Raw genomic sequence first — 72,089 nt, forward strand, 5'->3', positions numbered from 1 at the left:
GTAGCTTGAGTGTGGACGGCAGGTCTTTTAGGTCTTGTATCAAATTTAGGCTTTTTTTTTAGCAAATCCACTAGGCAGGTGCCTAGGGCTAGTTTTATTAATAACTAAAAAGAAAAAAGAACAACATAGGAGCAGTACAAATAAGGGGGACAATAGCACTAGTAGTGTTGCCTCTATGCCTTGGCCATATAATCACTCATCTGCGCCTCACAATGCCCATATGGCAGCCTCATGTAGAGGAATCATGGTGTAGCTGCCAGCAAAGTCTCACGAGGGCATATAATCTCATGGCCACTTGGATATCTTTCCAAAGGCATCGGGCCAGTGCAACACAGACTAGGCTAAACCTTACCTTACTAATCCTATTGAGGCAAATAAAAAGCCTCACCTACTAGCAAACATGCAAAAAGAACGAACTAGCTAGTACTAAATATTCTATGATCATCACAGAGTTTATAACATACTCTGTGATGATATTACATAGAACTATACTAATGTGATGATAGAATAAAAAGATGAAGAAACCACTATGGTGCTCTCTTTTCTCTAATATTGTGAAATCTTCAATTTGTAGATTTTTGTCTTCGTCCACCACTCTTTTCAAAATGTCTTCAAAAATCATGCTTTTTTCTTCGAACGATTGGACTTTGTAGATGTAGTTTGAGTGATCTATTTTTGTTTTGCATTTCTCATTGGGAGTCTCCTTATGTTTGCATCTTCATTTACTCTGCCGTCCCAACTTTTATCCCTTGTACGAGACTTCTTACTTTTTCCGCTATGCATAGGTGATAAGTCCCCTTTTCTTGCTGCCTCTTCCCTGCATTGTTGCAACATTGCATCTTCCTCTCCTTCTTCATACAATTCTCTCCCCAAGTGCACTGGTTGTGGAACATTTTGGACCATATCAAGTGTCACCAATGCAGATTGTCCTTGTGTTTTTGTCACCATTGTCTTGCTTTGATGTAGTTATATTTTTTGCAATTTGTTCCTGCGCTTACTCACAGGCCCAGAGCTAAAGGCAGTAAGATTTACAGGATTTAACGAATTAGAACTCGCCATTGCATCCAAAAGTTGTCTCTCCTCCTCTGAAATAACTGGACTGGTTTTAACAATTTGATTATGTCCAGAATTTACTGCTTTGTCTTCTCTATCACGTATTTGAGTAGCAGCTGGAATATCTTTCTTTGTAGACGTTGTTGCATGTGTACTGGTTGTTATACCTGGGAGCTGTCCAGTTTTTGGTGTTGCTGTTGTTGTTCGATCTCCAGTAGGATTTGTATTTGAAGGATTGGAACCAATTTGTTGCTGCTGCACAGTAACTGTAGTAGCTCCTGTTGCTGCATTTTGCTTACCAGATTTTGTGTAACTTTTGGGAATAAAAGCAGGAGCATTGAGGTTCAGATTGCTCTTGGGACTTGCTGCTGGCACTTGATCATGTTTTTTAATTGCCATTGAGTGATTCTCCTCTCCTGCACTATCATGATCAACCTCTTCGTCTGCCTCTTCTGATGAATATCCAGCGAAACCATCACCCCAATCCTCCTCTTCATCATCCTCACGATGTTCTTGCCAAAGCTTAGATTTGATAGCCATCATCCGAACATTTGCTTGTATTACCTCATTGTTATTCCCAGTTGACACCATAGGCTGCCCAGATTCTCCTTCATATTCCCCAAAGGAACACAATAACTGAGAGGGGACATCAAATACAGATTTGTTCAAGGTAACCAAAGGTTGTGTAACCATGGTAGCTTTCATTATCATTTCATTATGAGCTTCCTCGATTATTTGTTCTACATTGGGGCTGGCAAAATGCAGAACAGGTGCATTGGAACTGTGAGTTTGGATGCCAATAAGTTCAGCCCCTAAATTGGTCGTTGAGTCCTTTTGTCGAACACCCATATTTTTGTCCAAATTACCACTGTCTTGTCCTCCCTTTTCATTGCTGGGCATGGGAACAAGTTGTTTGGATATTGCTTGCTCCTTTACATCAGTTTTAACACCTTCTGGATCCCCAATACCTTCAAGAACCTCGAACATATTTGAGCTGGAATCAATGTTAACGTCATTTCGTCGAACACCCAGGTTCTGCAATTTTGGTGATCCCCCTTTCCTTGTAGGCGATTTTCTACCTGTTACAACGTTCCATTCTCCTCCTTTTTTGTTCAGATCCTCTCCCTTACCATTCTTGCTTATTTTTCCAGTAGCATCTTCAATCATTACAAAGTTATTCCCTACTTTTTCATTGCCTGAACTCTGAGCCACAGCTGGTTTATCAGAGATTTGTTCTGCACTTTTTTGCTCACCATCTGCAGTTGAATCTCCTGTTTTCTTGTCTATAGTTCCTTTCCCAGCGTGTGGTTTAATACCAGCCTTTCCCTGTTGAGTCAAAACTAGCTTCTCACTAATACCCTCATTGACCCTAACAGTTTGGCCAGCTGCTTCAGTACCAGCTGACAGAATTTTTGCAGCATTAGCCAACTCTGTTTCCTCTGTTTTTTTAACCTCTGGATTTTTGACCTTATCACCTGAGAAATTGCCATTTAGTGCCCCATTACCTTCCTGTAGCTGACCCTTAGAAACTTGTTCAGCAGCAGCCAAGCCTTTACTACTTTGTACAGCTGCATCAATTCGATTAGCAACATTTTTTGAGCCAGGATCACTTGACAGAATTTTTGCAGCACTAGCCAATTTGTCATAAGCTTCGACAATTGGATTGACAACATTAGAGATCCTTGCTAAAGCCACCTTAGCAGGCACATCTCGAGAAGGCGGATGTGGACCTTTGTCGACCTTTGAAACATCACCAACATGATTACCTACAGCAATTCGATTTGCACTGTTTTGCATAACAACTTGCTTTTCACCTTGAATTTGCAAGCCCTGCTATCCAGGTAATGTGTTACCAATAGCAGAATTGTTACCAATAGCAGAATTCCTTACATTCCCATTGTTCTGCACAACAGTTTGTGTTCCTCCTTCTATCTGTGAGTCTTGATGCTCATCTGCTCTTTCCTTTGTTGTTTCCTCCCCCTGCTGCCCAGCTCGTTTGCGTTAAGATAAGCTCTAGCATCTCCTTGCAATCTATCCAACTTGCCCAGACCTTCCCTTTCATCCACCACTGCAACATCTACCTGATTATTCTCGATCCTCCAACGACATGATTTTTCATCGTGTCCCTGGTGTTTACAACAAGTGCAGTACTTTGGTAGATTATCAAACACGATCTGCTGGTAATGTTCTACTATTTTTCCAGAATTCATGTCCACAATATTTATCCTAACTCTCTTAGGATGTTTGTCCAATAAATCGATCAACACCTTAACCCTTGCCGTGCTTGGTCGTGTTCGTTCTTGAGTCGCCTTGTCAACTGCAAGAGGCTTCCCTACTGCTAAAGCTATGGATAATAACTATTTCTTTGCAAAAAAATTGGCAGGCAGCTCTGGCAAAGAAATCCAAACCACAGCTTTTGAAGTTTCTTCTCGAGGATTGAAACTTATTGTCCATGGGAAAGTCCTAAAGAAAAATTCGTCTCCTTTTGCCTTAACGTAACCAGTTGTTCTTGACAACACCTGAACATAATCTTCAAAGAGATCAAAACGTACCAAGATATGACGAAACTCTAGCTGTCCAACGTTGCAATAACCTTTGACGTCGAATTGTTTTGGAATTAACTGTCGTAACTCTTGAACATCTGGTTTTCCATATGAAAATTTGAGAATTACTGCCTGATGCAGTCCTTCTTCGATGGTGAACTTGTTCACCTCTTCAACTGTGAATTCTACAGTTGGTTCTCCATGGATCATATGAACAGGAAGTAATTCCAGTTTTGACGCAATTGCACCAGTTTTTGTTTTCTGAATTTTTGCAGCATAAGACTGTTTTGGATTGTTGTTTGTTACTGTTTCTGAGTTATTTTGGATTGTCTCTCCCACAGCCAAAGGCTGGGGAGAGATCGCAGCAGCCATGGCTGCCAAGATCAGGAAAAAAAAACTCGCCAACCTAGAGAGAGAAAGTAGAGAGAAGGGAGAGCCGTCGTAATTAGGGTTACACTTAGGGCTGAATTTTTTGTATCTGTATTAGGACTTTTACTTTTTCTTTTTGTTTTTCCTTGAGACGCTTAGTCTCTCTTTTGTGAAAACAAGGCGCGAAAAAGTTAGAAGAGGGAAAATAGGGAGGGAAAGTAAAACCGACTCAGTAGCCCTTTTTCTTCAAGAACCGTTGCCAAAGATGACTCTGTTGCAACGGATTAAGACACCGTCACAATACATCAATCTATAGCGACGGTTTTTGTCCTAATGCAGCGGTTTGTTTTACTACCTATCTTAGTAGGTCTGAGAAGATTATGCGACGGTTGTAACCGTTGCCATAGGTATTTTATTGCAACACTTGAGTAACCAATGCTAAAAAATTGTTGCCATAGGTCGATTTTCTAGTAGTGAACGCTTATACTATTAGCTACTGTCATCATTTATTGAACCCGTTTGTGTAAAATTCTGGGTCCGCCATTGAGTCTACACTGATGCAATCGATAACGGTTGATTGCACGGCTTGAACCCGTAACTTATATGTCACACAGAAACAACTTGATCGTAAATTATAAGTATGTAATTGATCATTCGAAGCAAGTTTAAAGGTGTTTGGATGCTTTTTTTCTTTTCTTTTTGGCAGTGATTGGTGCAACAAATTCCCACTGTTCACTTCCGATCTGAACTTACTAGCTGGCAAGTTTCCACTTTTTCAAAGTTGAAGTGATCGATTTTATCATGTCATAATAACATTTCAATATCACATGATATTTAGCTTCTTGCGTGCTGTGGCCGACAAATATCAATTGAATGGAGGGTTATGAATAAGAAGTTACTTGGAAAAAACAAGAAGTCGTTAATTGAAATTTTGTAAATTTTTACGTAAAATATTATATTTCGTGTGAAAAATTTTGGGCTCGAATGAACTCGGTAGTGCTGGGCATAATTTGGTAAATACTGAATTACCGTACTAAAATCGAAAATTTTGGTATTTGGTATACGGTATTTTGGTATTTGGTATGGTATTTGGTTTAAGTTTTTAAAAAAATTGGTATTAGGTATTTTGGTATTTTAAGATAAAATACCGAAATACCGATACCGTACCGAAATATATATTATATTACACAAAACATATATTATCAATTATAACATAAATATAAAAAATCTAAAATTTTACTTTTCTTTATTCTCAAAGTTCATCAATTAACTCAAAACAAGTAACAAGACACATGATCAAATATTCTTTTATGTACAATTTTCTCTATTTGGGTCGATATTTGCTAGTTTTGGACAAAATTTTTGTCAACAAACATTTTCAGTTTTGTATTTTGGAGTACTTTAATTAAGAATATTAGATTGTATGGCTCTATCCACTAGTTAGTATTCAAACCGAATAAACCAAAGTTACCGAACCGAATAAACCGAAACCGAAAGGAGAAAAACCGAACCATACCGAATTTAATTAGGTACGGTATTGGTATAGGATTTTAAGAAACCGAATACCGAAAATACCAAACCGAAACGTCTAAATACCGTACCGTACCAACCGACGAACACTCCTAGAACTCAGTGCCTCTAGATCATATAAGTCTTTTATATAGTAAGTGTCAGTTTAATTTTTATTATCACCCTTCTCCATTCCATATTCTCAGATCCCTACTATAATAAAACAAAAATATTTTTAAAAAATACAAGATATTTCTCGTATAAAATTGCCTTTGTGAAAGTGTTAAATGTGAAAGTAGGAATGACCAATTTTGTACATGCTGCTTTTCCCTAAAAAAAATTCAAGAAGAACGAGTAAAAATGATTTGAATTCTTAAATATTGAACGATAAAATAAGTGTTAAACAAGTCATGATGGTGCATTAGTGCTCATTTTTCATGTAAATTATCGACTCTTTCACTTGTGCTAATTAAATTTGAGGAAAAGGTTCAGTGCTGGATTATTAACTACAAAGAGCTAGCGTTGGTTATAGCCTTTTACATTTTATTTTCTCTCTTTTTTTTCCACTAGGCTTCAATTGCAGTCGTCTAATTAATTTCAGGACCATTTTTCACAATTATAATGGCGACACAGCGCTACATAAAAAATGGTCCATCGATTTTATATATTTTTTTGGGAAAATTTTCAGGAAAACTCGTAGCTGCTACCTTTGGGTGCGCAATGTGTAACCTGCTCACTGTGCAATAGCTCGCAAATTATACAGGAGATGTAAACCGCACTAGGCAAGCCCAGTGCGACAAGCTATGACTGGGGAGGCTGCTGGTGAAGGGAATCGTTCCGATGTCTCACATGTGGGAAACCACTCACCCAACCTTCGCTACTTGCTAGTCCTATTGTAATTAAATTTAGCAGAAAAAATTGTCGTGTGATTATCATTGTCCGTCTTTAACATAAACTTTTAAATGAAATAATGACACTTATTTAGCAATATCCTTAAGAGAGAATTTTGTGGTTTTCAACATGCCACATTATTTATGTAAGAGCAATTCATAAGGGTAAAATAAAAAATATTAAAATCAAAAACTTTATTCATATAGAAGTATGTTGATTTGGTTAGAACGTGTCACAAAGAAAAGAACGTCATATAAAACAGCACACAAGGAGTATAATTCAATATAATAATGATATAATAATCTGATAACGACTCTACCTATCCTTCTGTATTTCATTGTAAAGAACAAAAAGCTGTTTTCAGTTTTCTTAATCAACCAAAACAAGAGGTTGTATCTTCATTTCATATTGACTTCATTAAGAAGCAGTTAAAATTGGAGGGCCTATTTAGTTCTGCGTGATACACGACCTACTAGTTTCTTCAGAAGGAATAGGAATGCTATATGCATAGTCGATTCTAAAGATTTTTTTAAGGTGTACCCACCCAAAACTCTCGGGCAAAGATCACTTTTAGCAGGCGGCTGAAACTATTTATATACGATAGCCCAAAAGTGTATAAATTTGTGTATTTTATATTATATATATATATATATTCAAGGTGGATTAATCTTATGGAATCAATTCTTGATTGAAAGATCTTTTCTAATAAAGGATTAAAAGATTTCTATTGCTGAATAATGTTGTGAAGCTTGGTGAAGATTAAGTTCATATACTTTTATCCTTATTTTTTGTCACCTTGATCCCTATTTGTTTGTAGTAGAGAGTGGTCATATTAGTTGTGATAGTTATGTTAGTTACACTGGCATATTTAGAGGAAATGTGTGAGTTGGGGTATTTTAGTCTTTTTACCTAATCTACACACGTGAGTCGTGTGAGCCCATGTGAACTGAGTTGTATATAACTAACTCAATATGTAATAACAGAGCAGTAAGACACATAATGAAAGATTCATCTTCTTCCTCTCTCGTTCTCTTCTTTCTACTCTAGCTTCCTTCTCGATCGCATTGCAAGTGTCTTCTTCACTAGATCTGTACACAGATTTTATTATGGTATCAGAGCAGGAGATTTGAGATTAGATCGAAGATTTCAAAATTCCAATTGGCGGCCATTTTTGAAGCTTAAGATGGTCAGTCATGGTGGAAACTGGAAATCTGCAAATCGATCACAATCACCCGTTGTTTTTACAATAAACTGACACTCCTGGAATAGCATTGATGATATCAAGCTTACAGGACCAGAAAATTACGCCTTACGGAACAGTTCAATGAGAATGGCTTTGCTGGTGAAGAATAAGCTAGGGTTCATAGATGGAACCTGTTTAAAAAGCTCTTACAAAGGAGAATTAGGACATTAATGGAAACGGTATTATGTTGTGGTGCTTTCGTGGATAGGTCACACTATATTTACTGAATTGCAGCCAAACATCATCTATGCATCAGATGTGAGGAAGGTATGGAATGAATTTAAGGAATATTTTAACAAGTCAAACCTTACTAGATTTTATCACTTATGGACGACAATAGGAACACCGAGGCAAGGAACCAACTCTATAACATCCGATTATACTAAGATAAAGGATTTGTGGGATGAGATGGATGTAATGGTGCCAGGAGCAGGATGTGACTGTGAGGAAACCAGGCCTTTTCTAGATTAGTTTAAGAACTTGCGCTTGTTGCAATTTTTTGTTGGTTTAAATGAAAGTTACAATCATGTGAGAAGTGAAATCCTACTTAAAACACTTTTCCTAACTGTGAATAATCATGTGCATTAGTAGTTCAGGAAGAGAGTCAACATACACTTAGTGTAGTTAATTCAGACAAGGAGCCTTTAACTATGCAAGCTGGAAGAGGACAAGGTTTCAAGACAGCAAGGAAACCAGAATTAATATGTGATTATTGTGGCTACAAAAGTCACTTAAAGGAGAATTTTTACAAGATTATAGGCTATTCACCAGACTTTAAGCAAGAAGAAACCTCAAAATTCTTGTGTGAAGGGTTATGCAAATGTTTCAGCTGGAGTAGGAGGGAGCTCTAATAGTCTAATACTGCTACTCAGACATAGGGACACTACTTCACAAAGGATCAATACAAACAACTATTGGGACTCTTGAACAAACCAGATCCCGATCCAGGTGACTGTCATACTCTGACGGCAGGTATAACTTTATTGTTGTCCAAGGAATTTAACTATGATTGGATAATAGATATATGTGCATCACATCATGTTACACCCTATAAAGAAGTATTAGGAAATATATAAAAGATTGAAAACCAAAATAACAATGGTGTGCAAGTGCTTACAGGAGGTAAATTCCATGTAACATATACAATATATGAAGATATTAGAGGGTTTGACACTAAGGGATGTACTGCATGTTCCTGAATTTAAATTTAATTTAATGTGAGTCTCTAAACTGACTGACAAGCTGTCATGTTGTGCTGCATTCTTCCCTGATATCTGTGTATTTCAAGATCTTTACAGTGAGAAGGTATTGGGGATTGATAAAGAACATGATGGTTTATATCTACTAAAAAAAGAGCTTAATAAGGAATTCCAGCTATAACAAGAAGTGTAGTGCAAATGCAGGAAGATTCAGCACTTAGGCACATGAGATTTGGTCATCCCTCAACTGTTGTAACACAACATATTCCTCAACTTACAAATAAGGTGGATAATGTCACACCTCCTTTTCCCGAGGGAATATGGAGTTTTTCCAATTAAAGTGACAATAATCGAAATGGAATTATTATTTTACTCAGAGTCGCCACTTGGGATAATTGTTATGGTGTCCCAAGTCACCGGTTTATTTTAAATCCCAAATCGAGGAAATTTGACTCCGTTTTAAAGTCTGCGAAAACCAGAAAACTGGGTAAGGAATTCTATTAACCTGAGAGAAGGTGTGAGGCACTCTCGAATTCCGTTATTTTAGCACGGTCGCTTAACTAATAATATTAGCCTAATTATCTGATTAGTTACATATTTGAAAACCTATTGTGTGTTTTAACCTTTTAAGCAGCTTTTAATTATTTATAGAATTTATTTGAACAAATCGCGATGTCGCACACTCATTTGTTTTGTAGACATTGCGAATCGCGTCACGAAAACCGTACCCACGATCTACAACGTATTTAATTTTATTATTATTTGAAGTTATGGTCGGGTCACATGCAATACGCAGCCGAATTGAGAATTATGTATCATGACTATGACACGGGAACCGTACCCATAGTCACGATGATTCATTTACGCACCTAAAGCAAACTACGATATTCATGAATTATTGCCCTAAACTACTTTAAGATTTGTTGCACGGCCATGAATTATGGAAATTAATGTAGAAAGAGGGTAGTGTTTAGTTATTGGAATTATCTATTATGGAAAAATCGTTATTAATTAAGGAGATATACTAGCTGGAACATTATTGATGTTGGGTTAAGTAGAATTAAATTTGTTGGCCCAATTGCTTTTCAATTTTTAACTGAGTAAATCCCATGGCCCCTGATTCTTTAAATTCAATTATTGGTCAAAGTCTGACCGTTGTGGTCGACCCAACTGGGATCCTACCCAAGCGGCGGGACGATGAAAGGCGTCATGATTTGCTCCAAACCACATACTCACAGTGCCCGCTAAGTCGAAGAACAATACTCAGGGAACGACGAAAACGGACGTGGTACGAAGGAGCATTGACCCAAGAACATAGCAAGGACTCCATGACTATATATAGGGAGGGAACCTTCCTAGAAAAGGGGGCTTTTTCTCTTTCTCCTCTCCTCTCCTCTGTAATCTTCTTAGCAAAAAGAAGACAAAACAATTTTCCATACATGATGTAAACTGATTATCTCCATCGATTGGTGAGAGAAGAAAGGAAAAACATCAATGAGATTGATCGACCCTATTTTATTTTACTAATCATTTTTTGATGTGTATATAGATCTAGAGTTTATTATGCTTGACTAAGATTTACTTCTTCATCTTCATTAATTGATTTAATAAAAAAGGTTTGAATATCTTTTGGTCAAATAATTTGGAGCCTTCTGTGGGGATTTCTTAGTCAAAATTCCTAGTCTCCTTCAGATCGGAACTCATAATCATCCACCGAAGAAAGTGGTAAGTAAACCTCACGCGCTAATCCAAAGCATGATGCTGCATAGAAGCAGAAGTTACAACCAATGTCCATGCAAAGCTTGCAAAAGAAGACGGTGCCGGTTGCGCAAATCCCGCAAGAGGATGGGCGCATCCTATGGGGTGACCCACGCACCGAATGATCCACGAATGAGCTAAGACAAACCCAACCCATGCAGAACCAGGGCATGTTTAAAAGAAAAGGAGAGGAAGAAAAGAAGGCCAAACGCAGCTGCCGAACCCACAAACCACAATCACATCAACCACTTAAACGTCAGGGAGAGCGAACAGCACTATGAGGCTACCCTCGTCCATCGACCCATCGGACCGAGGTAAGGAAAATTCCATCTTGGTTCACCTTCTGTTGTTCGCTTAAACAGGAACACAAGTGCCGCATGGGCGAGCAAGCAGAGCAACATCCCAACTAGAGAGTAGAACTATTACAAAATATCCTGAATATCGCCCATCTCAGACACATCAACCTTTGGAAAATGACGTCCCCTATAGTCGCACTCCCTTTCCCTCACCCGGGTGTTGTCCCAATCGAGTTCTCTCGGGGAGGTCTTGAACGAGGCAGCAAGGGGGGCATCACCAAAGCTCAAAGGACAGTCTATCGCCCCGCCCACTGGCGAGCTCTCCAGGACAAATAATAGGGGGGGTTTAACAGGGAGACCCCAATACACGCAAAAAGCAAACATTAGCAGGATAGCAGCGTTCAGTACTCCCTGGCATCACACTCCCCAACGCACACAAATTAAGCAAACTGGGACTCACCCAGGAAACACACGAGTTGAGAACCAAACTGGGACTCCCCCAGAAGACACCCAAAACTCTCCAGAAGACTGAGACATGACAGGTTAACATTTCGACAAGTTCGAAATAACACCCTTAAGGCCAAAGGCCATCGGCAAAGAGAAGAGTTCAATTTCGATCGAACAACGATGGGTTAACATTTCGATAAGTTCGAAATAACACCCTTAAGGCCAAGGGCCATCGCTAAAGAGAAGAGTTCGATTTCGATCGAACAACGACGGGTTAACATTTCGACAAGTTTGAAATAACACCCTTAAGGCCAAAGGCCATCGCCAAAGAGAAGAGTTCGATTTCGATCAAACAACGACGGGTTAACATTTTGACAAGTTTGAAATAACACCCTTAAGGCCAAAGTCCATTGCCAAAGAGAAGAGTTCGATTTCGATCGAACAACGATGGGTTAACATTTCGACAAGTTTGAAATAAAACCCTTAAGTCCAAAGGCCATTTCCAAAGAGAAGAGTTCGATTTCGATCGAACAACGACGGGCTAACATTTCGACAAGTTCGAAATAACACTCTTAAGTCCAAAGGCCATCGCCAAAAAGAAGAGTTCGATTTCGATCGAACAATGACGGGTTAACATTTCGACAAGTTCGAAATAACACCCTTAAGGCCAAAGGCCATCGCCAAAAAGAAGAGTTCGACCTCGATCGAACAACGACGGGTTAACATTTCGACAAGTTCGAAATAACACCCTTAAGGCCAAAGGCCATCGCCAAAGAGAAGAGTTCGATTTCGATCGAACAACGACGGGTTAACATTTCGACAAGTTCGAAATAACACCCTTAAGGCCAAGGGCCATCGCCAAAAAGAAGAGTTCAACTTCGATCAAACAACGACGGGTTGACATTTCGAAAAGTTCGAAATAACACCCTTAAGGCCAAGAACCATCGCCAAAGAGGACTGGGACTCACGACGGGTTAGAGAAAAGATCTCAACACCACTCGAACTGTGACGGGATAATGCTTCGACATAAGTTCGAAAATACCATCCCTACAGCTAAAACCGTCGTCAAAATCCTACTCAATCCGTGTGATATTGAATTCCCTGAGAATCAGGAATTCACCGCACGGAAATCTACCTTTTCGCGCCAAAATTACAAAAAGCAAAAAGAACAGGTGGCATACGACAATGAAAAATTCCTCTTCATACAAAGCTGCTGCACAAACAGCCGTTGATTACATACGGCTAAAACCGACGGAATACAAATAAAAAAATCAGAAACAACAATTCTTTCACTCGGCGTCATCATCGCCGCCCTCTTCATCACCCTCTCCAGGAAGTCCCCCATCATCAATACCCTCGTCGGCCTCCGGCGTTGCAGGATCATATCCGCAGTTAACACGAGCCTCTCGTGCCTTCGCCCGTGCTCCTTCATATGCAGCCTCAGAAACATTGCCCGCCTCCCACAAACTCTTATTTATGTCCCGATGGGCCTCGGCGTGAACCCAGAGCTCATGCAAATGACGGGAAACGGCAGCGGGGCAAGACTCGAGCCAACAGTTGCTCCTTTACAGCCTCAAGAGAAGCGACCCGATCCCCCAAGGTCGACGCTTCCCGATCGATCTCACCAATACGCTCCTCGAGTCTCGCTTCCCTTAGCGTAGCCGTCGCCCTTTCTGATTCATGCTCAAATTGGAGGACGCGGATAGTGTTCTCTAGAGTCGCCGCCCTCGCCAAAGTCGCTGACTAGGCGCTCTCGATATTTTCCAGTCCGGTGACCTTTCTCTCCAGCTCGGCCAAATTTCCCATCCATTTGGCGCTCATCGCCTCGACCCTGATGGCATTCTGATCCAACTCAGTCTGCATCGATCTCAACCTCGCTTGAAGATGCTCACACTCTGTGGCAACTCCCTTGCCCACCTCGAGTTCTTCGTCATTTACACAAAGTTGCTCCTCAAGCTCGCTACTCCTGCAAATAGCCTGCATCAGCTCCTGATCCCTCTTCTCCAGTTCCTCACCAAGGGATCGATCACCTGCATTCGCCCTCAGCCGCTCGTGCATCTCACGGAACTTGTTGCGGTAGCGCCGATATTTCTCCAACATCATTAGAAAAATCTTGGCCCGAGTGTCGGCCCTACGAGCACTCTCAATCTCCACCATGTACATCTGAAAAACAAAAAATTGATTAAGGCCAAGGTCGACAAGGATGAAAAGAGCACCATAGGGAAGAGAAAATTTACCCTCAGGCCCATAGCGGCCACCTCGTGCATCGAATCGATGTCATGGACGTCCCGAAGAGCTTCGCTCTCGGCGGCAGAACACAAGAGATCAAACTACGGGACCAGGTCTTCCGTATCCCCCAGGAGGTTAATATCTGACGAGATTTCAAGTATACGGGAGCCCCCTCCTCCCCCCCTCCCCCCGCATGTACCACCGTACGGGTAAGGCCCTCTTCGAACATCCTGGCGTCATTAGGATCAAGATCTGACTCAGATTCGTAATCATCAACCATGACGCTTTTTCCCCTCTCTGTGGCCGAAGAAGAAGCACAACCTGGCATCAAAGATGAAGGCCCGTCCAAAGCAATAACAACGGCTTCAGGATTCTGACCCCCCGTCGCGGTAGGTTGTTGGCCAATCATACCGGCCGGGATCTCCGTCGATGGGGCAGACGCAACGGCTGGCTCTGTCTCTGCAGGCGGAAGAGCATCAACGCCCGCCTCAGACCCCGTCAAGGGGAGATCACCCTTGGAACATACCATGGCCGAAGGAGCCGTTTTGGACTCCACTCGCCGCCTCTTTGATGGCCCCTCCCCGTCTTCGGCACGGGAAGATTCCCCCGTTGGGTAGGTGGCAGGGGTCGGAATCTCTGTTCGAAGGGCAGCCTCCGTGCGAACAGCCACGACCATAAACTCAACTGAAGCAGCCCTCGACGAAGGTCGAGAAGTAGACCCTGAGGCAGGGAGAGCGGACGATATAGGCTGACGAAATGCTAGTGGAGGAGCCCTCGCCCTCCACACTCTCCCTGACATCGATGAAAGTCGTATGAGCAACAAAATCAACTAGTAGAACGAAAAACAAAACTAACGTTTCTTACCGGTAAGAGGCTTGCGCCCACATTTCTCATAGAAGGACGACCATGCGCGAACCCCCTCCGTATGAGGAAGGATGGCGCTCACCCACTCGCGGATATTGTCAAGAGGAGCGGAGGGTAGTCTTGCGGCTGCAAAAACAAAAACAATGTAAGTACTGCCCAAAGAAAATCGGTCGACCATCACTACGACTAAAGGTATAGAAACTTACGTGCGAAGTTCCAATTCTCGGGGAACCCTGCAAGATCCGCCACAAGGTGCTCGGTCCGCACATAGAAATAGTTCTCATAGAAACGACGGTTGGCTCTGTCGTCCATCTTCACCACCAAATTCTTCGTCCCTCGGTGGCACATATGAATCATCGTACCACGAATGAGTTGGGAGCAAAGTGATTGAGCATGTGTCTCAACGTGACCTCCCGACCGGCAAGCTCCGCGAACTTGAGCAGCATAAGGAACAATTTATACAAGTACGGTGAAAGCTGAGCCAGACACACCTCGTAGAAATGGCAAAAATCTACCACCAAGGGAGGGAGAGGAAGCGTATACCGATAATAAAAGGATAAGTATAGAACGCACAATATCCTGAGCGGTCGAAGTGTATAATGTCATCTCCCACTATCGGCAGCATTTCGACGTGGTGAGGAATCCCCCATCTGGCCTTCAAATCTGCAATCCCCACCTCAGTCATAACAGAGGAAGCAGGCTCCGGCTCCTCCCCAGCAGGACTGTGGAAATTGTTCCATGGCTTCCCAGGGCGAGGCAAGATCTCAGCCGCCGACGGGACCCCCTCATCTTCTACCACTTCTACCCCACGGGAAGAATTACCAGCCATTTGTATCAATTTGATAAAACAAAGGGATGGAAGAAAAGAGAAGAGACTAAGACGAAAGTTCCTGGCTAACCGGAGAAAATCAAAAACCCGAAGTGTCAAGAGAAAAGAAGATTCACAGAGTTCTTTCAGGCAAAGGCAAAGAAGTGTGTCAATCGAGTGGTGCTTTCCTTTTATTTATAAGAGACAGGAATTCCCCAAGCGCGAAACCCAAGAGTCGCCAATCGAAGCTGATAGGGCATGAAACGGTTCAATCCCCTGGGAATGTGTGTCATAATGATAGCAACCACGAACGACGTTTTAAACGATGCTTCGAGTCCGAAATGGTCGCGACGGTCCAAGGGCATCGCAAGAGCGCCGTTACATTACTTGAATCTAAAAATCATGCCCAAAAGGTAGATAATCAGATTTCTCTTGGATATGTAAAAATCATAATCCGTCTGCCAGGCCCGACAAGAGACGACCCCGGTAGACGGAGGGACTAACTGTATTGGTCAAAATCTGACCGTTGTGGTCGACCCAACAGGGATCCCGCCCAAGCGGCGGGATGGTAAAAGACGTCATGATTTGCTCCAAACCACGTACTCATAGTGCCCGCTAAGTCGAAGAACAATACTCAGGGAACGACGAAAACAGACGTGGTATGAAGGAGCATTGACCCAAGAACATAGCAAGGACTCCATGACTATATATAGGGAGGGAACCTTCCTAGAAAAAGGGGGCTTTTTCTCTTTCTCCTCTCCTCTCCTCTGTAATCTTCTTAGCAAAAAGAAGACAAAACAATTTTCCATACATGATGTAAACTGATTATCTCCATCGATTGGTGAGAGAAGAAAGGAAAAACATCAATGAGATTGATCGGCCCTATTTTATTTTTCTAATCATTTTTTGATGTGTATATGGATCTGGAGTTTATTATGCTTGACTAAGATTTAACTCTTCATCTTCATTAATTGATTTAATCAAAAAGATTTTAATATCTTTTGGTCAAACAGGTTAACTAGAATTAAATTTGTTGGCCCAATTGCTTTTCAATTTTTAACTGAGTAAATCCCATGGCCTCTGATTCTTTAAATTCAATTAAACACTAATCCACTACGCTAATTTAACAAATCGAGCACACAAAAAAAGACAAAATAGAGCAAACAATCACTAGCACAATATTAAAGAAACAATAATTTCAAGAGAGGGTGGACCTTGATTCCCTACTGCTTTTCCAAATTTGATAAAAACAAACAAACATGTCACTTTATTTACTAAAGTATAACAGATCAAGGAAATGGCTTCTTCTTAACTTTTCAACGGACAAAATGGAACAGTTAGTCATTTCTGCTCACTTGTCACAATTGAATGAAAAAGGAATTTAACCAAATAGTGTAGGTATGGAACAAATTAAATTCGCATAAATAGAGTACTCAGATTAAAAGGGAAGGGAAAAGTTTAACACTTTGAATAAATTTACAGCAACAATGTTGTATGAGAACGGACAAGGACTGCAACCGATGCCGGCAACCTCCAATGATACTCGCCGAACCTCGACCCGAGAGAAAGCTAGCAGTGACTAAAGACGGAGCTGTTTATGGGTGTTTTACCATGCTATGCTGCTGCGTTTTCAGCTGAACATTTGGACTGTTTCAAGGTGCGACGCAGCTGCGTTTTTAACATGATTTCAGCGGGTTTTTTATGGCTTTTTGGAGCTCTTTTGGACTGTATTTGAGCAAATTTTCGGGGTTGTCTATTAGGCTCATTTTGACTGTTTTGGCGAACTTCTGCTAGTTTTCGAGGTGTTTTCAGTTTTGTTTTTATGGCTGAAACTCTTTGGCTCAAAGTTGAAGAAGAAGGCAGCTGATTTCTTCTTTGTTTTGTTGTTGCGCTTCTTTTCTTGTGCTGTTGCGCAGCTTTTTTTTTTTTGTCTTAGAGCCTTTCAATTGGAAATGCTTTGCTAAGGTTTCTCTTAAATTACTTTGGCAGACGTTGGATGGTAGTAGTGAAAATGTTGCCGGAGAAATGAAAAAGCCATTTAAGATTCTGACTAGAGAAATCTAAAAGTAGGCGGAGGCGGCTGGCTTCAAGTTCTCTAGTGAGAGAGATCGGAATTTTTCTCTCTTTTCGTCTTGTTTTCTGTCCAGCCATTTATTTTTTGTGTCTAGGAATTCAGGTTTAATTTTGATTATAAAAGGGTTGTGGGTTAGGGAATGGGTAAATGGGCTGAAGGGATGATTGGGCTGCCAGAATTTGGGCTCAAGTTTGGGCCAAATTTACCTTTAAAAGTGGCCCTTTAATTCTACAAAGCTAAAATATTAATTTCTTTTCCTAAAATATCATACCATAAAAATGTAAAATCAATCCTAACAACTGTATTATGACATGAAACTATTTTTTGGCATTTTCAACGATTATACTAAAATAAAAATTAGATAAAAATAATATATTTTTAAAAATATCTAATACCTGAATTAAATAGAAAAAATGAAACTATTTTTTGTATTTTTTTTAATTTTTGGCTTTAAAACTAGAATTAAAACTACTAATAAAGTGAAATCCTATAGAAATAAACTCAAATAAATATTCTAAAAATACTAAGATTATTAAAGATAATTCTAATGTGCGGGGTCAAAAATTACGTGCTTACAGCTGCCCCTCTTTGCTTGGAAACACGAAGTATTTTTTAGCAAAGAAACAAGTAAGCGACGTAATTAATTTCTGACCCGACACTTATTCAAAAGGAAAGAAAGATGGATAGAAGATTGTGACCGAGCCCTGGTATCTGAGCTGCCTACATATCCTTGGTTATAAAGGAATCAGGCCACGTGTAGTTCAGAGGCGGATGAAGTGATGGAGTGTGTGGAGTGGATGGGAGAGTCGAGTGAGGTTCCGTCGAGGTTCCGGTCCGCGGTTCTTATTACATCAAAATCAAAATCTAAAAGAACTAAACAAGGCTATCAGCTATGAATTACAAGATTCCTATCTATAAGTCTTCTGAAACTTGATCTTGAGTCTTGAATTGTTCTTCATGCAAACCTTCGATTTGAACCTTGATGCTTGCTAGCTGCAGGTGCTGATTCATTCTTCTTCAGCTTTTTGGATCAAGACGGGACATGCAAAGCTCGTGACTTCAGTTATGTCTTGAGCAATCCACATCTTTTCTCCGCTTCTTTTCTTTTCTTTGGATTGAGACATCATCTTGGTCATCTCAAACCCTTGTCGACTCGCATTCTTGAGGCAAGCTTCTGCTACTTCTAACTTATATTGACAACAGGACTGGAGGTTGCCCCTATTCTTCAGGCGGGATCCTGTTGTCTTTGACTTGAGCTTGAAATGAATTCTGAAATGACTTCCCTTGTTCTCCAGGTGGGCGCCTGCTATTACAGCAAAACAAATAAACTTTTCTGCCCCAGTTTGCACTAGGAAGAATTGTGAGTTATTAGCAGAACTATGAATCACCTATGCTATTGATGAAGGATGCAATGATGAGGGTAAAATTGAAGACTCGACTAGGATGTGCATCTCCTGTGAGTAAAACCAAGAAAAATTTCGACTAGCAAATACGTCTGCTAAAGAAAACCTGAATGACCTGAACTAGGAAGCGCGTCTCCCAGGGATGAACTCAAACGACCCAAACTACGATGTACCTCTCATAGGAGTGAACTCTCGATTTAGGAAGTGAGTCTCCTAAAATAATAACCTGCAAGACCCAGATTAGGAAGTACGTCTCCTACGGGTGAAACTTGAATGAACCAAACTAGGAAATGCGTCTCCTAGGGGTGAAACATGAATGAATCAAACTAGGAAATGCATCTACTAGGGGTGAAACTTGAATGAACCAAACCAGGAAGTGAGTCTCCTAAGGATGAAACATGAATGAATCAAACTAGGAAGTGCGTCTCCTAGGGGTGAAACTTGAAAACTAGGAAGTGTGTCTCCTAGTGGTGAAACTTGAGGACTAGGAAGTGCATCTCCTAGGGCTGAACTTAAATGACCCAAACTAGGAAGTGCGTCTCCTAGGGGTGAAATCTCAATTTAGGAAGTGCGTCTCCTAGGGGCGAAAATTCAATGACTCAAACTAGGAAGTGCGTCTCCTAGGAATGAACTCAAATGACCCGAACTAGGAATTGCGTCTCCTGGGGGTAAAATCTCAATTTAGGAAGTGTGTCTCCTAAAAGTATATCCTGAAAAACCCAGACTAGGAAGTGCGTCTCCTAAAAGTATATCCTGAAAAACCCAGACTAGGAAGTGCGTCTCCTAGGGGCGAAACTTCAATGACTCAAACTAGGAAGTGCGTCTCCTAGGAATGAACTCAAATGACCCAAACTACGAAGTGCGTCTCCTTGGGGTAAAATCTCAATTTAGGAAGTGTGTCTCCTAAAAGTATATCCTGAAAAACCCAGACTAGGAAGTGCATCTCCTAGGGCGAAACTTCAATGACTCAAACTAGGAAGTGCGTCTCCTAGGAATGAACTTAAATGACCCAAACTAGTCCTAGGGGTAAAATCTCAATTTAGGAAGTGCATCTCCTAAAACAAAAATATAACTTGAAAGACCCCTGACTAGGAAGTGCGTCTCCTAGGGTAAAACTCGAATGACTCAAACTAGGAAGTGCATCTCCTAGGGATGAAACTTGAATGAACCAAACTAGGAAGGGCGTCTCCTAAGGATAAAACTCGGATGAATCAAACTAGGAAGTGCATCTCCTAGGGGTGAAATCTCAATATAGGAAGTGCGTCTCCTAAACAAAAATATAACTTGAAAACCCGGATTAGGAAGTGCGTCTCCTATGGGGTGAAACTTCAATGACTCAAACTAGGAAGTGCGTCTCCTAGAAAGTATAATAAGAAAGACTCAGTCTAGGAAGTGCATCTCCTAGATGTGAGACTGAGCTTGAGAAAAACTATAAATTAAGCTTAACTAAACTAAAAATTGACCCTATTCTCCAGCGGGACCCCTGAACTTAATGAAAACCAAAGATTCCTCTCAACTAGGGAAAATGCCTAGGAGGTATGGTTCTTCTCAACGGGAAAATGCCTAGAAGGTGTGATCTTCTCAATAGCCTTTGTGTAAGCAGAATTGGGGGCATTACACCTGAAAAATTCAAGCTTCCAAGCTCTGATTGGGATACAGTCTTCGTCCCTGTTTCAAACAAAGAAAACTTGTGAGTTTAAAACATGATGGTTGGTTTGTGGCCTTGACCTTGAAGGCGGCTGCTTCTACATTTGCCATGATAACTTTGATTTCAACTTGGAAGACCTTGCCTGTTATTGACTAACCATTTTCTGTCAACCCTTATCACATAAAACACCTCTGATCCATTCGATCCCAATATCCTCTTTCTGTTGCACTTTGCTGATGAATTGACATTTATCAAACCTTTGGATTTCACATGAATCCCAAAACACGTTGGTTGTTACCAACTCAGTGCGCATACTATTCTTTCCTGACTTATGCCGCTTTGATGTGCTAGCCAGATTCTGTTTTGTATAATTGGAAAGCTGGTAGCAAAATTTTGAAGTCATTTGTCACTTGTTCTGACCAAACAGACTCAAAAAGAGGACGTTAACAAAGCAAAAAGGAACAGAGTAAGGGACAATGGAAAGAGATGATATCTAACAAGAAAATTACAAAGTAGAATCTTATCAGATGTGGATACCAACTCTAATAACCATGACATGCACTTTTATATTAAGTGGCCTAAACTCAAAAGTCTTCATTTTTTCTTAAACTTCGTGCCCAATCAAACAGGCTCACATAAATTGGAACGGAGGGAGTAAAGTATAACAGATCAAGGAAATGACTTCTTCTTAACTTTTCAATGGACAAAATAGAACAGTTAGTCATTTCTGCTCACTTGTCACAATTGAATGAAAGAGGAATTTAACCAAATAGTGTAGGTATGGAACAAATTAAATTCGCATAAATAGAGTACTCGGATTAAAAGGGAAGGGAAAAGTTTAACACTTTGAATAAATTTACAGCAACAATGTTGTATGTGAACAGACAAGGACTGCAACCGATGCCGGCAACCTCCAATGATACTCGTCGAACCTCGACCCGAGAGAAAGCTAGCAGCGACTAAAGACAGAGTTGTTTATGGGTGTTTTAACATGCTATGTTGCTGCGTTTTCAGCTGAAAATTTGGTGTCACGATCCGGATTTCCCCACCCTCGGGAGTCGTGATGGCGCCTACTATTAGGATCTAGGCAAGCCAACTATTTAATATCTCTTGTAGCAAACCTCGACATTAATAAAAATAACAAAATATTTAATAGAAAAGCGGAAGTCTTAAATATAAATAAACGGAAAACAATGCAGAGTTCAATACAACTCTACCCAAGAACTGGAGTCACAAACTCACGAACGTCTAGAGAATGCTAAATACAATGTCTGAATAAAAACATAATCCTGTTTGTTCCGGTACAAAGGATAACAAACTAAAGTAAAGATAGAAGAGACTCCGGGCCATGCGGACGCCAGCAAGGCTACCTCGGGATCTCTGGACTGAAGTCAGCTCCCAAAACTCCTACTGCTGTCCAAAAGCTGCTCCGGCACCGTGATCTGTGCAAAAAGATGCATAGAGTGTAGCATCAGCACAACCGACCCCATGTGCTGGTAAGTGCCTGGCCTAACCCCGGCGAAGTAGTGACGAGGCTAGACCGGACTACCAAACAAACCTGTGCAGTTCAATATATATGTATGCAATATAAAGGTATACAGAAATTAACCAGTCAAGGGGGAGGGGGAGCATGCTGTAGGGGCTGTAACAGTTCAGGTATAAAATCAATAATTGAGGAATGAAACAGTACAACTACAATAGCAACGATAGTAGGAAATCAACAGTTGCACGGCACCATCCTTCGTGCTTTTACTCTCATTCTCACCCAAACAATCATTTAAAGTGCACGGCATCACCCTTCGTGCTTTACCTCACAAAATGATGGCACGGAATGACCCTTCGTGCATAAACACTCATATCATGGCATGGAATGTTCCTTCGTGCATTAGTAATCAAATCAGGGCACGGAATGTTCCTTCGTGCATTAATAATCAAAACAGGGCACGGAATGTTCCTTCGTGCATTAGTATTCATATCACAATCGTGCACGGCATCACCCTTCGTGCTTTATCACTCGTCCTCACCCAAACAACAATCACGAACAATGGGGCGAGGGGATAGAAAAACAGTAATAGAAGTCCCGGCAAGGGAAACACAAGTAAATAATTAAATCCCGGCAAAGGAACAACAATAATAACTTTCACATCCTGGCAAGGGAGGTAATCAATATACGAATACGGCCCGGCAAGGGAATAATCACATTTCTTTCTCTTTCTTTCTTTTCTTACTCAATAATTATGTTATCATTCGAGCCAACGCTCCAAAGAGTTCACAAATCATAATTCTTTCTCATACTCTTCACATTATATAGAGTTCATCGATTACACGAGGAAGAGTCGCAACAAAATAGGAATAAACACAATATACGGACTCACGGTCATGCTAGACACCAGTGTATAGATACCCGTCACCATGCCTATACACCGTACTCGGTCAATTAGCAGATAGAAAACAAGACTCAACTCCTATTCCCTCAAGCTAGGGTTAAACCAAACACTTACCTCAACTTCCACAGCTAAATCAATCCACAACGACCGCCTTCCCTCTCGAATTCGGCTCCAACTCAATCAAATCTATGAAATCACGACTTTACAACATTAATATAAAAACCCAATGCCTAAATATAGTTTTCTAAGCTTTCTTCCCAAAATTCCAAAAATCGACCCCGGGCCCGCTTGGTCAAAACCCGAGGTTCAAACCAATTTCATATCACCCATTCCCCCACGAGCCCGGATACACAATTTATTTTCAAATTCGACCCCAAAACGAGGTCTAAATCAAAGGAAATTGAAAAGCCCTAATTCTACCCAATTCCCCCAATTTCAACCCTAGATTACATGATTTGAGCTTAGGAATTTGATAATTAATGATGGAAAATGAAGAAACAAGTGGAAGTTTACTAAACCAAGTGGTCTTGAAGAATGGGGGCTTCAATGGACTCCTTAGTGCTTGAGGAAGAAGAGAGCTCGTGTGTTTTTGAATGAGACCCGTAGCTACTTTTTTGTGAAAACTTAAAAAAAATCACTGGGCAAAATTGCCCTTCGCATTCGCGGGAACAGTGTCGCGTTCGCGAGGGGTAACTGGGCAAGGCATCGCGTTCGCGATTGGAATGATACGAACGCGGAGAAGAAAGCTGGGGGGGGGGGGGTCCAGGACTTGGTCTATGCGAACACGGGGACACCTACGCGAACGCGATGAAGGGAGCCTTATGCACTACGCGAACGCGAGGATATAAGTGCGAACGCGATGAGGGATGAAGCTGAAGCTTCGCGAACGCGAGAGGCATAGTGCGAACGCGAAGGAGAAAATCACTGTGCACCTGTTGCAGATTTTCTGCAATCTTCCTAAGTCCAAAACTACCCCGAATACCTCTGAAAACACTCCCGAGCCCTCGGGGCTCCTAACCAATCACACACACTAACTCGACAACATCCTACGAACGTAACCGTGCGATCAAATCGCCAAAATAACATCATAAACGAGGAATCAAACCTCAAAATTATCACTTTTTCTTCAAACTTCATAAACTTTCATTTCTAGATATTTAGGTCCAAAACACGTCAAATGACGTCCGATTTCAACCAAATTTCACAGAAAGCGCTTAAACCACATATAAGACCTGTACCGGGCGCCGGAACCAAAATACGGGGCCGATACCAACACGTTCTAATCAATTTCCTTTTTCAAATTTCCATATTAATTTCAGAAAAATAATTTCACAGAAAAATTCATTTCTTGGGCTCTAGACCTCGGAATTCGACTCCGGGCATATGCCCGAGTCTCATATTTTTCTACGGACCCTCCGGGATCGTCCAATGATGGGTCCAGGTCCGTTTACCCAAAATGTTGACCAAAGTCAACTTTAATCATATTAATATCAAAATTTAGCATTTTTTCACACGGAGTGCATATTTAAGCTTTTCGGCTACGTGCCCGGACTGCGCACGCAAATCGAGGAGACTAAAAAATGATGTTTTCAAGGCTTCGGAAGCGCGGAAAAGAGAGAAAACAGGTGATGACCCTTTGGGTCGTCACATTCTCTACCTCTAAAACAACCGTTCGTCCTCGAACGGACAAAAGAAAGAAGTACCTGAGTCGGGAAAAAGATGGGGATAACGGCTCCGCATGTCAGACTCGGACTCCCAGGTCGATGCCCAGGAGGCTGACCTCTCCGCTGAACACGCACCGAAGGAAAACTCTTCGAACTCAACTGTCAAACCTGCCGATCTAGAATAGCCACCGGCTCCTCCTCATAAGACAGATCCTTGTCCAACTGGACAGTGCTGAAATCTAACACGTGGGTTGGATCGCCGTGATACCTCCGAAGCATGGACACATGAAAAACTGGATGCACGGCTGACAAGCTAGGCGGCAAGGCAAGCCTATAAGCCACCTCTCCCACACGGTCGAGAATCTCAAATGGGCCAATGAACCTAGGGCTAAGCTTTCCCTTCTTTCCAAATCTCATCACGCCCTTCATAGGCGACACTCGGAGCAATACTCGCTCACCAACCATGAAAGCCACATCTCGGACCTTGCGATCTGCATAGCTCTTCTGCCTGGACTGAGCTGTCCGAAGCCTATCCTGAATGATCTTGACCTTGTCCAAGGCCTCCTGAACTAGATCTGTACCCAATAACCGAGCCTCTCCCGGCTCAAACCACCCAACCGGAGATCGACACCGCCTACCATACAACGCCTCATAACGGAGCCATCTGAACTGTTGGACTGGTAGCTGTTGTTGTAGGCAACTCGCTAAAGGCAGAACTGNCTAATCAATTTCCTTTTCAAATTTCCATATTAATTTCAGAAAATAATTTCACAGAAAAATTCATTTCTTGGGCTCTAGACCTCGGAATTCGACTCCGGGCATATGCCCGAGTCTCATATTTTTCTACGGACCCTCCGGGACCGTCCAATCACGGGTCCGGGTCCGTTTACCCAAAATGTTGACCAAAGTCAACTTTAATCATATTAATATTAAAATTTAGCATTTTTTTCACACGGAGTGCATATTTAAGCTTTCCGGCTACGCGTCCGGACTGTGCACGCAAATCGAAGCGACTAAAAAATGAGGTTTTCAAGGCCTCGGAAGCGCAAAAAAGGGAGAAAACTGGTGATGACCCTTTGGGTCGTCACATTTGGACTGTTTCAAGGTGCGACGCAGCTGCGTTTTTAACATGATTTCAGCTGGTTTTTTATGGCTTGTTGGAGCTCCTTTGGACGGTTTTTGAGCAAATTTTCGGGCCTGTCTTTTAGGCTCATTTTGGACTGTTTTGCGGCGAACTTCTGCTAGTTTTCGAGGTGTTTTCAGGGTTGTTTTTATGACTGAAACTCTTTGGCTCAAAGTGGAAGAAGAAGGCAGCTGATTTCTTCTTTGTTTTGTTGTTGCATTTCTTTTCTTGTGCTGCTGCGCTGTTTTTTTTTTTTGTCTTAGAGCCTTTGCATTGGACATGCTTTGCTAAGGTTTCTCTTAAATTACTTTGGCAGACGTTGGATGGTAGTACTGAAAATGCTGTCGGAGAAATAAAAAATCCATTTAAGATTCTGACCAGAGAAATCTAAAAGTGGGCGGAGGCGGCTGGCTTCAGGTTCTCTAGTGTGAGAGATCGGAATTTTTCTCTCTTTTCGTCTTGTTTTCTGTCCAGCCGTTCTTCTTCTTTTTTGTGTCTAGGGATTTAGGTTTAATTTTGATTATAAAAGGGTTGTGGGTTAGGGAATGGGTAAATGGGCTGGAGGGAAGATTGGGCTGCCAGAATTTGGGCTCAAGTTTGGGCCAAATTTACCTTTAAAAGTGGCCCCTTAATTCTACAAAGCTAAAATATTAATTTCTTTTCCTAAAATATCATACCATAAAAATGTGAAATCAATCCTAAAAACTATATTATGACATGAAACTATCTTTTGGAATTTTAAGGATTATACTAAAATAAAAATGGGTTAAAAATAATATCTTTCTAAAAAATACCTAATACCTGAATTAAATAAAAAAAATGAAACTATTTTTTGTATTTTTTTTTTTCAATTTTTGTGCTTTAAAACTAGAATTAAAACTAATAATAAAGTAAAATCCTGTAGAAGTAAACTCAATTAAATATTCTAAAAATACTAAAATTATTAAGATAATTCTAATGTGCGGGTAAAATTACGTGCTTACAGATACCAAGTTACAACATAGCTGTAAAATATGTCCTTTAGTAAAGCAAAACAGATTGCCTTTCCTGCTTAGTACTAGTAAAATAGATCAGATTTTTCAGCTTGTCCATGTAGATGTTTGCGGTCCTCATAGGATATCAACATATGACAAAAACAATTACTTTCTAACTCTGGTGGATGATTTTAGCAAATATATTTTGTTGTGTTTGTTACAGTCTAAATGTGAAGTAGTTGTTGTATTGAAGGACTTCTTTACTATGGTGCATAATCAATTTGGTTTGAATGTCAAAAATCATATAATGGAACTGAGTTCTTCAATTCAAAATATAATGAGTTGTTGAACTCACTAGGAATTGTGCATCAAATTAGTTGTCCATCCACACCCCAATAAAATAGGGTGGTAGAGAGAAAACACAGGCATATAATGGAGGTGGCTAGAGCCCTGAAGTTTCAAAACTCCTTACCAAATAGATTTTGGGGAGACTGTGTAAAAACAAAATTTTACTTAATAAACAAGTGGACAACTTCTATTCTGTCAAGGCAATCACCCTATGAGGTTCTTTATAAGAAACCAGCTAAAATTGAGCATCTAAAGTGTTTGGTTGCTTGTGTTTTACAAGCACTCTACCAAAAGGAGACAAGTTTGCTCCAAGAGCTAGGAGAACTGTACTGATAGGGTATTTAGAGACTTAAAAGAACTACAGGTTGTATGATTTGGAGAGCAGGACATTCCTAGTAAGTAGGGATGTCATATTCAGAGAGCAGGTATTTCCTTTCAAAGGAATGATCTCAGACTTGGATGGCATATTTCCACAAGATTCTCTTGAGCTAATGCATATTGATATACGCTCTAATTCTAACTCTTGTCAACCCAATAAAGTGCATCTCCAATTACCACACAAGCAGAACCACAAAATCAGCCACTTGAAGAATTGCCTGCAGACAGTGTTGATCATTTATCATCACAAGACCATAAGAGGCAGATGATCACAACATTAATCCATATTCTTTAGCTGCAGATGCAGTTGAAGAAGTGGCATACATTCCACCTGATGGAGTTGCTATGATTGATACCAGGAAAACAACAAGACACTCTAGTCCACCTATATGGTTAAAAGATTATGTGACAAAAAGGAAGTTCGCATGCAACAGTCTATATCCAATCTCACAAGGACTGTCAAATGCAAACCTCACTGAAGGATATCAGTCTTATTTGAAAGCCTTCTCAGCATACACTGAACCTGGTTCATTTAAGGAAGCTGCTCAAGATAGCAGATGGGTTGAGGCAATGGAGCAAGAGATAAATGTACCGGAAGAAAAAAACACATGAAAGTTAGTTGATTTACCACCAAGGAAGTAGGCTATTGGATCAAAATGGGTCTATAAGATAAAGCATAAAGCAAATAAAGAAGTAGAAAGGTTTAAGGCCAGATTAGTGGCCAAAGGTTACAACCAAAAGGAGGGCCTAGACTACCATGACACTTTCTCTCCAGTGAAAAACTGGTAACTATTAGAACCATTATCAGTATTGCTGCAACAAAAGGATGGAATTGCATCAAATGGATGTCAACAATGTCTTCTTACAAGGTGACTTATATGAAGAAGTCTACATGGCCTTACCACAAGGATTGATAGACAGGGAGGGAGGAAGGTTTACAGGCTACTAAAGTCACTTTATGGATTGAAACAAGCATCAAGACAATGGAATAAAAAGCTCACTGATGCCTTGATCACACATGGCTACACACAGAGTACATTTGATCACTCTCTCTTCAGCAAAAGGCAAGGCTCAGTTAGGTCATCATACTAATTTATGTAGATGATCTATTGATCACTGGAAGCAATTCTTAGCTAGTCAATGATGCTAAGAAGACATTACAAAGTCAGTTCAAGGTGAATAATTTGGGAGAATTAAGATACTTTCTTGGTATTGAGGTCCTCAGATCACAAAAGGGGATCCTACTGAATCAAAGAAAATGTACTTGAGTTGATTTCAGAAGTAGGTTTGAGTGGTTCTAATCCTGTTTTAATACCTCTGGAGTTGAATCAAAAGCTTACCACACTAGAATATGATACTCATGTAGGGAGAATAGGAGATCCAGAATTAGATGACATCATTGCATATAAGAAGTTGATCGGGAAGCTCCTATGCTTAACAATCACACGACCTGACATTAGCTTTCAGTGCAAACATTAAGCCAGTTTATGCAAAGCCCAAAACAATCTCATATGGATACAGCCTTAAGAGTGGTTAAGTACATCAAAGGAGCACCAGGTCTAGGAGTTTTTTTTGCAAGCAAAACCAATTGACAGTTTGACTGCCTACTGTGATGCAGATTGGGCAGCTTGTCCTAATACTAAGAAATATGTGACAGGATATATTGTTAAACTGGGAAGTTCTCTGATTTCATGAAAATTCAAGAAACAGCAAGCAGTCAGTAGGAGCTCAGCAGAAGCAGAATATAGGAGTATGGCAGATGTGGCAGCAGAAGTAACTTGGTTATCAGGCCTTCTTGAAGAACTGGGGATATACCATTCTCTAAACTTGTTCAGTTGTTCAGTGACAACAAAGCAGCTATTTAAATAGCTGAGAATCCCATATTTCATGAACGCACCAAACACATAGAAATAGATTGTCACTTTGTGTGACAGAAAATCAAGTCTGGACTCACATCACCACACCATGTTAGCTCTGCTCTTCAACTTGCAGATCTACTCACAAAGGGTCTGTCTATTCCTCAACATAACTCGCTAGTTTCCAAGCTTGGAGTGTTGGATGTCTTCCACCCTCCAACTTGAGGGGGAGTATTAGAGTAGGGTCATATTAGTTGTGGTAGTTACGTTAGTTACATTGGCAGATTTAATTTAGGGGAAATATGTGAGTTGGGATATTTTAGTCTTTTTACCTAATCTAAACACGTGAGTCGTGTGAGCCCATGTGAGCGGAGTTGTATATAACTAACTCACTCTGCATTAACAGAGAAGTAAGACACATAATGAAAGATTCATCTTCTTCCTCTCTCGTTCTCTTCTTTCTACTCTAGCTTCCTTCTCGATCGCATGCGATTGTCTTCCTCACTAGATCAATACACAGATTCTATCAGCCTGCATAAATAAAAATTTAATTTATGTTATGAAGAAAACTAAGAAGCTAATCTTGTAAGTCAAATTAATGTAATTTAAGGTTTCAACATTCTTTTCTATTAAACACTTCAAGATACTGAATTTTGGAGCTATATCATAGAATAATTAAAATTGAAGAAAGAAAGAAAGAATTATCTTATCTATCAAGGCATGAGGATTATGCTATTTAATTTACATCCTATAAGGTTCTTATGAAAAAAGAAAAAGAAGTTAATTTTCATATATGGTGCGACGTCTCACTGTCCAAAAAATCTTATTAACCAGAACTACGAGCTACTACTATGGTAAGTTTGCCTTTCTAAAAATAGATTTATGTTTATTTTCTATTATTAAGTTTTACAAATGTTTCAAGAATGGTAAGATGAAAGAAACAAATGAGTATTTATAATATCGGTGCGTAATACTAAAGTTGATTTCTTAGATTAAAATAATTACTAATATAATTTTAGAGATTTGCGCTATTGTGAATTGTTAATGGAGGCAGTACATGACAATGTATTGAGTTAATTATTAAGCACTTTTCTCCACCGCATTAGTTGGACTGCTCATGAAAGCCACAATCGAAAAGATTAATGAGAATATAATTATACATTATTAATGCAATTTGACCAATTATTTGACATTATTACTCTATTTCAGGTAATAAAAAGAATGACTAACCTATAATTTGAACTTTGAAATTGCTGCTATGGAGGAGAATGAATTTTTTTTTGCATTTGCAAAAAAAAAAAAAATTGAATTTTCATTGATTTTGGGAGATAGTAGCAGACTAGTAGATAAGATAAAGTATTGGGAAAGACCATAAATTAGGGTTGCTAGCAATAAAAAAAAAGGTCTTGACTTTTAAATTTGAGGTTTCAGTTCATTTTTTAAACTTTTTAGTAATTAGAAATTGATTTATTACAATTTGGGTATTATATTAAGGACTTATTCAGCAAATTTTATTTTAATTTTGAAAAGTCTTTTGGGCTTATATCTCACAGCAAAAACGTGCATCAACGCCCGGACGTACACCCCGAATTGTTGGGCGTACGCCTCTTGAAACTTTCGCTCCACCCTCGTCTCGGGGCATTTTTGGTACGCCTCGCCTCAGGGCTCAACCCGGGGCTCGCCCCGGAAACACCTTTTAAAACATTAATCATATTAAATATGCTAGTATTAAAACTTACATAATGTTGTATGTCAGTGTAATCGAATAACCCACAAGGATCGCCGAGTTGGTTGAGCAGAAGATGCCTCAAATGGGAGATCGTTAGTTCAAAATTCTCTGCATGCTTTCTTGGATCAAACTCGCCGCACGATACTTGCCTAATGCGATTTATATCTCTAATGTAATTTGCGAGCTATGGCATTGAAGCAGGCTCTACACAAAGCAAATTGTTGTGGGTTCCCTAGTGTAAAGAAAAATTATAACCAATTTATACCGTGTTAGTGCACATGGCTTAAATTCGACGTGAGAATGTCCCCCACTTATTATTGGTAGTGTATAATTTTTATCAACTATACTATGATCACCGTCCTCGTGTCAAGGATACTTCTAGCCTTCTAGGGCGTCATGTAATTTGACCCTTCAAACTCCAAAATGGAAATTTATGTGCTTGGTGAAGTTCTTAATATAATCGAAATAATGTGTTATTTGATGTAACGATAAATTAGTCTTCGTATAGGTTAGGAGTGCGAGCTCTATAAATAGTCACTAATTCTTATCCGATAAAATGCCTACATTATATCCTTTGGACCTTTTCCGAACCTTATTTGAACGCAAAATATTTTATGCATGAGGCTACCCAACATGTTATTTGACTAGGGGTGTGCATTCGATTTATCGATTCGATTTTGACCCTTATCGATAATTACTTATCGATTATCGATTTGTACATATGCTTATCGTTATCGTTTCAATAAGGTTTCGATTTTTTCGATTTCGATTTCGATAACAAATAATCGATTCGATTTATCGATAAACCGATTCGAATGCACACCCCTATATTTGACTCCAATATAACAATATAAATTCACAAAGGAAAGAATAAAATAGGAAGATAGCAAATGTAGAAAAGATAGCATGCTTTGACGTGACCAAACGCAGAGAACTTTGAAAATGGACAATAACATAAGACGAAAAACAAGTCGTTAGAAAATTCCATTGCCTCCCTCCATTAAAAATCACCGCCCCACTACCGCCGTGCGCAACCATAGCACCTCCGCGACAAAACCATGATTTGACCCGAATTGCATCTCTTAAATTCCAACAGATTGTTAAAGGCAATTAATTGCATGGGCGCATCATTGTCCAACACAACAGAGAACGGTTCGGCCACCGGCGGCGGAACCGGGCTCGGAGACATGCCGGAGAGCTGCGTTGCCTGCGTCTTCATGTACCTGACGCCGCCGGAAATCTGCAATCTGGCTCGGCTGAACCGTGCATTCCGCGGCGCCGCTTCTTCTGACGCTGTGTGGGAATCGAAGCTTCCTTGTAACTACCACCAGATGCTCGACCTTTTGCCTCCTTGGAGATACGACGGTCTTCCCAAGAAGGGCATTTTCGCCCTCCTCTCTCGCCCTGTTCCCTTTGACGATGACAATAAGGTACTGGAATTTCTTCCTGATCCCCAGTATACTCATTTCATTTTGGTTCTCTCTGTGGTTTATAAATTTATTTTTACTCCTCGTGTCTCTATTCTGTGGGATACTATTTCTTTTTTAGTCTCCTCCAAAAAGAACGTTACCTTTCTATATTTAGAAACAATTAGCTTTAAACTTCTTATTTACCCGTAATTAGATGATTTATAATCATACAAATAGTGTTTACTTAATCGTATAAATACCTATGACTTGTTTTAAAACCAGCTTAGCTTAGCTGATTAAAAGTAGCCGATAAACATCAGATGCTGAAAATCAATTTTAGGTGCTCAAGCTGATTTTATAAATAAAACATTTATGCGTTTGTTTGGATAGAATTGTTGAAGCTGATAATAAGCAATTAGTGTAATTGTAAAAAGGTGCTCAAAAACACATTTCTGTAGATATCCTTAAAGCTATTTACAAGAAATTTGAATTTAAAAGTAATTTTACATGAAATGGACGAATGACGGAAATAAAATAAAGAGATTAAAATTTTATTGTTAGGAAAAGTATTTCGGAAATTATAAAAAGTATTATGGATAAAATCATAAAAGGCTTGGTCAAACCAAAAGTACTTGTAAACTATAAAACTAAAGTTGGTGGTGACCAACTCATGGCTTTTGGCTAATTTTGACTTGTAGGTTTGCTTATAAGCACTTTGGGTGTTTACCAAACGCGTAGATAACCCAAAAAGTGCTCAAAAGCTAATTTCATTATAAGCATAGCCAAACACCCTCTAAAACCACAAGTTTCAAAAGTCTTTCTTTCTTCATGTGCAGTCAAACACCATCACATAAATTGGCACAGGGGAGTATAATATTCTTGCACACATCTAATTAATCCACTGAACATGTACCTTGTAAGTCTGTGAACAAAAGGTTAGGCAGATGAAATCACTTAGCTTTTTTTGTTTGGGCTCTGGGATTCGAATGATCTATCATTTCTCATTTAGAGAAGTTATGTGATATTCTTGGTTTTATTGTAAAATGAGTTACTGTCAAATTGGTTTTCTTGGAGAATGTTGATGTTGGCCATTTCTGGGATGAAATTGAGTGTTGGCTATCTGTGATTTTGGTCAGGGGATAGAGCTTGAAATATTGAGAATTTGTTTAGACTTGTATTTTTCAAATATTTTGGATTACTTTCATTGGAAAGGACTATGAATTTTGAGTTTACACCGCTTAAGTAGGTTCTTGATGGTATGGATACTCTCTTCATTTCTTTCTCTAATAATGCCTTGGATCAATGTTCTCGAAGTCAGGAAAAGGGAGTGTGAGAAATATGCCGAGCTTCGATGAGGTAAAGATAGCACAGCACGAAGCACCCTCTACTTAACCATAAGTATGGTTGGGGTTTTCAATATTTAAAAAAATGTTGCGGCGCAACGAGTTTCATTGTGTTTTCGTATGCTTAAGACTTCCAATTTTAAGGCACACTTTTTTTGATGTTATATTTACTAAAAGTACTTTGCATAACATGGAAAAAAAACAGGAAGTATGGCTGGATAGAGTAAGTGGAAGGATTTGCATGTCAATCTCTTCAAAGGCGATGTCAATAACTGGTAGTGAAGACAGGAGACATTGGAACTGGTTTCCAACAGAAGAGTCAAGGTTAGTTTAATCTGTTCTTTGTTCAAATCATATCCAACAATATCATTATTAAGCTTAGTTCTTCACTAAGGAGATTATATGGGATTCTTGAACTGGTCTCTGTAATGCTACTGATATGTAATCCTTTTCCCCATTGAGCGGGGATACTAAAAACTGGGGTTTCTTTGTGCTTCACGGGATAAAATTTGCTCTCACTAATACATGTGAAAATGAGGTTTTTGGAAGTTAAGTCAGAGAGTTTGTGATTTTGCTTGTATTTAAGCCCTTTCTTCTCATTAACCCCCTTCACAAGCATGATCAGATGTTTGAGTGGAACTTTTCTGATTTCATTGCTAATATACGCTATGGTGTATAGTACGAGATTTCCTGACATATAATAGCTTCCAGTTTCTACACCAGATTAGGGGTTATTAGTGGCTTTATACTTACTTTTTCCCCCACACTGCATTCCATCTTGTGCAATAACGAAATTATACTTCATGTTCTTTTTCCTGTTTGAAAATCATTTCGTGAACTGTTGTAGATGATGAAGAATATTATATCCATTTCAATTTTTGGTGCCTTTACCAAATTTGGTCAGATTATATGCTATGTATCATTACCTGGGAAATGGTTGTCATGCTGATCATTTATAGGTTAACTTTTTGGTAAGCCATGATGTGATTTGGACATGTTAGAACTATCAAGATTTTAGGGAAGGCCATAAAGTTATGGAAGTGCCTTAATAGATAATTTAAAGTTCTTGATCAAAACATAGATTTTTTCTTTCCATGTTTTTTTCAAGCCGAGGGTCTATCGGAAACAACCTCTCTACCTTCATAAGGTAGGGATAAGATCTGCGTACAAACTACCCTCCACGGACTGCACTTGTGAGATTACACTGGATATGTTGTTGATCAAAACATAGATTTTGAGAGTTTGGAAGGTGCCTAGTGTGGCCTCCAACTTTTACTTTTGTGCAACCTGCTGCTACACCTTTTTCATGCCAACTAGTTTTAGTGTACTTGCGTTGCATGTGTGCATCACTTTAATCAATATAAAACGTATACAAATTATTGAAAAATAGCAATGGACGTAAAACTAAACGCAATATATGTTTTTTTTTTTTGGGGGGGTAACTATACAATTTTATTTACCAAGTAATATTTACATATTGATCCTCTCTATAGCTTGATATGGACAATAGTCCCAGACTCAGCTATTCTTTCCTTTCCCGCTACTCCTTCCTACCATAACTACCTTTTACATATCTATATGAACACAATATATGTTTAAATGTTGAAAATAAATATTAGTACATTGATACAATATATGGTTGAATTCAACATTTTCTGAATGAATTTAGTATAATTAGTTCTATATTATTTATCGTTATAAATATTTTATTATATAAGATACAAATATGCTATGTTGTTGTATCTCATATAGAATCTCTTTGTAAACTCTATGTTCATAGTGTCATTATACCAACAAAAAAATAGTTTTAAACCCTACCAACTCAATTATAAATTATAGACAAGCCAAATGAACCTCTTCTTGTGTAAAAAAAGTTGCATGGATTCTTATTAATTTAGTCTAAATTTCATTCTTTGCACGTTCATCCAATACCAAATAAAAGTTAATACTATCCTAAACTCACTCCGAATGCACTTTGCTGATAAAAATATTGAAATTTCAAGAATTCACAATGTTGAGGTCAATTTTTTAAAATTATCGGGGGTGGGGTGGGGAGTGGGGTGGGGGGTGGGGGGAGATGACAAATTTATAGTTATTTCAAGAGTTCCAAATACATTAGTTTATCTGAAGTATAAAAAATTAATTGTAGTTATAAATTCACATAGTATGGTTGTGGCTTAATTTATTTCTAAAATAACCCCAGATTAGTTCAGACTTCTAGAAATTTAAAGTTCAGATTATATCAAAACTCTTAAAAATTTAATAGGAAAAAGGCGAACATGCATTGCTGATGGATGTTTCATATTTTTAGGTAATGAATTATTGGTCATTTGGAGAAAGAAATACTATTATATACCTTAGAGGCCTTTGGAGAAAGAAATACTATTATATACCTTACTATTATTGGTCTTTCTCCAAATGACCAATACTATTATTGGTCATTTGGAGAAAGAAATACTATTATATACCTTAGTTAAAAAAAATTAATGGCCAGGTACTAAACTCCAAAAGAATATTTATAAAAACCGATCAAATAAGAAAAAAAATCTAATTAGGTAAATTTTAACTGGATTTGAAGTCCTAAATATTAAGATCTTATTAAGTAAAATTCTAGTTGATTTTGAAGTCTTAAACTTTAGAAAAATAATTAAATGACTATTTTGTCTAGTGCAAAATTAACTTTTAAAGATAAAAAGGCAAACAACATTTTGATAGGGGCTTCATGCTTTTAATATAGTATAGATAGATAGATATAGATATAGATATACATTTGTATTTAAACTACTATATTATTGTACTATACTTGATTTTGCTCTACTCTTTGATTCTTTCGCCGAAGATCTTTTTATGGAATAAATTCATGTATCTCAAAATTTATGTCAACTTGAAAATAATTTTACTTATGTGATGAATTTGGAGAAGAATGAATATAAATTATTGTGCTAATTGGTTAATTCAAATAAGTAATTATGTGTTATCAACACTAATAGAAATAATTTATTTTTTGAAGATTTAAATTCTTAGTGCCTTTTTTTTAGCTTATGTAATATTAGCTCATACCAAATTTCAATTTAATTATAACTATATTTTTATCAAAAAAGAGTTCTATTTCCAAACTGCAAAAATTTTGAACTTGTGCACTTTATGTTTTTCGAATGGTTAGTGTTATTGGCTTTTGCAAATCATTTTTCTTTCTTGCTTTCCGTAGCTACTTCAATTGTTGAGTTTAATTTTTAAATTTATATCAATATTTATGTCTAAGCAAAATATTAAGCATTTAAAGGGGAATCTTTCTCTTATTTAATCTTTTTATTCTTCCCTTTAGTTTATTTTGTGTATTATCACAATTGTGCACCTAAAATTTAGCACAATTACCCGATCTATTTTGAACATCGTGCAATTAGAGAAAACTCATATGGCATCATTGGAAGATTTGGTGTTATCTAGTCATAATTTAATCTGAAGATTTATATAAGGTAGAACGTTTATGATTTTAATATTTTAAATATTAATATTTATATTTTATAAGATAAAATGTTAATTGATTTTAAAGTAATAAATATTCTATATATTTTAAATAATTAGGAAAGATTTAATAAATAAATTTTTAATTGATTTCAAAAACTTAAATCACAAAAATATTATATGATTAAAAGAATATTCCTGAATTATTAACAAAAACTAAAAGCTCTATGTCTAATTCACGGTCAAATTTAAAAGTTTGACTCTCGAAATTTAAATTGTGCCATGTAAATTGAGAGATAGAGTATTATTCCCCTAGTTAGATAGTGATATGCAATATCAATCAGTCACCCAATTTACGACTACATGCAATAGTTATCAGTCACATAAATTTATTGACAGCTGGTCAAACAACTAAACAAAATATATGCTCGAAAAAAATATATACATACAGAAAGGAATTTTAAATTTTAACTTACCTCGAGAAGAACTCATATTCCATGCATGCGGCAATAGCTAATAATGCATATTTAAAGAACAGAATGAGGCAGGTGATAACAAAAGATTTACTCGAGGTATTGGGATCTTTTTTTTCCTTAAAGGAACTAAAATATTGTTTAGTAATGTAAGTAAAGTAAGATTCATGCTAGAATTGGTAAACTCCAAGCCGAGGTCCTTTCAAGGATCTGTTTAGTCTAAATTGGCACGATTAACGCAAACTCGATCATTCTCTCCAATTCGAAGTAAAATACTTTGGGACTTACAGAGGCGGATCTAAAATCTGAATTTTATGGGTTCAATCTTTAAAAGTTAGTATTGAACACATTATATTGTTAAAGTTATGGGTTCATATCTACTATTTTTTCCAATTTTAGATAATTTTTACACATAAATTTATGTTCCATGTCGAAAGTACTGGGTTCAATTGAACCCGGAACCTCGACGCTGGATCCGCCCTGGAGACTTAGAGAGAGAGAAAAAAAAATGACTATGCTGGTTATCGCAAAAAAGAAAAAGATATTAGACGAATTTAATTTGATGCTCCCTGAAATCATGAGAAAGTCGCTCAAACCCGCAAGTATTCTCTTTATAGATTGCCTCTTCCTCCAATGTAAAATTTTCTCTTTGATTGACTTCTTCACACATGCCTTTTGGTTTCTTCTCTTTAATCCTGTCTGCAATTCCCCGAAAACTGCATACAATATATTCTTTGTGTTAGCACGATCATCCGCCATGATAAAATCAAGCAATTTTCAAGTAGCTAGCTAGAAATCAATTTTGGCTTTGAAACACATTAATTAGTAACCAGTTATAAGTCAAAAATAAAGAACAACTCTCGTTACAATTTGTTGTATATAAAGTCAGGACCAATAATTAATGCAAGATTTAATTTGTGGCTGCAAACTCTCATGAACTCTTGGTAAGCAAGCCATAGAATCAAGAATATTACGATTCTCACAAAATAATACTACTCAATATAGAAAATACTTGTAAATTCTTTAAAAACTTATCAGTTCAACTTGTAAAATTTTTGAAATCTTACCAGCGAAAAGCAAAAAGATTTGAGGTTGTTAGTTGGAGAGAGAGACACACATGCGTGACAGTTTTTTGAAGGAAAGAAAAAGACGAATGTTGAAGCTTTGCGGAAATAAAATCTTTTTAATTTAAAGTCCTAAATATAATTAAGGACATAATTCAAATAAGGAAAGATATGATAACCAAAATTTTAGATAGTGATTTTAAAGTCCTAAAGATTAAAAATAATAGTTAATAGCTTTCATATGTTTATCGTGGAGCTTGCCCTTTCTATTTGCCTTGTTGTGAGGAAGGTGATGAAATAATCAATGCACACCTCTATTTGATGGCTTAATAGATACCCGAAGGGTAATAAGAAAAGCAAAATAGCTAAAACTAATAAACAAGAGAGGACTGATGAAGCATTGATGAAAAGCAATTCCCCTCTTCTCTTACACCTCATTGGTGCAGGGGCGGATTTACATGGAACCCAAGCGGTGTCACGGGAAACTGCTTCGTCGAAATTTTTTACTATTTATATATATATATATATATATATATAGAAATAATAAGTAAAACAGAAATATAAGATAAAATCATTAAAAGTGACACCACTTGCAACAAAACAGCTCAGTAGTCTAGTGGTTAACAGCTTCAAAATTGATGTAAGAGGTCTTGGGTTGGAACTCCCTTGGCTCCACAAAATATTTTTTGACTGTTATGGGCCTCTTACTAGAAATAGTGACACTGCTTATGAAAAATCTTGCGTACGCCACTGCATTGGTGTGTCCTGCCTGATTCTTGATACACTTACCTAAAACTTTCAGTTGAATCTCTTGATCACTAGTCTTGATTCTGATGGGATGAGGATGATGGTGGTGAATTGCCGTTCACAAGTACCGTCCTTATTTTGATAAATGATGATGACAGCTAGTGATGATTCTTATTCCCAGTAGAAGAGGTGTGAGAGGTTTCTCAAAAAAAAAAAAAACATTTCAAAGAGGGGGAAGAGTTGTTGCCTTCTGTTGAAGTAGCCACTGTTTAGTTGCATCGGTTCAGGAGTTAAGGCATAGCATGCCAAAATGTAGATTTTCACAGGCTTCAGGAACTTCCTGTAATTAGTCTTGAGGAAGTACAGCTCAACAAGGTTCAGCTGAGCTTTATCAATATTGTTTTACCCCACAGATTTGGCCGGTTTACGAGTTACCAGATATGATGGGAATTTGTTAGATGCTTGACTTCTCTTATCCGGTGTACTACTAATCCGCTGATTAAGCATTTGGGGATATTTGCTCTAAGTGTCGTACTTCGTTTTCTTAGAATTAACTGCTTGAAGGGTGTCTCTAGAAGTAGGGTTCGAACATTGTTTTGTGGGATTACTAAATGCACATGTAGTGATAAACACTTATTAAAGAAAGAATGCAAATGTGGTGATAGATTCAGTGGTCATGCTACTTTACTGATGCAACTTCTTGGCAATGTCACTTTCTTGTCCCTTCCGAAATTGTCAAAGTATTAGAGTATCTGAAAGACTTTTTTATTTTTTGTCTGAATGGAAGACCAGAAGAGAATAAAGCCATGCCTTAACGTAGTCCTTTCAAAAAAAATTCTTCCCTTCCTATCTGTAGGAGGAGTTCATTTACATGGATTATGTTCATCACTTGATAAGATGGTGCATTTAGTTTGGATTGCATAGAATGGCCTAGATTGTATGTAGTGCCTTTTCTGGATAACACGGGTTCAAATTTCCAGCCATGAAAGAGGAAGATGATATATAGAGGCCTTTATGAACCAAATTATGATTAGTATGTTGTGACTGCTTTTGTTTGTTCAGAAGTAGAATTTTTCTTCTCGGCTTTTGCTAATTTTGATTTATATGAGCTGATTAGATTTGGGAATTGTAAATTCTTCTTTACTTCGACTCAGTCTTTCAATCAATAAGCTTATTTTTAAAGAGTATAAAACCTGAACTACTAGTGTCAATTTTTTATTATGAAGCCATTGAGCCAAATGGAGAAAACCTTACTCCAACCAAAAACAACCCAGTGGGGTTTGGGGAGGGTAATGTGTAGGCAGACCTTACCCCTACCCTTACCCCTAGGAGGTTGAGAGGCTGTTTCCGAAAGACCCTCGGCTCGAGATGAAGAATAAACAAGTAAATATCAGAAAACCTTACTCCCACCAAATGGAGAAAACCTTACCCTTGGTACTCAATTTCAAACAAAATCAGGCTTCACTTGTCCTATATCTAAAAAGGAATCGAGCACAGAATGTTGAGAATCATGTTTATCATCATTTGTCAAAAGCATACAAGTGTATCCTTTGAGACAAATAAGTGTATTTTTGTTAAATTCGATCATGCACGAGAAGTATTAAAAGGTGACATAGGATATTGTTTGGACATAGCCACCATCGCATGCTAATACAGTAGCTCTTACTGGTGATCATTTTATGGATAGTTTGAACCTTTTTCTTTTTATAATCTTGACTTGCAAATATGAGCCTGTCTCATGAACTCCAAAATTTTTTTTTTTTTCTTTTTTTGTAAATTTCTTTTAGGAGGAAGGGGGCACGGGAGCGCAGAATCTTATTTTCCACTAGTTCCCAGCTGTTTTCTTCTCTTCTTAACCAATCAAAATACATGAAAGTACTGGTGTTTGGTTTATTGTTAAGACGACTTTTTTTGTCTCTGACCACTTAGTAACAACACATTTAGCCGTTGAAAGACACTATGAGAAACTTCCACATTCTAATATTGAGTTGATAGTATCTTGCAGGTTCCATGTTGTGGCGTATTGCCAGCAAGTATGGTGGTTTGAAGTAAGTGGAATAGTGAAGTTTCCTTTTCCTCCGGATATATACACACTAACTTTCAGGATCCACCTCGGGAAATATTTTAAGAGATTAGGCCGACGTGTTCCCAACTTTGAGCACACTCATGGATGGGATTTGGGGCAAGTACGCTATGAACTGTCCACTTCTGATGGACAGCATGCAGTTAGTGAGTGCTTCCTCCATGAAGTCGAGCAAGATGATGCAAAAAAGCGTGGGTGCTGGATTGAGTACAAGGTGGGTGAATTTATTGTCAATAGGTCAGATCCTGTAACTGAAGTTAGATTTTCAATGAAACAGATTGATTGCACACATTCGAAAGGTGGGCTCTGTGTAGATTCTGTATCAATTACCCCTAGCGATCTCACAAGGTGTAGGAGGAAAGGGGTTAAATAGTTTCTGTAAATGATATGTTTTCTAGTTTTATTCTCTTACCAACGATCCTAGAATTAGATTCCATTACACAGCTTATACTATCATTGTGTATGTACCTTAGGTGTTTCTCTCCTGTACATGTAAATGTTAACGCTTTGTACTTGATCCAGTTTTGCTGCATAGTGTACCTATGCTATGTCGGGTAAATATACTCTGTTTATCTGTTATGAGAAGAAAGGTTTTGTTTTTAATTTTATTATTTCATGTACGGACAAATGCTACAATTTTCACATCTTTAAGGAACTTGTATGCATGGTTTACATTCCAGTGCTTGGAGCCCACAAATTTCACAAATTTGGTAGAATCCCTCCCTTATAACAGAGCTGCTATGCCTTCTTTTCCCTTTTAACTGGCGATGATGATGCGAGATCTTCATCTTCAACTGGTGAAGATGTTCTGCTATGCCAGGTCCATTAGATAGTGACTAGGATGGCAATGGGCAAGTGTGGAGTGAATTCACAAGAGGGTTTTGCACATAGAGGGGAGGGCGTGACAAGTATGAGGTTAGATATATGGGTTCATTGATGAAAAATACATATTATTCACCACCCGCACAAGTACAAAGAAATGAGATAACTCTATCCACCAAGAACTTGGACAAAATAAATCACCTTTCCATATTTCGTGAAAGCATGATTTACGAAAATTTTCAACTCACTTCATTGACTACAATCCACCCCTTTGGGGCCGCAACATGAATGAATACATTAAAGGGGGGATGAAATAAGGAGATGCACATCATGTACGAGGTCGAGAACCACATACACGTCATGCCACAAGATTTTAAACAGCGCTTTTCTTTGGAAACTCAATTTACTTATGATTCAACTTCCGATCACTTTCTCCTCACAACCAATAAGATGGGAAGTTCTTGCAGAGCATAGCACATTTCAAATAAAACAGAACATGGAGATATGTAGTTAAGAGTAAGAAAAAACTGCATTTAACTGTAGTCTATCAATGAATAATAGCAAAATTTAAACGCAAAACTATTTGTTTCGAGAAATTGCGGACTGCGGTTTCAACTATACTACTGGTAAATGATGCCGCTTACAGTGCCTTTGAAAAAATCTCTCAAACGCCGACTTACAAGGAAAGAACAGAATACAGCTTAACGTTTTCCACCGCCACCACCGAGCTTAGGACCTTTCCCTCCAGCTCCCTTGGGCATGTTGCCCTTCCCTCCAGCTTTCTGTGACTTGGCCTGCACCTCTGCCTTCTTGGCCTTCTTCTCATCCTTTGTCTTCTTGATCCTTTCCTTGATTTCACTGCACAAAACGATAAAATATAAATAATAAATCCACCTCCATTAAATAAAGAACATTGTCATTAAAAATACATTTTTTACAATCACTTCCCATTTTCTGCCCATTTTTGCAAAGGTTTAACAACCATATTAGATGTAGGTGATCTACATGTATTAACTGGCAAAACGTGATATAATGCACAGGCTAAATCTAAGAGGTCAACATGCAGAAAAAATGATGGGAACAAACCGGAGAGCAGCCTCCCTAGCAGCATCTCTAACTTCTGGCCTTTCAGTTCTCTTCTTCTGGATAACCTCCAGGGTTGCACCCACAATGGACCTGGAGTAAGGCTTCTTTGTTGCACGTCGCCTCTTCTTAACAGCTTCTTGTGCAATATCCTAAAGTTATACACAGAAAATGAAGAATTTAATTAGGCAAAAAGTAAATACAAGCAATTGCACAAAAGATGGCAAGGTGAAGAGGACTATGTGCCTTAATCCAAGTTTATAGTACATAAATTATGTATCACAAGGCATGATCGACCTAGCTATCCTTCAATTTTGCAATCTTTATGGGAAATTTTAAAACAGAATAAAGCTTAATCATTGATGCTTCATTGAGACTAACCTTCTTGTGCTGCTTCCTGTACATAGCTGTCCAAGTAAGTTTGGAAGGCTTCAGGCGATTGTGAAAGTACCGTTTGCATTTTGAGTTGAGAAACAGGAACACCTAATATCACAAAAAATAAGTAAAATAAGGAACAGCCGAAAAGAAAACCTGACACTACCTCCTTCCACTAATAAGTCACATAACTTAATCATGAGGTACAAAATTATTAGCACATGTTAGTATGTCTTAGAAAATTACCTGAGAATCTGAACGAATAAATCTGATGCCCCTCCCAGGATATATCTTGCCACCACTAAAACGACATAATTCCGTCCTGAAATCAGAATAAGAATAGAACTATTAATTTAATCACTTATACTTTTGGGTAATACACGGAGGAAAAAGTCCAAAGTAAAGGAACTGAGAACAAGCTGGTAAGTTTATGTGCCATAAGAAAAACCTGTGATATTGCTACCTCATGAGCAATTGGCCATACTTAGGAGGCATCCTCGAAAATGTTCGAAAATCAGGAGTTTTCAAAATCTTTTTGAGTCTTTGCAGACCTTGCTTGTTTGACTTAGTGCAAAAAAAATCGATTTTTTCCAAGATTTTCTAATAGTTTATCAAATCAAAATGATGTTTTAAGAGCAGCAGTTAACCCTATCAAATGCAACTAACAGAACAGCTATTGAGAATTATTCATATAAAGGAGCACTAAGAAATAAATGTGTTTTACAGTACTGATTCACATTTCATTATTCAATACAACTATGGCTAGTAAAGAAAATGTCAAATCAACGAAGATTTTTATACTGCACCCCCTGAACTGGTGCTCAAATAATAAAAAATGAAGCGAATTATAGAGTAAAAACGGGGACTTTGAATTCATATCAATGAGCTAAATCAAATAAAATGGATAAGCGAATAAATATAAAATGAGAATTACGATTAAATTAAGGGACATGTATAGCATTTTTCTGTATAGATAAGAAGGCGGAGGGACTTACTTGAGAACCATTGTTGATGCAGCTGCGAGCTCTCACGTTGCGATGTCCCGAAAATGGAGAAAAAAACCCTAGTGAACAACGCTTATATTGGAATTGGAGGAAAGATTTTGGGCCAAAAAGAAAAGCAAACCTAACATAAGCCCAAGAAGTGGACCTCTTAATGGGAAAAAGGCTGCACCAATATTGGGTCAGTCCAATATTCAAAATCATACCACAAATCAATCGGTATAGGTTGGGTGGGCCAGCCCATTGGGCTTAGGACCCAAGAATACGCATCAAGTAACCTTAAGAGGCCGTTTGGTTATAGTGATTAGGGTGGATATCTCACAACAAAATTCGTTTTGGTGTAGGTATTAGCTAAAATCAGGACAAAATTTATACCAAAAGTATAGGATTACTTATCAATATATAATCTCAGGATTGAATAATTCTAATTTTGAACCAAAGAACTCCTAAGGGGTCTATTAGTAAGGAGGATAAGGGATAATAATCCCGAATTAGAATTTTAACCATTTAGTTGAATTTTTAATTCCGTATAAGCAGCACCGAGATTGTTTATACTGGAATCGCGGTACTATGGTTTTTAATTATACTGACCCATAAATGCTTTTTAATTGTTTACTACTGTATTAATTAGGAAATAATTACGGCCCTCGTCACTTGTCCTAACAGCCCAACCGAAAATGGCTTCAGATTTAAAGCTCTTACCTGATTTGGCCCATGTTGTACATAACTTGAAAGAAACTTTTCAGCCTTTAGCCCATTATTAAAGACACACTTTTCGGGCTTTTATTATTGGGAAATTTTCGTTCCTTTACCATATAGGAAACTATATTACCAAATATGTTCATAGTTTGCATATTACCCTTCATGCTAATAGTATTTCTACAAAATATAGACCATGCATTAAATAAGGAATCATTGTAGCTGTAGGCTTCCTTATTTAGGCGCTAAAATTGGGGGATTAAATATTCTTCTAGATCTTCCAAACGCAAATCACGCACATTAATCTTCTTCGTCAGTTTCGTTTCAAATTTAGTGTCTCTACATCAAACGCAATTATTCTTCTACAATTCAAAAACGAATTGATTATTCTTCTACAATTTAAAAACGAATTGATTATTCTTCTACAATTCACAAATCAAAAACGACTAAATCTTCTACAGTTCTTCTACATCAAACGCAATTATGTCCAAATTTCAGTAATACAAAGCAAAGGAAAAGAGAACAACAATTCCACCATTGACAGCCATTAAAAAGCTTGAAAGCTTTGAAAGAAGAAGAAGAAGAAGAAGAAGAAGAAGAAGAAGAAGAAGAAGAAGAAGAAGAAGAAGACGTATATTGCAGAAATTGTAGAAAAATTGTAGATAAATTGAAGAACAATTGTAGACTGTTGTTTATTTATTTTTCTTTTATTCATTTACTTATTGTATGAAAGTTGAACAACATTGTATAAAAATTATATTTAAGTGGATGATTTAGTACTGTTTTGGACAAAAATATGTATCAAAAATGTGAAACATACATTTCAGGGGAAGCATGTTGAGTCCAAATATGTACCCAGTTTGTAGATATTTTGTAGATAAATTGTAGATTATTTGTATTCTGATTGTAGATGCTTTGTTTACTGTTTTCACAAATAAAAAAACGACTAAAACTTCTACAAATCTTCTGAAAAAACGCAATTATGTCAAAAATCCCAATTATGCTACAATTGAATGGGAATTGGGATATTAAAATTCAATGTACCCAGTTTGTAGATATCTTGTAGATAAATTGTAGATTATTTGTATTCTGATTGTAGATGCTTTATTTTCTATTTTCACAAATCAAAAACATCTACAAATCTCCTGCAAAAAGCGCAATTATGTCGAAAATCCCAATTATGCTACAATTGAATGGGAATTGGGATATTAAAATTCAATGTACCCAGTTTGTAGATACTTTATCGATAAATTGTAGATTATTTGTATTCTGATTGTAGATGCTTTGTTTTCTGTTTTCATAAATCAAAATCGACTAAAACTTCAACAAATCTTCTGCAAAAAATGCAATTATGTCAAAAATCCTGATTATGCTACAATTCTGTGATTCTCCTATATGCTCTTGTTACTCCTTACGAAACTGCTATGCTAAATGTAACGACCCGACCGGTCGTTTTGAGCCCTAGCACGTCGCTCAGCAGTCTGAGGCCATAAGCAGCTTCATTTCAGGTGTCATGACTTGTACGCGTGGTCGGAATTGGATTTCGGGAAGTTCGGAGTTGATTTGGGAAGAGAATTCTTATTTCGGAAGCATAAAGTTGAAAGAATTAACTAGGACGGGATTTTTGAGTAAACGACATTGGAATTGGGATCTGAAGGTTCCAGCAGGTTTGTATGATGATTTCGTACTTGGGCGTATGCCCGGTTCGGGTTTTAGATAACCCGGGAGCGTTTTGGCGCCTATTGTGGAAGTTAGCATTTTAGAAGAAATTCCATAAGTTTAGCTTGAAGTGCATTTCAGTGTTATCGATGTCCTTTTGGGATTTCGATCTGTGAATAGCTCCGTATGGTGATTCTGGATTTGGGAGCGCGATCGGAAGTGAATTCGGAGGTCCGTAGGTCATTTTGGAGTCATTTGGCTAAAGATAGAAATTTGAAGGTTTTGAGAAGTTTGACCGGAAGTGGACTTTTTGATATCGGGGTCGGAGTCCGATTCCGGAAGTTGGAGTAGGTCCGCGATGTCGAATATGACTTGCTTGCATAATTTGAGGTCAATCGGACTTGATTTGATAGGTTTAAACATCGAAAGTAGAAGTTTGAAATTCTAAAGTTCATAAAGCTTGGATTGGAGGTCGATTCGTGGTTTTAGCGTTGTTTGATATGATTTAAGACCTCAAGCAAGTCCATAATATATTTTGGGACTGGTTGGTATGATTGGTTGGGGTCCCGGGGGTCCCGGGTGGATTCCGGGTGGTTAACGGATCGATTTTCGCCTTGTGAGGATTGCTGGTTTTCTGGTATAAGTGCATCAGGTTTTTACTCTATGCGATTGCGAGAGAGGGTCTGCGATCGCATAGAGCAAGAGTGAGGGAGATGGAATTTGGCCTATGCGATCGCAGGAGGTGCAATGCGATCGCAGAGGAGGAAGGCTGGGACTTATGCGATTGCAGGGTTGGTGTCGCGATCGCACAGAAGGAATTAGGGAGGCAACAGAGTTGGCCTATGCGATCGCGGGGCTATGTTTGCGATCGCATAAACGGGTCGCCTGGGCAGTGTTCTTTTAAAATCGGGTTTTGGCTCATTTTTCACTTCATTTCTTCCATGGGATCCGATTTTGGAGCAACTTTGGAGTGTCATTTTCATCACCAAGCATGAGGTAAGTGATTTCTACTGGTTTTGAGTTAAATACAAGGTTTATATATGGATTTAGACATTGAAATTTGTAGAAAACTTGGGGTTTGAGGGAAAACCTAGAAAAGTAGTATTCTGGGATTTTGACCACGATTCTGGGTATGGAATTTAGAGAAAATTATATATTTGAGTTCGTGAGGCTATGGGTAAACTTATTCTTCAAAAATTTTGAAAATCCGGGCACGTGGGCCCGAGGGCATTTTCGTCAACTTTCCAATCGGGGTTAGGAATTGTTATAAATTGGATTAATATGAGAAGTTTATCGTATATTAATGGATTTGCATAATCATTGGCTAGTTTTTGAGCGTTCTGCATCAATTTGAGTCTTCGGAAGGGCGTGGAATGCCGGTTATGGATCTTCGGAGTGAGGCGAGTCTCCTTTCTAACCTTGTAAGAGGGAATTGTCCCCATAGGTGAGTTAATTGGTTATGTGCTCCTATTTGTGGGGGCTACGTACGCACGAGGTGACGAGAGTCTGTGCGCAGCCACTATCATGCTATTGTCTGGGTAGTCTAGGACCCAAAAACATGCTATACTTGGATTAATTGTAAACTTATTGACATCTCGAATTGCCTAAGCCACATCGAATTAATAAATAATTTCAAAAAGGATTAAACTTCTTTTCTTAAATTATTAAAAGAGAAAGTGGCTTTTATTTGAATGAATATTTCCCCGATAAATTCTTAATTAGCTATCTGAGCATGTATTTCTATGTGTACCTGCGTCGCATGTATGGTTCGCGAGCAGGGTGATTGTTTATTTTATGTTGACCGCGTTGCATGGATAGTTTGCGAGCGGGGTAATAGATGCATCTATGGTCCGCGTCGTTCGACCCTCGGCAGTGCACAGTTTATTTTCTGTTGGAGCGGGCCGTACGCCTCGGCATGATTTGCGCATGCTTGCATTGCTGCCTTGAACTTATTAAAGTTGATATTGCCTCTTCATGGCTTGAGAATAATTTGGATAAATAATGAAAAGGAATTTTTGGAAATTTCCTATAAAAGAAAATAATTGTTCACTTGTTTCCTTCTATTGGATTAGAATCATATTTATAGAAATTCGCGATTTAATGATTTATTGACATCACATTATTGGACCCTTAGTAAGTGTCGAAGTCGACCATCTCGTCTCTACTTCTTCGAGATTAGGCGGGATACTCATTGAGTACACGTTGTTTTCGTACTCATACTACACTTTTGTGCATTTTTGTTGCACAGGTATATGTAACTCTAGTGGCCTACTGGGCGTAGCAGCATGGATGATTCGGGGACTAGGTGAGTTGCATTATTCGAGGCGGCCCGCAGCTAATAAAGTCCCTTCTAGTAAATTGTATTTACTTTCTGTCCACTGTATTCCGGACGGATGTTGTATTGTATTATTTCTTAGAAATTGCTCATGCACTCGTGACACCGGGTTCTGGGGTGGTTGAAATATTTTGTATTAATTACTTATTATTAAATTTGAATCGAAGCAGTTGTCTCTTTACTTATCAAATTAGAAGGAAAATTTGGATTTTCAAAATTGTCTAAATTGGAATCTAATTAAGTATTCTAATTGGCTTGCCTGATAGCGGTGTCCGGCACTACCACGACCCTTAGTGGATTTTGGGTCGTGACACTAAATATGGAATCCAAAAAAACATGATGAAGGGGTAGATCTTCTTAAGAAATTTTGTAGACAATTTGTAGAAACATTGAACCTATTCTACAAATTCAACTCCTCTTTAAATACAATACCACCATACTTTCTTGAATTTAAAGTTTTAGCAATATATATAACTTAAAAAACATCTTCTCCTCTGCACAAGTTAGCTCCAAAACAGACGAAGTGGAATAACAAGCTCCCATCAAAACTTTTAACACAAAAACACAAAGCTCAAAAATAAATAAACAACAGTCTAAAATTTTTCTATAATTTTTCTACACTTTCTGCAATATACGTCTTCTTCTTCTTCTTCTTCGAATTTCAATCTGAAATTCGGCCAAAACCAAGTCTAATCTTCACCAAAACCCCTCAAAATTGAGATATAAACTCCAAACCATATTCCCAATTATTTACAACAACACCCAATCCAAACAAATAATGATTTTTGAAAACCCAAATTTGAATTCAAAGCTTCGAAGCTTTTTAATGGCTGCCAATGGTGGAATTGCTACTCTCTTTTCCTTTCCTCTTTTATTACTGAAGGAACCCGAAATCATAACCATTAAAAGTTATTGCTGTGTATGAAACTTTGAAGATTTGACTTCAATTTTGACTAGTTGTAGAAGAAAAAACCTTGATTTTGGATGTTAATGGTAGAGGGTTTCAATTATTTTTTCTGGATTTAGCAGAGGGTTTCAATTGATTTTCTGGTTTTTCTGGTTTCTGGGTGTGTGGTGATACGTGGGCGAGGGTGTGGGGTTGGAAGAGAGAAACGTGGGGGGATGGGGATTTGGAGGAATATACGACACCATAAATTTATGAGTGATATAAGGTACAATTAATGTACAGTTAAAACACCTTATGGCATAGAATTGGTAATTAGGTATACTAAATATAATTATATCAAACCTTAAACATTGAGGGTAATATAGTTTCCTATATGGCATAGGAATGTAAAAATTCCTTTATTTATTATTTTCTTCTTTCTTTATTCCCGGTACACCAAATTCTCTCTCACCGCCTCTCGCTTCTTTCTTTCTAACCCACGTAGATACCCCATCCTCTCTTAACCTAGCCCCCGCTATTCCCCCTCCCCTACCCCCTACGCAGTTCTGCCATCAATGGCTCGAAGAAGGCTTGGGCTCCTACTCCGTCGTCCATGGTGGCAAGCAGAAGAATATTGAAGATTTATGAAAGAAAAATGAAAATACACGCGATCTGAAAATAAATAGCTCTCAAACTTGATTTGCACCAAAAAAATAACCACTAATTTTGGAAGATTTTGAAGTTTGAAATTCTGGTCATTATTATTATGACCTTGAAGTCTCGAGTCTGAAATTAGGTGTATCTTTTCTGGGTGTTGAATTCCAAACCGTTGGCGCAAAATTGTTAACCTATTGACGAGTTGAATCATCCAATACCTTCTACTACAACTCGAGGCTTGGATAAAAAATCATAACTATGTAGCAGTTTGTATCAACACTGTATAGCAGTGTATAATTGTACATATGGATATACAAACAGCTCTTATACACTATTATACATGTTTATACAAGTTAATACATTATTTACAGTAAGTGTAGTGTTGGACATTCTATGTTTTCTAGTGAAAATATTGTATAAGTGGTTTTTATATACACTTATACAGTATTGTATAATTATGTATAAATATGTATATTTGTGTATAATATTGTATAATTATATATTTTTTCAGTTTATAAGGATGTATATATATTGTCAGTGTATAAGAGGCCTCTACGGAAGTTTGACACTTCCTTCTCTTCTTCTTTTTCGTGTATGTGCTGTATGAAAAAGATCTTGTACGCGTTGAATGGATTCTACAATTCATTTACCAAGTTTTTATTTTTCTTTTCTCCTGTTGGGTTGCTTCAGCAATTGCACATAAAAGTGTGAATTTTTGCCTTCAGATAATATGTATTATTCAGGATTTTTGAGTTGCGTTGTGGCTAATTTGCATTTTTTAATGAAATCAAGAGAATGAAAACAACTGGTTGTATAAAGAGGGAGCAATAACCGTAGTTGATTGTGTGAAATAAGCTGTCTTTCGGGAATTAGTCTATTATTTTTGGGCTATAGATTTGCAAAGTGATATCTAGGCTATTATGTTACAATTCAGGTGTGTGAGTTGTACTTACGTGAAATTATCCCATTAATAATTAGTTCCAATTCAGGTGCTGGTTAATTTTCTCATGTTAAAGGTGGGCATGTGCTTCTTTGCTTCCCATTCAAATAACGTAGTGAAGGAGTATAATGGTATGCATGAACCAATGGAGAACAACAAGCTGGAAGGTTTGAATGACAAATAACTTGCAATTAGTCAATTTAGCCTTCTACTACAAGTACAAGGTTTGAATGACAAGAAACTAACCTGCATTCCTTCACTTTGGGGTTGTTGACTGGTAAAATTTTATTGACACCTTGGTATTTATATTAATTCAATAAATATGATGTCTTTCATACCATTTATTACTTCTTAAGTGATAAAATTAATTTATTTTATGTAAATATCGAATGCGCGCAAATTAATTAATGCGCTACCTTTAATTTCAAAGTCAAGTGGCAACTGGCATTAATCTTTCTGTGAAAGTGTACTTCAAGTAGAAAATTGGCAAGCCATTTTCTTATTACTATTGTTTGCTAACGTGAAAGTGACTCTCCTTCTTGTTTCTTAATTGCAGTAAAATGCCTCTCATGATTCTTATCATATTTGCAAGTGACAACTACCAAATGGCTAACAAGAATCCAGATTTAAGCTTTGAAATGATGAATATGATCGATGTATATTAATACTCAAGCATTGCTTAACTCAAAATCCCATATGTTAATGTTTTTTTTTTTTTTTTTTTTGCATCTGACAATAACTTAATGATTTAAGTTATATACGACGGTTATTTGTCGCAGAGAATTGAGGAAGTTAATCCCGATGACTCATTTAATCTTTTGGAATGGTGGAAGGACAAAGAAAAACACTTTCAGATTTTTTTTAAAGGATGGCCCGAGACATTTTAACTATTTCAAGCTTCAACAATGGCATGGGAGAGCACTTTCAGTCAAGCAAGACTTCAACTCGATGATTGTAGAGTGTCTATGAGGGACAGCTTGGAAAAATCAGTACTTTTCAGAGATTGGATCCGTTCGGAAAGAAGAAATTTTGGACTTGCTGAATCACAACCAAAGAAAGACGAAGCTTACGAAGAAATGCTAGCTGAACTTGCTCCGCTGCTTCGCCCGTAGCGGCGATGACCAAGCTACTTTTCCCCCACCACCAACGGAAATTCCTCCGGACCTTGATGGATTTATGAAGTTTGTAAGAGATACTATGTAACTTGTATGAACAAAAATTAGTATGTATTATGTAACATGTATTTTGACACATCTTGATTAGTTTCCTTTTCTTCTCAATGGTGGTATTAGCACCTTGTTGTTCTCATTCCATTGGGGAGAGGAAGACTAAGAAAGATATTGCCATATTTTTTTAATGCTATAATAATATTACAAGGCATTGCTTTGAATATCTCTTTACAGTATTTTTGTCTTTACACTTTAAATTTGAATTAAAAAATTCTGTAATAAAATTTACAATGCATTGCTTTAGATATTTTTTTTAAACATCTTTTTGTATTTAATTTCTATTTAATTTTGAAAAAAATCCGTTGGCTCACTTAGCCCGCGGGCCAAGACCGTTTAGCCCGAGACCATGAGTTCATGGCCCGCTCCCGGGCCGGTTCCTACAAAAAGACCATTTGGATCGGAACCGTTTGGCCCATTTAATTTGGGACCGGAATCGAGACCGTTTGGACCGGCCCACTTGGCCCGTTTAGGGCCCGAACTGGCCCACTAGTCATTTTTACCCAAGATAATGTTTATGTGATTGAAATTGAGGCAAAAGTGTTTTGCAATAGCTAACTCACTGATATAAATAGCCATACACAAAAATAGTAAAAACTTACTAGCTAACTTTCAGACGCACTATATATAACCCCTACGAAAACATTCTTTTTTATAATTAATTCTTCACCTTTCTAATTAAAAGGATTGGTCAATTAGGCATTGGCCAATATTCTGCTGCTGTTTGCTACTCCAACTATTGTTTACTTCTACTATTTTCTTGCAAACATTAGTATACAACTATTGACTGCTGCAGAAATCCAAGAATCCCATGAATTCATGATTTTGTATCATTGTAATGCTCTTCTCTATTCCAACCACCCCTGTAAAAAGAGAGCCGAAAAAAAAAGGAGGTTAAATCTTTTTCTTGAATTTATGTTTGGATTGGAGCATTAGAATTATTATGAGACTTACCCATTATAAGAGCACTAGCAAAAATGACACCAGAGAGTATAAAGACAATAATTGATGCTCTCTTTAATATTGTGATAACTTTTCTAATAAAAAACTGTCCCCAGAAACCAGCCACTACAGAAACCATCATCAGGAACAGAGCTGCAATTAATAGGGGAATTTAGTTAGGACTATAGTAATATTTTTAATATAAAAATTTAATAATGTGGAATTTTGAGAAAAGCAGAAAGTTGTGATTAAAGAATATACCATAAGGTATTGGGAACCTCTTGAGTAGGTGAAACTCTACCACAGATAAAGATGATGAGAACATCATCACAAAAGTTGCTGTGGCACTAGCTACCTGAACATGAAAACAAACAAATCCACAGTCAATTTCCCTTTAAAAACTTGTGACCTTACCACATACTATAGTTAAAAAATTTAGGGTAAATGTTTAGCCCGCGGCCGAAACTGTTGGGCATCATATAACTGCAAAAGAGTATAAAATTTGTATATATCATACAGAAATGTATATATATACAAAAAATATACTTTCTCGGCTATTATTTTGAGAGCGGCTATACAATGTCATTTTCTGACAAATTTAACATAGACTTGTATGCTAGACAAAAAAAGTGTACTAAGAAATTCTTTTTAACCATACTGTAATATTTATCATAACGTGGCGAGTCAACCATATCATAGTTCATTTCGGATGACAACTTAATGCACTAAACTCCAACTATGTGGGCGATCTGAAGAAAAATTGGATCAAATTAGGTCAATTGTACGCAATTTTACCAGTGGAATGATGCCAGATCGAATCACATTGAATTTAATGTATGCACTCTTTTTTAAGAGTGGAATGATGCATAATCAAATTAAATTGAGTCTATTTTATGCAATCTTACCTGTGGGATGACGCCGATTTCAAGAAGAAGAGGGCCAAGAATGAATCCACCACCAGAGCCAAGCAAGCCACCAACAGTTCCTCCCAGTATGCCACAAAAGGCACAAAATAAAAGATTTCTCACTGACCATTCAACGTCAGCCTCACAAACTGATATTGGGTTCCCTGCTAATCTTCTTTTCTTGCTCTCTTTGTAAAGTTTGGCACATTCATACAAAAACACAGCCAGTGCTACTGGGAACTGAAATATAACATGAAACATGCACTATAATAAGTTACCCTCAGTCCCCACTATAATAAAATTACATAGGTAGATTAGTAACATGACCTTTAGCATGTACCTGTAATAAGATGAGTACCCAGTACATTGGACTACAAGCCACTAGATTATTCTGTAACATGTAAAAACATGACTAGTTTAGGCTCAAAAATAAGACAGAGATATTCACAAGAGTTCAAGTGGCGTTTGGATATAAAATTCCGAAAAAAGTGGGAAAAAAATTCAAGTAAAAATGGTATTTGAAAATTAGAGTTGTGTTTGGACATGAATATAATTTTGGGTTGTTTTTTAATTTTTGTCAGTGATTTGAGTGAAATTTTGAAAAATAACTTTTTGGAATTTTTCAAATTTTCGGAAAATTCCAATTCATCTTCAAGTGAAAATTGAAAATTTTATTGCCGAACACTGATTTCAAAATTTTTTTTCGAAACGGGCTCTAAGTTTTATGCACTGATGTCATTTATAAGGTACTACTCCCTCTGTTCCAGTTTATGTGAACCTAGTTTCTTTTTGGTCCGTTCCAAAAGAATGACCCATTTCTAAATTTGGAAACAATTTAGCTGAAACTTCCAATTCTACCCTTAATGAGAAGTTTTTATAACCACATAAATACTCCTGACCCCTTTTTGACTTGTTTAGGACCACAATTCAAAAAGTCTTTATTTTTTCTTAAACTCGTGCCCAGTCAAACATGTTCACATAAATTAGAACGGAGGGAGTAACTGATAGTGTAAAAAAAGTCTTTAAATTATCAAGGTATATAACTTATATTCTTATTTTAATGTGTTTAAATTTAGAAAATAGATTGTAAAAGGAAAAATAATAAAATTCAAAGTTAGAATAGTTGACTTGCCTTATAGATTTGAAGAAGCAGAAATATGATCCAAAGTAGAAATAGCACAACTACTCTCTTTAAATCAAGGTTGAACTTCATAAGTTGCTGTGAGATGATAACACAAAGATCATTTAATATTAACAAGAATAAGCTACCAAAAAAAAAATGTAATAAAAAAGTAGAAATATCCATGCTGATAATTGATGTGAATAAGCTTACTAGTGCAGTTTTTTCCTCCTTGGGGACCAGAGGTTCATAATCTGTATCAATTACAACTGAAAAACAGGAAGTAAAACAAAGTAGTTATTAGACTAATTTAAACAAAGAATTTAATGAAGTTCATTTTCCTTAAACCTGCCAAAAGAAAGGATTAATTGTTATTGGACTACTTACGTTCACCATGAGAATTAATTGTAGCATGTTCCCTCGCTTTCTGCAAGTTTAATTTAACATAAAGAAGAATGGTTAATTAATATTTTTACCTTCAAAAAATTCTAGCAATTTGACCACCACTGTTAATGTACTATCTTGTATAATTAATAATGTAAAATACACGATAACAAAACACCATTTGAAAGCAACACTTAATTAAGTACGTATTACACGTAATAAGAACTATTTGAGGATTATTATTTTGTTGGTCCATGGATTAGTAGAACTCCCAGTGAGAATTGTTTTTCTTGAGCCAAGGTTTTTTAGAGAACAGTCTCTCAACCTGATAGGCAGTGGCGGAGCCAGAATTTTCATCAAGGGGTATCAAAATATAAATAATTAGATACATCAAAAAATAAAGGGGAGTCAGTGTATAGTAAATATACCTATAATAAAAAAAAATTATCTAGCAATATAGTGTAATTTTCCGGCAAAGGGGTGACACCCCTTGGTTCAATGTGGCTCCGCCACTATTCACAAAGTAGAGGTAAAGTCTGCGTATATTTTACCCTCCCTATACCAAATATGTTATTGTTGCTGTCAAGGATTAGTAGAACTAACCTTGAGAATAGTTTCTTCTTTCCACATCTTAATCCCTTTAAAAAATGACCTTGATGAAGTTCCTATAAGCAATATTATAATAACAATAATTAAACACACAAAATATTGGAATTGAAGGAGTGAAATTGAATCATTGCTAGAAAAAGGTTGTGCAAAGTTACCTAAGAAAAGGATGATAATAAGGACAGTTATGAGCCAATAGGGGAAAACAACACTAAGAGAAACACCAATGGTGATTCCTAGCATGAGCATAGGCTGAAAAAGTAGAGCTAAATCATAATCAATTATTGGTACTTCTCTGCATGGATGTGGTACTCTTAAGTTGTACCATACTGATGATGCTGATGCCCCCATAATCATACCTGTAAAAAGCAAATCAACCAAAAAAATTTCAACAAACCAAAAAAGCAATTTAAAATAATAATAATAAAAATAAAAAGAAGGATATTTATTCTCGGTAAAAAATTTATTGGAGATTAGGTTCAATAAAGACAAAAAGTTAAGTGCTTTCTTTAGAACTGTCTAAGCTATAGTGATGTACAAATTAATTTGTACAACGAGATATAACTCGAATACCACAATTATAAAAAAAATGATATTCATCCCTCTTTGCTTCCCCTAAACGATATTCAAAGTTTTTGCATGTGATAGTCTTTTCTCAAACTATAACAATAGCAACTACGACTTAATGTAAGTAAATTATATGAATTCTGATTGTCTTTTTTTTTTTTGGAACCGAAAAAAGAAAGAAAGCATACACTTGGAAATAGCAGCAGCAGATTTGGTATCAAATCCAACAATCAAAGTGAGCATAGGAACAAAAATGCCTCCTCCACCAACTCCACCTACTGTTCCACAAGCTGATCCCAAGAATCCTATCACTGCAGCTAGAACTGGCCTCCAACCAAACTTCAATTCCTGCAAAACCAACCACTTAAATTATATTCGTACTAGTAAAATTACTAACAGACCAATATTAACAAGTGATTTTTCAAGAATTTAGCAAACATACCGGCCAAATTTTGGTTTGAGATCCAACAGGCAACTGCAAAAGGTTGGAATTTGTGGAATATCTTGGTTCTACACCAGCATTATGAAAGTTGATGAACAAAACAGATAGAACAGCCACAGAGAAACTTGTTAACAAGTAAACTAGAAAACTTTTTGTAGCCATTGAATCACTTAAATTTTTTCTTCCTTTGTCCCACAGCCTAGCTCCACCTTTAATTTGTCCTCTATTTATATATGTTGTTTTATGAAAACCAATTGACCCTTATAAATATTACCAACTTTCTAAACACGGCAAACCAGCTAGCACATGTTGTATATAAGGAAAGAAATCAATTAAGAATCTTTCTAGCACCACACTAAATTATTACTTCAAGAGTTCCTTTAATTACTTTCACTTTTTGTTTTATGTTTCTTGACGTTGGGTAGAGGAGAAGACCCCCGGGGTTGCGGGAAGGGGGGAGGGGTACTCTTGACGTTGGATATATATATATATATATATATATATATATATATATATATATATATATTGTCACGACCCTAAATCCCAACCCGGTCGTGATGGCGTCTCTCGTGAAGACAAGGCCAGCCAACTAAACCCAATTTACCTTTTTAAGCAGTTAAACAACATAAAACAGTCTAACACATGATTTANACATAAAACAGTCTAAAACATGATTTAATAGTATTAAGTAGCGAATAATGTCAATAAAGTGCGGAAACATAACCCAACACAGCCCTAACCAGGGTGTCACAAGTCACGAACATCTAACAGTATCCAATACTCAAGGATAACTACAGAGTTTGAACTACTGAACTAAGACTGTAAAAGAAATAGATAGAGAGGAGCCCCAGGCTACGAAACGCCAACAGCTACCTAAAGACTCCTCGAAGATCCGCCTGAAGCTGGAATGAATCAGCACTCGGGAGTGGGACCAACTACGCCTGCACACAGGGTGCAGGGAGTAAAGTGAGTACTCCAACTCAGTGAGTAACAAATGTAAATAATGACTGAAAGTAAGAAAACACGTAAGGCACAAAGCAGTCTATAATGAAGCAGTAAAATCATTTGAAAACAGTATACCAGTGAAAAGACAGGTAAAATCCTCTTTCAACAAGTAAACAGGTAATTGACAGACAATTAAGGTACATTAAATAAATAGAGGCTCGCCCCTCGGGCACAATATCACCACATCCGCCCCTCGGGCAACATCTCAGAACAATAATAGCCCCTCGGGCTCAATCTCACATCACACTGGGTACCCGCGCTCACTGGGGGTGTGCAGACTCCTGGAGGGGCCCCTTACGGCCCAAGCGCAATAACAAGCCATCTCGTGGCATCAAAACTAAGCCCTCGGCCTTATATCAATCAAGCCACCTCGTGGCGTACATATCTCAAGCCCTCGGCCTCAAATCAGTATCAGTGTCTCGTCACAACATAGGCCCTCGGCCTTACTCATTCAAAAATACTCACAAGCCCCTCGGGCAATAGTAAAACAGTGTTTCTCAGCCCAGAACATCATTTAAAATATCATTTAAGTCTCAAAACTGAGTAAAAATGGCTGAGTAGTAAAACAGTGGAAAATAACATGACTGAGTTCAAGTAATAAGTCAAAACAATGAGGAAATATCAATAAAAAACCCCCCGAAGGGTTCAAATAGTTGGCACGAAGCCCAAGTATGACATTTAGCCCAAATCATAGTGATAGCAAACAAGTTTCAGTCAAATATGCGGTAAAATCATCAACCGGGACGGACCAAGTCACAATCCCCAATAGTGTACGACCCGACGCTCGTCAACAAGCGTGTGTCTCACCTCAACATAGCACTACGATGTGCAATCCGGGGTTTCAAACCCTCAAGACATCATTTACAATCATTACTCACCTCGAACCGGCTAAATCTCTAGCTTGCGACGCCTTTGCCCCGGCCTCCACGTGCGTCGAACCTATCCAAAATCAGAGCGAGGACGTCAAAATATGCCAAGGGAACAAAGCCCAAGCGAAAACAATCAATAAAGGGCACAAATCCCGGAATTAGCAAAACCCGAGCCCCGGGCCCACTTCTCGAAACTCAAAAGTTTTCACACCAACGGATTCCTTAGCTCCCCACGAGTTCGTACATATCAAGAATACCAAAATCGGAGTCCAAATGACCCCTCAAATTCTCATTTAAAGGCCTCTTAAACTCAAGCCCTAATCCTCCATTTTTAGCCCTTTAATCCTTTTAATTACATCCTTAATCCATGAAATACTACCATAGAAATGTGTTTTTGGTCCAAAAATCCTTACCTTAACGAAGTCTCTTGATTTCTCTCTTCAGAATCGCCCAAAAAGCTCCAAGGTCGAAGTCAAAAATGGTGAAATAACCCAAACTCGCGAAATGAAATAACATATATGTCCTGCCCAGGCCTTTCTCCAAGGAACCGCTTCTGCGGTACCGCATTTGCGGCCAAACCACCGCTTCTGCGGTTTTTCACTTAAGGCCCAAAATCGCATCTGCGATAGAACTTCCACATCTGCGGCTTCGCGGATGCGGCCATCTTGACCGCTTCTGCGGAAACTGCTCGCCAGCCCCAATTTTGCATCTGCGGCTTCCTGCATCGCACCTGCGGTCCCAATTCCGCAGGTGCGGAAATACCAGAAGCAGAAAATCTGCAGCTTCTACAAACATCTAACTTCTCCGTTAACCACCCGAAATCACCCGAGGCCCCCGGGACATCAACCAAAAGCACCAACACATCCTAAAACCTTATTCAAACTTGTTCCAATCATCAAAACATTTCAAACAACATCAATTCAACCAAAACACATCGGATTCAAGCCTAAGCTTCTAAAAATCTTCCAAATTCCGCTTTTGATAAAAAAAACCCTACCAAATCACGTCCGAATAACCTGAAATTTTGCACGTACATCCCAAATCACATAACGAAGCTACTGCAACTCTCGGAATTCCATTCCGACCCCTATATCAAAATCTCGCCTACCAACCGGAAATTGCCAAAATATCAACTTCGCCAATTCAAGCCTAAATCTACTTCGGACCTCCAAAACATATTCCAATCACACTCCTAGGTCATAAATCACCTCCCAAAGCTAACTGAAACATCGGAACTCACATCCGATCCCTCTAACACATAAGTCAACATCCAGTTGACTTTTCCAACTTAAGCCTTCCTAAAAGAGACTAAGTGTCTCAAACTTCACCAAAACCAATCCGAATCCAATCTGACCAACCCGATACCTCAAAACACGGATAAACAAGGCATAAAGAAGCATAAATGGGGGAAACGGAGCGGTAACTCATGAGACGACCGGCCGGGTCGTCACACACACACATATATATATTATGCTTGTCAGTATAGTGATTTATTCATATATTTAATTATTCTTTAAATATTAACATGGATTATGAAAAATAATGCATACGCAATCTAGGGTGTAACAACTTAATTATGCTGTTTCCAAAAGTAGGCAAATGTTACACAAAAATGAGTGGATATATACAACTCTATAAACCGTTAAGTTGCTTAACTTCCCTTAAATATGATTTGGAAGGGAAATTTTACGAAATTAAACTTTCCCACTTTGTTTGTATTCATTACTACCTCAGTTTCACTTTGTTTGGTGTGGTTATGGTTAATTTTAAAAATAAATTCTTCAAATTTTTTAAAACAAAATTTACACATTTGGAAATTACGTACTAAAATCAAAATAGTCAATAATGCAAAATAGTTAAAAAGTACTTATTTTGATATGGTCAAATAATAACCTTTTTGTTTGACCATCCAAATAGTAAATATGCGACAAAATAAAAGGCAATAAATATAAATGGTGTTCGTTGTGCAATTACCGCAATCCCATTATAAGTACCAAGTACCAACCTAAAGAGTAACTAAAATGGGTTTTTCATAATTTTGGGACTTAATAGGAAATCTTGAGTTACATGGTATTCAACTCTACGAAAGACGACAAAATTCAAAGAAGTTTTAAATCTTTCGGCCTAATTTATATTTTTTCCATGGTAAATAATTCGCAATGAATTGCATATCTCTATGTTATTACTATATATAAGCAGCAGTTAATTAATTATAAGTACCAACAATAGTTGTATTCGAGCTATGAGTTCTGTAGTCGCCTCTATTAGGGAAAATTTCACCCCAAATATGAAATTTTTCGGCGCAAAATTTAGTCGAATCCTAATACAAATATCGAACACAAATAGAAAACGAATTTCTTTTAATTGTAAGTGCATTAATCAATAAGAATTCAATCTTAGTCAAACATTTAAGATTAAGCTATTAAAATTAAGAGATACGAACGAAATAAATTATAATTAAGAAAAGCGCGTCCAAACTGAAAATACGATCCATTAATTAAATGCTTTTCAAAGGAATCTATCCAAACTCCAATAAGGCAATACTCCTTCTAGTCCACTTTAATCGATTTTTTGCCTTTTTTCTAAGGTCCACAGTGTTTGATTTTTCAAATAGCAAGAAAGAATTAACTTATTTTTTTCAAAGTTGCCCTGGAGATAAGAGCCTAAAGTATTTATTGTATTTTCAATGAGCAAATTTAAGGTTAATATAATCAATTACATTGTTAATTAAAGATGAATTCCTTAATATATGTAAAAATAACCAAAAAAAAATCACTTAAAGTAGACCGGAGGGAGTAACAATATTTGAGTCAAACTAAGCAAAAAATTAGCGTGAAATTGACATAATGAAGTTTGACGTTATTGATCCTCACTATATAGTATATACACACACAAAAGGAGGGGGAAAGTTGACGTTATTATCATCTGTGTTTTAAGTAGTCTATGCCAAAGTATAAAATATAGACATGTGGAAAGAAAAGATCAAATCGCGGGGAAATATATATTACATGCTTGATAAGTTGGACAAGTGTGACAATTATTTTTTTAACTCGAGGGTTGTAGTATTTTTCATTATTGACTATTTTTTCTGTCCAAAATCCAATAAGGCAATAACAATATTTGAGTCAAATTAAACAAAATGTAGCGTGAAATTAACATAATGAAGTTAGGCGTTATGAATCCTCACTATATACACACAGAGAAAAGGGAGAAAAGAAAAGTTTGACGTTATTATTATCATCTGCTTTTTTACGTAAGTCTTTTGTTCATATGTGCCAAAGTAAAAATGTCGACCCAATATACTATATGAGTGACTTAAACGTGGGGAAATATTATACTATATAATATGATTGACAAATTGGACAAGCATAACAATTATTTTTTTCCAACTCGAGGGTTGTAGAAGTTTTTTTGTTTTCTGAAGAAAATGTTGAGTAAAGCCAATGATTTCCTCTTCTCTTTTTTTGTGCACGTCTGAAATGACTCTAAACGTGGGAAGATTTTGCGTATCTTTTAAAGGAGCCAAAAAAAAAAAAAAAAGATACTTTGAATGGCACAATGAAGGTCTACAAATAACAAAGAGTGAAAGTAATTAAGTTGCAATGTGAATGAGTGATAAGTCTCATTCCTCAATATACTCTTAAGGTACGCGCGTGAATCAGATATACCTTTTAAATAGGACCATTTAAGATAAAAATATATTTGAAGCAAGTATTGAACGATAGGGGTATATTTATGCCAACGTATTAACGACGGGCAAATGCGCTCAATTTCACATAATTCAGGGGCATATTTGGACCTTTTCCGCTTATATTGGGGGGGGGGGGTTAGGTTGCGGTGGCGAATAACTCAGTGAGATATAGTTTATCTCCACAGAGTCATGTTAAGTTGCCACTTATAATGGAGTATGATAGACCGGTATCGTTGTTATGCAATAAAATGAGGTTGAGCAAACGTTCGGTGAATCTTAAAATAACCGGAAGATATCCGTATTCTGTGACTCCGCAAGGGGTTGCTTGTTACGCTGAGTTTAACATCGAGGATGATGAAACTCTGAGAGATTTTTTGGGGACTCCGGATGAATACCGGGAACTTATTTTGATAAAAATGTTGGAAATGTACGTGAAGGTTGAAGACGTTCGCAATAATGATGTTGCGCAAAGCAGGGATAACCCACAATCATCGGGTGGTTATTCTGGAGCAGTTTTAGCCCAACAGGTTCCGGCTGAAAGAGTTTGGCCGGATCTAAACTTATCTCCGCGGGCGAACGAGGAGTGAGGAAATAATTTCTCTCCTACTTTACATAATCCACAAGACGACTGGTAAACTTGAATTTTCCTTTGTGTTACGATGTTTATATTTTGTTGAATTGAATTTGTATTAGCACTCATATATTCCACAAGGGGTACCGTCCAGATATGAATTTTACAAGTTATGACCCCACGCCCAGTTGGAATATGCGTAGTTTTGGCGTGTTGGATCACGGTGGTCCATCCGAAAGTCATTACCAACAGGAAAATGTCCATCATGGAATGGCAACACATTATAACTTGTAAGTGAAGTGATATAGCTATATGTAAAGCATTTATCAATTTGAGTAGCTTATAGTTTTGTTGTTTGTGCAGTGAAAACGAGCAACTTGATGGTCCTGACCTCACTCAGTTGCCCGTAGACGACGTATTTACTCGTGATTTGGTAGATGCGTAGAGTCAGGAAAATAATAGTGATTATGAAAATAATGCCGATGATTCTGGAGATGACACACCCTTCCATGACGAGGGTGATGATGAGGAGGAAGTGAATGTCGAACCTGAGCTGACGAGGGAGCATGCTCCTCCACCTCCCGTTAGACCAAGAGTGTACGAGTCCTACATGCCGTATCATTCAAGGCATATTCCCTACCTTGATAATTTGCCAAGTATGCCGGATGTGGATGCCCTCACAAGGGATCTTGACGAAATTCGATCAGCAATATGGGATGTGTCTAGACCAACGGTGCTGGCAAAGGGCATGTATTTTTCCGATAAAGCTCGCCTATCCAGGGCTTGTAAACTGTACAACGTAAGAGAGTGTTGTGAGATGATAGTATGGGAGTCAACTCCGGAGGTATACAAGCTCGTATGCTGTAGATGGTTTACGGGTTGTCACTAGATGCTGCGTGCGAGCAAGAAGGAAACAAGGTTGTGGAAAGTGGGTAAATATATTAGCACCCACGTTTGTGAAATGGACACATTCAATGAGAATCACTTCAACTCTGATGTTGACTTGATTTCTCTTGTCTTGATTCCACACTTGGAAATGTCTATTAGGTACAAGATCGAAGAGTGTATTATATCCGTCCACCAGGAATATGGGTGTACTATTACCAAAAGAAAGGCATATCTCGGGCGCAGACGTGCATTTGAAATTATTTTTGGTGACTGAGATAAGTCATTTTCATCTCTACTCAGGTACATGGCCGCACTGAAACACTTTAACCCCGGGACTGTTGTTGAGTGGAAGCATGAGCGGAGTCCAGGAATACCTGAATATATATTCAGATATGTGTTCTGGGCATTTAAACCAGCAATTGATGGTTTTGTGCATTGCCGTCCGGTAATTTCCATAGAAGGTACTCATGTCTATGGAAAGTATGATATTAAGCTGTTGATCGTCGTTGCACTAGATGCCAATGGACAAATATTTCCACTAGCTTTTGCCATTTGTGCCAATGAAAGCGAAGAGACGTGGACGCTATTTTCGAACCACTTGAAGCAGCACGCTGTCAAACAACGTTCAGGTATTTGTCTAATATATGATCGGCATGGTGGTATTTTGAGTTCTATACAACATTTGCTTGAATGGCAGGAACCCTATGCATACCACCATTACTGTGTGAGGCACCTGAAGGCCAATTTCCAAAAGAAATATCCCAACAAGGACTTGCATGATTTAATGTGGATGGCTGCAACTGATCGCCAGCAATGCAAATTCAGGAGGCGTATGGAATCGATCCGGTAGTTAGACGAAAGAGCCTATAATTGGTTGATGCGACATGAGCTTCACAAGTGGACATTGCATGTTGATGGTGGCAGACGATGGGGAGCCCTGACTATAAATGTGTCGGAATCATTCAACGGGTTATTGAAGTCTGCACGTGGATTTCCTTTCACTGCCATGGTCCAGATGACATTCAAACAGATGGCGGCGAGGTTTGTTGAAAGGCATAGAGGTGCATCAAAATTGATGGGCAGGGGTGTTGAATTTATTCCAATACCGATGAGAAGTTTTGAGAAATACAGGAGGCGAGCACATTGGCATTCATATTTACAATATGATCACGACCAGGGTATTTTTGAACTTCGCACCGCTATCCGTCAACACCGGGGGAATAATCTACACATTGTAAATGAAGCCAGCAGGTTGTGTTCATGTGGGAAATGGACCATCTACCACATGCCGTGCTCACATGCTATGAAGTGCTTTTAACAAACAGGTTTAGGGCCAAGCAACTACGTTGATAGGCAATACATTGTTGCTGCATACGTAAACACATATAATGGGCAATTGCCATTGGGTGCTGAGCATTATTGGCCGCCGGAACCATTTAAAATGCTGTGTAACAAGGACTATTTGCGCAATCTACAAGTGCAAAAGAGAACGCGTATACGGAACCAAATGGATGTTGGTGATACCGTTTATGCGCGCAAATGTGGCATATGCTCGCAAATAGGACACGACCGTCGTAAATGTCCTTCAGCTGGTTCTGGTGGTGATGGTAATCCAGCTCCTGGTGCAAGTTCGTCTAATGTACCCAACTATCAAAGATACACCTAGTGTTTTGTTTTCGTAATGTTTTTTGTAATAAGTGTCTGTACTTGTTTATGTTGCAAGATGTATCAAACAAAATTATGTTTCCACAGCCTTGTTACATCTTATTGATATTTAACTTTTTTCAGTTGAGTAAATTAATGAATTTCTCCCTCCCGTTCATGTAATAAAAAATAGTATTGGATTAAAAAACGGAAAATTTTAACGTTCACTCTAAAATTATTAGAAAACTACACTGTCAGAGGAGGAAGATGTTTGATAAATAAGTGAATATATATAGCGCGGTTTAATACTACGTTCTGTGTGTTGTCTTGTCAATCTGAAAAGCTGCCCGACTGCGAAAAAACTATTTCGTTTAGAAAAAATATTTAACACGCCATATATAGCGCGGTTAAATACTATGTTTTGTGTGAATATATATAGCGCGGTTGAATACTACATTTTGTGTGTTGTCTTGTCGTTCTGAAAAGCTGCCCGACTGCGAAAAATCTATTTTGTATCAGAAAGAATCTTTAACACGCCAAGCATAGCGCGGTTAAATACTACGTTTTGCGTGAATATATATAGCGTGGTTAAATACTATGTTTTGTGTGTTGCCTTGCCTATAAATAACGGGCGCATTCTAGTTATTTTCTGCGCTTAACAATAAGCAATAGCAAAACGATCCATAAAAGCAAGGTTTTTTTTTGTACGCTTTAACAAATGTCTGAACGCCTTTATGTACCAAGGTGCGAGTGCGGCAAAAAATGCATGGTGAAAGACTCTTAGGATGATAGTGAAGTTGGACGCCGCTACTGGATGTGTGTGAACACGTTTTACAGGGTTCCCGACGAACCTGTTTACAATTTTGAGGTATGGATTGATGAACCCTATTAGCAGGAATACTACAAAGATTCTTTGTAGTATCTTCAATATTTGACCAAAAAATAGTGGGAATATGAACGAGAATACAAACGAGAAGTTACAGAGTTGAAGGAGAAACTCAAAGAGGTGGAAAAAGAAAAAAATAAGCTGGAAGAAAAATTTAAGTGGTTGGAGCAGAGAATACTAGGCGGCGGTGACTAAAAAATAACATGTATGTGTTGAGTGTAGTAGTATATCTTTATGTTTTTCGTGTCATGTATTTTCATTAGTTGTACTGAATTTAAGTTATTAAGTTTCTATGTTTGTGTTTGTGTTGTAGTGTTAAAATAAAGAAGAAATGGGGTAATAAAAACATAATGTGCATATTATGTAAGCATAAAAAATTGCTGTTATTTTTTACATAATTTAATATTTACATAATGTACATAAAATACAAAAAAAGAAAATCAATGTGTCCCACAGCCTGTGTGCTTCAATGCAGCCGCTGGACTGAGGTGCATCCCTTCCCGCCCGGATACGCTATCAAGATCATCCTCATCACGTCGCCTCTTTATATGAGGATGCGCTATAGCATGATCGCCAGTAGTGCTGTCAGGATCGGTAGAAGGAGCCGTCGGTCCATCAGCAACCTACAAAGCAATAAGTCATCTCAGTATATGAAAATATATATTAGTAATGTACGTGTTAAGTCAAAAAAAATTTCTTACCATGGTCTCATCGGGCTCCTGAATATAAGCATTCGTGGGGTTGATAACTAGGGATTTTGACGTGTTTTATGCCCCTTCTTGCTTACGCTTTCATTATAAATTGTTACAAAATAGTCCCAAAAGGCTCATAAGTTGTGCTTGATTGCAGGTTTGATCGACAAAGTGACGAAATGTCAAAGATCGGCTTAAAAGGAGTGAAACCTGCACAAGTATAAAAGATAAGGCAAAACTCAGGAGAACAGGCCTAGTGCGGCCGCACTACACTTTCTGCGGTCCGCACTAGGGAGATTCAGAGAGCAGATTGTAAGGCATAAAATCTAGTGCGGCCGCAGTCCATTCTGTGCGGTCCGCACTAGGTAGATTCAGAGAATGGCAGAACCAAGCTTCAAGCAACGCGGCCGCAGTACAGATTGTGCGATCCGCGGTGAAAGCTCCGCGGCCGCACTGCCATTATGTGCTGTCCGCGGAAGAGAACTTCAGAGAGTTGAAATTTCCAAGGTTCAAAGCCATGCGGTCCGCGGTCATGTTTGTGCGGACCGTGCTAGCTGCCTCCGCAGCCACGGTCCACTCTGCGCGGTCCGCGGAGCCCAAGTTCAGAGAGCCAGGATTTGAAGTCTAAGAGCCTAGTGCGGCCGCAGTCCATTTTGTGCGGCCCGCATTGACCCCGCAGGGGCATTTTTGTCCAGTTTTTCCAGCTTAGTATAAATAGAACCTTTTTCCATTTTTAGGGTATCAGTTATTTTATTTGAGAAGCCGCGCTCGTGATAACATCATCTGTAGCCATTTTTGGCACCTTAGCTTACTTTTAACGATAGATTCTTGTATTTTACTTTAGTGTTTAATTAATATGTCTTCTTTTTCATGTATTTTTCTATTTTCTTGTTCAAGCATGAGTAGCTAAACCCATTAACTAGGGTTGTGGCTCAACCCTAGTGTGGGTAATTGATGGGTGTTGTGATTTAATGTCAGATTGACTATGGGTGTTTGTATTTGGTTCAATTTTATGGTTTAATTTATGAATTGGTGGTTGCAAACACTGGTTTGTGCTAAGTTGACTTGGCTCTTCTTGAGAGAGAGAGCCTAAGTCTCCAAAATTTACCCCACAAGGAATTGGGATGGACTCAAGAGAATTGATAGTCCCAATTAAAGAGTTAAATCTCGAGAGAGTAATTACCCGACTTGAACCCTAGTTGCTTGAGCTAATTTGCCTACCCATTTGGTCTCGAGAGAGTCAATTGGGCAAAATCACTCTCTCTACCGAGAGGTGTGAGAGTGGGTAAAATTGTGCAACGGTTATACATATTTCCCCAATCATGTCAATCAAGCCTTAGAAGCAATTACCCGTCACCCTTAATCCATTAGATACAACTCTTAGCAATTATCTCTTAGCGTAATCTAGTTTCAATTCTAATTAGTAGTTTTATAATAGTAGTTTATAAAAGAGAACCCAAAAATATTGGAAGTGACATTTGGAACAATTACACGATTCTAGACTAAATAGATACATCAACTCCCTTTCTAGCTCCCTAAGGAATTCGATCCCGACCCTTGTATCAGGTAAAAGCTATTGCGACCCTCTCTTCCTACTTTGTAGTAGTGTGGAGTTGGCAGCGATCACTTTTTGGCGCCGTTGTCGGGGAGCTAACGGTTTTGGCTATCTATTTAGTTAGTTTTGTGTGTTGTTCTTCTTTCCTTCTTTTTACTAATTTGTGTGTGTGATTACTACAGGTACCAAATGGCTTTAAATGCTAATGATCCTCTTGGGAATGTGCTCGCGGGGGAGGAGGTAGATGAAATTGGAGAGGGTGAGATGCCTCTTGTACCTCACGGACCACGACGAGGCCGCCAGGCTAATGCTAATGATAATATTCCAGACCCTCCTCCGCAACCTCCAAGAGTGGCTCCCAGAGTATTACCAAACCAAGGATATGCAAGTGCTATTGTCCCACCCAGAATCCGAGCGGGCAATTTTCAGATAACTAATGTGATGTTGACCTTACTTGAGCAGCGTGGGTATTTTACGGGCGCTGCGGATCAAAATGCCTACAAACATCTAATAGGGTTCGTGGATACATGTTGGGGTAGCAAGCAGACGAATTTGTCCGAAGATGCTCTTAGGTTGAGAATTTTCCCGTTCTCACTTCGGGGAAAGGCATTAGATTGGCTAGAGAGACTCCCCAACCATTCCATCACAATTTGGGATGAGTTGGCGGATAAGTTTATTGCTAAATTTTTCTCACCCGGGCACATGGCGGCACTTCGAGATGAGATATTGGCTTTCAAACAAGAACCCACGGAACCCTTACATGAGATTTGGGAGCGATTTAGAACAATAGTGAAAGAATGCCCAAACAACGATATGACCGAGGCGATGATTCAACAAACCTTCTATCGGGGCATCAATACTACAAACCAATGCATAGTCAATCAATTGGCCGGGGGTAATTTTATGAAGTTGTCTTATGACGAAGCTTGCGAGATTCTTGATGAGATGGAGGATACATCTTCCGCATGGCAAAGTAGAGCCAATGTTCCCCAAGGTGACCCTACAGTTATTTATTTGCATAAGGAGTTACACGACCATGGGCAGGCTATATCGGAGTTGACAACTACTATGAATCAATTGGCTAAGGCACAGTTGCAACAAGTCCAAAACCCTCGCCAAGTGAATGCTATGGAAAGTGTTAATTTGCTTACTAACAAGAGAAGGCAAAGGAGGCAACAAAACCAAGGGAATTCTGAGCAATTGATGATGAGTGTGATGGGTTTCAAAATGAGGGCTATGATGAGCAAAATGAAGAGGTACAATATGTTAACAACTATCAAGGCAATAGAGGCAACTCTTCAAACCAACAATGGCGACCCCAAGGTAATTGGGCAATCAACAACAAGGTGGTGGTAATTGGAACAACAACAACCAAGGCGGTAATTGGGGGAACAATAATCAAGGCAACCAAGGGAATTGGAATGGTAATAACAACAATTGGAACAATAATGGTCAAGGTGGGTGGAACAACAATGGAAACCAAGGCAACCGGGGGCAAGGCTTTCAAAGGCCCCCGATGTACCAACAACCGAACAATCTGCCTCCATTTCAATCTCAAGGATCTAGTTCTTCGGGTAATGATATGGGAAGAATAGAAATGATGTTCGAACAAATGATGAAGAAGAACCAAGATTCCGATGCTCAATTGGCTTCCCACAATACCTCTATCCGGAATTCAGAGGTGCAATTAGGCCAAATCTCTCAATCGTTGAATACTCTCCCTAAGGGTGCTCTACCAAGTAATACGGTAGTGAACCCGAAGGGTGGGAACAATCATGTGATGGCAGTTACAACAAGAAGTGGGAGAGGCAGTGATGTGCATGCCTCGAAAGATAAGCAAGTTGTGGATGATGATGTTGAGTTGCGAGAAGATGATGTACCTATGATAGTTCAAGATGTAGTTGAGAATGAGGTGACCAATGATGTGGGGATTGACATTGATGAGGCCAAGGTGGAAACTCAAGACGCCGTGAACCCGTCTAGGGAACACGTGATTGATATGCCCGAGCCGGGGGTGCCCAAAGCCAAGGCACCTTTGCCTAAACCACCTCCGCTTTATCCTCAACGGTTAGCCAAGCAAAAAAGTGAGAATCAATTTAAAAAGTTCATTGACATGCTGAAGAGCTTATCCATCAACGTACCTTTGGTGGAGGCTTAGGAGCAAATTCCTGGGAATGCGAAATTCATGAAAGATTTGGTTACAAAGAAAAGATCAATGGACTGCAAAACTATCAAGATGACCCACCAAGTTAGTGCCATAGT

General features: G+C 38.2%; 3 protein-coding genes across 3 annotated transcripts; 1 reads left to right on the forward strand and 2 right to left on the reverse strand.

Annotated features, from left to right (window-relative positions):
- On the forward strand, positions 31,676–42,053 carry LOC109225635 (F-box protein PP2-A15-like). The gene is made up of 3 exons (XM_019390378.1): positions 31,676–32,223; positions 33,751–33,869; positions 41,300–42,053. The coding sequence occupies exons 1-3, from the start codon at positions 31,912–31,914 to the stop codon at positions 41,748–41,750; spliced, it is 882 nt and encodes a 293-aa protein (XP_019245923.1). The 5' UTR covers positions 31,676–31,911; the 3' UTR covers positions 41,751–42,053.
- Positions 42,705–44,757, reverse strand: LOC109225636 (60S ribosomal protein L24-like). The gene is made up of 5 exons (XM_019390379.1): positions 44,653–44,757; positions 43,904–43,979; positions 43,664–43,765; positions 43,286–43,434; positions 42,705–43,057 (listed from the first exon to the last, which is right to left on the reverse strand). The coding sequence occupies exons 1-5, from the start codon at positions 44,661–44,663 to the stop codon at positions 42,901–42,903; spliced, it is 495 nt and encodes a 164-aa protein (XP_019245924.1). The 5' UTR covers positions 44,664–44,757; the 3' UTR covers positions 42,705–42,900.
- On the reverse strand, positions 53,590–58,258 carry LOC109225637. The gene is made up of 12 exons (XM_019390381.1): positions 58,027–58,258; positions 57,773–57,932; positions 57,176–57,376; positions 57,015–57,076; positions 56,415–56,454; positions 56,241–56,296; positions 56,040–56,126; positions 55,248–55,298; positions 54,908–55,147; positions 54,264–54,357; positions 54,015–54,155; positions 53,590–53,923 (listed from the first exon to the last, which is right to left on the reverse strand). The coding sequence occupies exons 1-12, from the start codon at positions 58,186–58,188 to the stop codon at positions 53,841–53,843; spliced, it is 1,377 nt and encodes a 458-aa protein (XP_019245926.1). The 5' UTR covers positions 58,189–58,258; the 3' UTR covers positions 53,590–53,840.

This window comes from Nicotiana attenuata, chromosome 5 (assembly GCF_001879085.1).
Source record: "Nicotiana attenuata strain UT chromosome 5, NIATTr2, whole genome shotgun sequence".
NCBI lineage: Eukaryota > Viridiplantae > Streptophyta > Magnoliopsida > Solanales > Solanaceae > Nicotiana > Nicotiana attenuata.

Excerpts from the sequence above, each read along its gene's own strand:
- LOC109225635 (XM_019390378.1), top strand. The coding sequence starts at position 31,912 with ATGGGCGCATCATTGTCCAACACAACAGAGAACGGTTCGGCCACCGGC. Across the intron at positions 32,224-33,750 it reads CCTTTGACGATGACAATAAG|GAAGTATGGCTGGATAGAGT; the intron begins GTACTGGAATTT and ends GAAAAAAAACAG. Across the intron at positions 33,870-41,299 it reads TTTCCAACAGAAGAGTCAAG|GTTCCATGTTGTGGCGTATT; the intron begins GTTAGTTTAATC and ends AGTATCTTGCAG.
- LOC109225636 (XM_019390379.1), bottom strand. Across the intron at positions 43,435-43,663 it reads ACAGGAAGCAGCACAAGAAG|GATATTGCACAAGAAGCTGT; the intron begins GTTAGTCTCAAT and ends GTATAACTTTAG. Across the intron at positions 43,058-43,285 it reads GCTAGGGAGGCTGCTCTCCG|TGAAATCAAGGAAAGGATCA; the intron begins GTTTGTTCCCAT and ends CGTTTTGTGCAG.
- LOC109225637 (XM_019390381.1), bottom strand. The coding sequence starts at position 58,188 with ATGGCTACAAAAAGTTTTCTAGTTTACTTGTTAACAAGTTTCTCTGTG. Across the intron at positions 57,933-58,026 it reads CTCAAACCAAAATTTGGCCG|GAATTGAAGTTTGGTTGGAG; the intron begins GTATGTTTGCTA and ends TTGGTTTTGCAG. Across the intron at positions 56,297-56,414 it reads AATTAATTCTCATGGTGAAC|TTGTAATTGATACAGATTAT; the intron begins GTAAGTAGTCCA and ends CCTGTTTTTCAG.